The sequence below is a fragment of the Mercenaria mercenaria genome, chromosome 13, assembly GCF_021730395.1.
Source record: "Mercenaria mercenaria strain notata chromosome 13, MADL_Memer_1, whole genome shotgun sequence".
Lineage (NCBI taxonomy): Eukaryota > Metazoa > Mollusca > Bivalvia > Venerida > Veneridae > Mercenaria > Mercenaria mercenaria.
Window position 1 is genome coordinate 45544497 of NC_069373.1, and position 72089 is coordinate 45616585.

At 34.6% G+C, this 72089-nt stretch overlaps 2 protein-coding genes across 2 annotated transcripts in view; both read right to left on the reverse strand.

Moving 5' to 3' along the window:
- Positions 1–1922: 1922 nt before the first annotated feature.
- Positions 1923–47032, reverse strand: LOC123530373 (neurogenic locus notch homolog protein 1-like). The gene is made up of 17 exons (XM_053520858.1): positions 46911–47032; positions 41449–41630; positions 37814–37940; positions 35430–35578; positions 32755–32891; positions 30987–31140; positions 29344–29518; positions 27242–27354; positions 21891–22017; positions 17981–18135; positions 15094–15215; positions 10558–10961; positions 5051–9080; positions 4641–4785; positions 4160–4307; positions 3461–3555; positions 1923–3006 (listed from the first exon to the last, which is right to left on the reverse strand). Exons 1-17 carry the CDS (start codon positions 46965–46967, stop codon positions 2838–2840), a joined length of 6489 nt encoding a protein of 2162 aa, XP_053376833.1. The 5' UTR covers positions 46968–47032; the 3' UTR covers positions 1923–2837.
- A 17441-nt stretch (positions 47033–64473) lies between these two features.
- The window catches only part of LOC128547734 (neurogenic locus notch homolog protein 1-like), an 18320-nt gene continuing 10704 nt past the window's right edge, over positions 64474–72089 (reverse strand). The window contains exons 6-9 of the mRNA XM_053520859.1: positions 69374–70820; positions 68142–68341; positions 65975–66366; positions 64474–65664 (exon numbers count right to left, since the gene is read on the reverse strand). Of these exons, the coding sequence (XP_053376834.1) occupies positions 65463–65664; positions 65975–66366; positions 68142–68341; positions 69374–70820 (2241 nt within the window). The 3' untranslated portion in view covers positions 64474–65462. The remainder of the gene's footprint in view (positions 65665–65974; positions 66367–68141; positions 68342–69373; positions 70821–72089) is intronic.

A 72089-nucleotide genomic window follows, 5' to 3' on the forward strand; every position in this document is an offset into this window, starting at 1 on the left:
CTTTCTTGCTCCCCGTGGAATGGCGCTGTAAGCAGCCTTAAGTATACTGGCGTTGAAGTCTTTGACAACCCGGTTGATGTCTCTACCTTCCACTCTGATGTCTTTACAGAGCTCATCACTCAGACTTCGGTAAAAGGTCCACCTAGCCTTCTTGTAGTTCCATCTGGGGATGTTAGGTGAAGTAGAGGCTAACGGTCCATAGAAAGTTGGACTGGGCGATGGTCGCTACCTCCTAGTTGTTCATTGGCATCCCGCTTGACATGTCCATGTATGTCATCAGTACATAAAGCAGGGGTTGATGTTGTTCGCCAGCTTCTGGAGTAAAAAGTTGGGGGATCATCTGGCTTGTTGATGAGGTTTAGCTTGTTATCATCTTGCCAGGTCTCCACTTCCTCTCCACGTTTATCCAGGTGGTCATATCCCCAGCTTTGTGAGTGACTGTTAAAGTCTCCTACAATGATGAACCTAGTTTCATCAGTTGTAACTTTGTCAAGGGACAGAGCTTTGTCACTTGGAGAGTATATGTTCACAAGTTTCAAACTACACTCGTTCTTTCTGAGGCTCAGAACATGGAACTCGGAGTCATCCATATGCGTGTTGGTCTGGACAGCGCTGATGTTATTCCTGACCAATGTCATGATGCCTCCTTTTCGTCTGCCAATTCTGTCACAGCGGAAACACTGGTATCCTCTGATTTTGAAGGATTTCTCTGGCTGTAGGTGAGTTTCCTGAATGCAACAGCCATTGATGTCTTTCTCATGGAGGATATGCTCAAGTTCAGCCTTCTTGTTGAAGACACCCTCCGCATTCCAATGCATCAGCCTGAAAGGTTGATGCGGATTGGTTCTTCTCCTTGGTATGTTCCTCCTTCTTCTCTTTGCATGTTGTGGATTGAAGGAGGGACCCCCAGTAGCTGTGGGTGGACTCTGTCAGAGGCTCAGAGCCCGGCACTGAATCCCCCTGGAGGGACCTCAGAGATTCAGCACCACATTGTTGAATACCGGATGACTGTGTAGTCATAGCGATATTGCAAGGTCAAAGGTTTAAGCCTTCCATTTCGTGTCCGCTCTATATCTCCTAAACCCCTTGAAGGAATTTTATAAAACTTGGGTCAAATGATCACCTCATCAAAACAATGTGCAGAACTTATAAGTCAGCCATGCTGGCTCAAGGTCAAGGTCACAACTTAGGGTCAAAGGTTTGAGCCTTCCATTTTGTGTCCGCTCTGTATCTCCTAAATCCCTTGAAGGATTTTCATCAAACTTGGGTCAAATGATCGCCTCAAGAACTCATGAGTCAGCCATGTCAATTCAAGGTCAAAGTCACAACTCAAGGTCAAAGGTTTTGAGCTCTGTATCTCCTAAACCCTTGAAGGATTTTCATGAAACTTGGGTCAAGTAATCACCTCATCAAGACAATGAGCAGAATTTATGTGTCAGCCATGTCAGTTCAATGTCAAGGTCACAGCTGAAGGTCAAAGGTTTACCCTTTCACTATCCATAACAGTGGCGGGGGATTTAGCTGTGTTTCAGACTGCCTTGTTCTGTTTAATATAGGTTGGTTTTGAAGTCAGCGATGTATTGTTCTTAAAATAATGGGACGGTCCATTATTTAGGTAGTGTTTACAAATCCGTATGATTCAATACGATATATATATGTTATAATAATTAATTTTAGCAACACAAAAATGTGCCTCTTTAATAGCCGTGATAGTGCAGGTAAGTATTGGTCTTTGTATTTTGTGGGTGTGGGTTCGATGTCCGTCAGTCGCAAATTTTACTACATAAATTTTCATCTTTAACATAGCGTTTTGATCCATAATAGATTAAATAAAATTACATTGAAGTCTGTTTTGTAATATCTTTTTTATTTTCAAGTGAGTACAAAATATTTTATATAATACACAGTGGATGTGTTGTTAAAATGTGCAAATGAAATAAGTTATAATTTTATGTAGTGCTTGGCTAGAATAATATGTACTGTGGACTCTTAATCCAGGAAACTGGCGAAACTTATTGCCTTGATGAATGGTATTTTGCATTAAAATGAAATTTACTTGTACATGACAATAACTATGGAAAAATATAATTTGAAAATATTTCAGTAAACTAATTAATTAAATTTAATTACACCTCAAACATTTTCACTGAAAAAAATCAATCATCTCAACCTCCTGTGTGACAGGCCTACACGCAATGAATACACAATTCTAATACATTATCTTATGGTATTTTTAAAAGTTTCATATCTTTTAGCCTCATTGTTTTCATGAAAGTGAACGATGCAACAATATGATAATAAACTTCATATAACCTACAACTGTTATAGTGATAACGTAATATGAAGTAAAAAAAGACATTCATCTAATGTAATAACAGTCACATAGCGTATCAAACACATAATTAAAACAAAACAAGTTAGCATTATTATCACTTTTAAGCAATAATATTAATACAGGCTAAAGAATCAGAGGTTAAAGTTGGCAAACATTCTATTACCATGTCTTCAATTTTAATTAGGCATATTGTCTTAACTTGAACAGGCAAGAGTCAGAATTAATATTTACCATTCGTCTATTAAATAGACGTTCACGTATAAATCTTCATACACACTCTTACATTGTCATCACTATTAAACACAAACGATTTCTGTACGTGCAAAAGGAGACAAAAGTGTCTGAAATAAATTGTGACATTTATTCATTGTATCATTTTGCTTAGAAATCTGTATTTCAGTAGATGTGGCGTTTGTGTACGTAATAAAAATAGTAATACATTGTATATATTACATGTACATTATTGATTTAAGTTAAAACACCATTAGCAGTATTGACACTTTTAGGCAAAAGTGCTTTCTTTGCTTGTAGAGGCAAACGAGTCAAAGAGAGGATTTTCTGTGGTTATAACTCTTTCACTTATACTACTGTCTCTGTCCTTTAGTTCAACGAATGTAGGTGTGTCATCATAAAGAGGTCCATCTTTTCTACCTGGGATACGCATTTTTGACCTGGAAGAGACCATGCATGATTATATGCAACATTTCCATAAGCACATACTGTGGTTTATCTAAAAAAAATAGCTTCTTTGCAAAAATAGTTTATGGTTTCTCATTCCAAAATGACCATCACAGGAAAAAACATTCTCGACTGATATTCTAAACAAAATAAAGAATACACTGTACTAATAAAACCTCTGTAATATAAATTGTGAATCATATCTACAAAAGGCAATAATGTAAAAAAAAATATTAACTATAGTGTCAAGCATATGGAACCAACGCATGTACAATATGAACAATTTGAACTGTTTATCAATAAGTCAAAATAGAAATCCTGACTCGTTTATGTGTAAATTAATATACATGTATCACCACCTTAGGATAGTTGGTTGCGATATATGGACCGAATCTCACATATGTCTGAAAATTGGTAACAGTAAACAACCTTTGACCCTTGGTATACCTATAACATTTACATCCTACTGCTACGGCGATGATAAGCACAACACCAACAACAACACCAACAACAATCATCATGTTCTTCTCAATCCACGAGTTCTGAAAAAGATATGCATACAAAGTGATTAACATAAAGCTGTATTTTTTAGAAATATTTTTTGTTTTGGAAAAAAGAGGTTCTGAATAATTACGTCATTTTCTTCGGATTTCAACAAGTGCCTGTTCAGTTTTATATCGGTAGCCTATTGCAAGATTTTTTTTTACAACCTGAAGCCTTTTTCACTAAAACAAATGTCTCAATCTATTTACTGTTCAAAGACTATTACACAGAACATACTTGATTTTCTTCATTTAGAAAAATCGTTTTACAGATCTTACATCTAGTTATGTTGTAGTTTCACACATGAGCTGTCGATACTTCATTGTTGTTTAATTATTGTTGCGTCTGTATAACATCTGTGTTTTTTCTTCAACCATACTCATTTTAGTTTATTTAGTTACATGAAACTTTTCATAATCCACTAATCGACCCACTAACTGGTTAAAATGTTTCATTGTTTCCTACGTTCCCAAAATGTTATTTTAATTGTACTTTATAATAAATTGAGTAGTTTTTCATCTTAAACTGTTACACGAACGGAAGTTGATGTAGTAGAACATCACAATGTTATGCGTTGAACATTTTTCAAAGTGTCTAATATACCTCAGGCCCTTTCCCTCCCTTCTGCTTCACTTCCAAAGGGAATAGGACCTTCAATTGGTCTGGAGACAACGCATTGAATGCCTCAGCAATCTGTTTATTTGAGACATCTTGACCGTCGCACTGTGCATGGAATCCCACGGAAAAAGTCCTATATTTGCCAATACATACATTCAAATGCCGCAAATACAATACAAATACAAAATAGAATATGCATTTAACGTGGTATAAAACAGAAATATCGCTTTAAGTTCGTATATAATTATATATCAAAAAAATAAAATTTGTTAAAACTGTATAATGTTTGTAATATTTGATGGGTTTTAAACGCAGTATAACACGTTTAAAAGCTATTTAATAGAATAAAGTTCTTAGTAAGCCCACGCACACACGCTCGCGTAAACACATACACACGCTCACACCCACACACAAGTCTTATCTAACAGATATACTTATCGATCAATAGAAAAATGGCTTTGCTTACGTTTTCTTCCCACTGCTCAATAGTGTAACGTTTATATCTTTACTTCTTGGACATGTCTTGTTTTGAAGCATAGTCTTTATTCCGGCTGTAATACTATCATAATCTGTTGAGTTTACTGCATTCACAAATTCTACAGTATAAACCTCTGAAATGATAAAACCGCAAACATTTCTTATTTTACTACGATATTCAAACCATTAGTAGAAAACTTTCAACAGTAACAACGTTTAATTTGATTAAATAAAAATAAATACCTGTTCCGTTTGTGTATTTTAGATAATTATATAAGCCAGGAGTGTATGCATTCTGTCTAAGAAATTATTAATAACTTCAAACATTTGCATGTTAAATATCGTTTTCTTAAACATATCCTTAAACAGGGTTATTTAAAAGTATTAATATATACGGACCAAATCCAGTCACTGTAGGGACCGTCCGTTTTGGGCTGGTAGTTTGTGCCGGTGAAGTAGCGCTATGTGCTCTACTGCTTCTTTTTGTCGATATAAAAGCTGCAGATGATGAGGCTTCATACGTTTTACTGCTTATGCGTGAGAATGTGGAACCATCACTTGTTACTCGGCTTGTTTTGTTCGATGTGGAAACTTCAGATATTGTACTGCTTGTTTGCGTCGTTGTTAAAGATGTAAATATTACACCACTGGTTTTTATCGATGCCGAAGATGCATGTGTTGTTCTGCTTGCTTGTATCAATGTGAAACCTGCAGAGGTTGAATTGTTTGTTTTTGAGGACGTGTAAGTTTCAGATGCGGAAGCTGCAGATGTTGCACTGCTAGCAGCTTGTGCCGATATAACAGCTACAGATGAAGTACTAATTTCTTCTGTCGGTGAAGAAGCTGTTATTGTTGTAGAAGCTGATCTTGTTCTTCTATGAATATGCGATTTACTTTCGCTTGTTGGGCTAACCTTTTCAGTTGTAGCTTTTTTTATGTGTAATGATGTGTTAGATATTGGAGGGACTGGGGATGTTGTTTCTTTGTCATCGTGTTTACAAATAAAACTGCCGTTGGTATTATAGCATTGATACCCATTTTCACACGGGTTAGGACTATCCCTACATTCGTCAAAATCCATTTCGCAATACTTTCCTTGCCATTTATTTGTACACTTGCAGCTATATGACCCAGCATGATTGTCACAAGTTCCATTATTTTTACAAGGATAACTTCTACATTCATCAACATCTGTCTCACAATGGATGCCACTCCAGTTTATAGGGCAGGTGCAGGTATATCCACCGTCTGTGTTAGAACAATTTCCGTTATGCCTACAGCGGGGAGTAATGCATTCATCTTCATCGGTTTCACAATTGGTACCTGTCCAAGTTGGAAGACAAACGCAGGTATAACCGCCGTCAAAGTTATTACACGTTGAATCATGCTTGCAAGGTGAACTATTACATTCGTTTACGTCAGTTTCACATTGCTTACCAGTCCAATAAAGAGGACAAGTACATTTATATCCGCCGTCAAAGTTGCTACAGGTTCCATTATGAAGGCATGTAGAGTGGAGTTCACACTCGTTAACATCAACGGAACAGTTTTTCTCCTTCCATCCTTCAACACACTGACATGTGTACCCACCTCTCGTATTACTGCATGAACCATTATTCTTGCATGGTTGAAATGTATCGCATTCATTTACATCAACAGTACAGTTTTGTCCTTTCCATTCTACGGGACACTGACATGTATAATTTCCTTTCGTATTGACGCAAGAGCCCTTATGTTTGCACGGATGAAATATATCACATTCATTGACATCATCGGTACAGTTTTGTCCTTTCCATTCTTTGGGGCATTGACATTTAAAATTTCCCACCGTGTTTACACATGAGCCATTATTCTGGCACGGATGGAAACTATCACATTCATTGACATCCACAGAACAGTTTTGTCCTTTCCATTCTTTGGGGCATTGACATTTAAAATTTCCTACCGTGTTTATACATGAGCCATTATTCTGGCACGGTTGGAAAGTATCACATTCATTGACATCCACAGAGCAGTTTCGTCCTTTCCATTCTTTGGGGCACTGACACGTAAAACTTCCTATCGTGTTAATGCATAAGCCTTTATTCTGACACGGATGAAAAGTTTTACATTCATTGACATCCACAGAACAGTTTTGTCCTTCCCATTCTTCGGGGCACTGACATGTATAATTCCCTTCTGTGTTGATACATGAGCCCTTATTCTGGCAGGGATGAAATGTATTACATTCATTGACATCAATAGTACAGTTTTGTCCTTTCCATTCTAAGGGACACTGACATGTATAATTTCCTTTCGTGTTGACGCAAGAGCCCTGATTCTTGCACGGATGAAAAGTATCACATTCATTGACATCAACGGTACAGTTTCGCCCTTTCCATTCCACTGGACACTGACATCTAAAATTTCCTACCGTGTTTACACATGAGCCATTATTCTGGCACGGATGGAAAGTATCACATTCATTAACATCCACAGAACACTTTTGTCCCTTCCATTCGTTGGGGCACTGACATGTATAATTCCCTTCTGTGTTGATACATGAGCCGTTATTCTGGCAAGGATGAAATGTATTACATTCATTGACATCAATAGTACAGTTTTGTCCTTTCCATTCTAAGGGACACTGACATGTATAATTTCCTTTCGTGTTGACGCAAGAGCCCTGATTCTTGCACGGATGAAAAGTATCACATTCATTGACATCAACGGTACAGTTTCGCCCTTTCCATTCCACTGGACACTGACATCTAAAATTTCCTACCGTGTTTACACATGAGCCATTATTCTGGCACGGATGGAAAGTATCACATTCATTAACATCCACAGAACAGTTTTGTCCCTTCCATTCGTTGGGGCACTGACATGTATAATTCCCTTCTGTGTTGATACATGAGCCGTTATTCTGGCAAGGATGAAATGTATCACATTCATCGACATCAACAGTACAGTTTGGTCCTTTCCATTCTACGGGACACTGACATGTATAATTTCCTATTGTGTTGATGCAAACGCCCTGATTCTTGCACGGATGGAAAGTATAACATTCATTGACATCAACGGTGCAGTTTTGTCCTTCCCATTCCTCGGGGCACTGACATGTATAATTCCCTTCTGTGTTGGTACATGAGCCCCTATTCTGGCAAGGATGAAATGTATCACATTCATTGACATCAACAGTACAGTTTCGTCCATTCCATTCCCTGGGACACCGACATGTAAAATTTCCTACCGTGTTTACACATGAGCCATTATTCTGGCAAGGATGAAATGTGTCACATTCGTTGACATCAACGGTACAGTTTTGTCCTTTCCATTCTTTGAGGCATTGACATGTATAATTTCCTTCCGTGTTGTGGCACGCGCCATTATTCTGGCACGGATGAAATGTATCACATTCATTGACATCAACGGTGCAGTTATGCCCCTGCCATCCTGCTGAGCAACTGCACGTGTACCCTCCCAATGTGTTTCTACATTTACCATTATGACCACATTGATTAAGCGTCTTGCACTCATTGATATCAGTTGAACAGTTTTGACCTTTCCAACCTACTGCACAATGACACGAGTATAATCCCTGTATGTTAATACATGATCCATTATTTTGGCATGGATGAAACTTATCACATTCATTTATATCTACAGAGCAGTTTTGACCTGTCAATCCTACGGCGCAATGACAAACGTACCCGCCTACAGTATTACTGCAGTTACCATTATTTTTGCATGGATGAAGCGTATTACATTCATTAACATCGACAGAACAGTTTTGTCCCATCCACCCTGCGCCACACTGACAAGTGTATCCTCCGTCTACATTATTGCATTTACCATTATGACTGCAAAGATGAAACACATCACATTCATTTATATCAGTACTGCAATTCTTTCCCGTCCACCCTACGGAACAATGACATGTGTAGATGCCAAACGTATTGGTACATGTTCCATTATGCAAACAAGGGTGATGTTTACACTCATCTAAATCAACGCTACAGTTCCTGCCAGTCCAACCGGTGTCACATGAACATTTGTAATGCCCATGAACATTGGAACATATTCCATGATCGCATGGTTGTAATGCTTTACATTCATCTAACTGATGTCGACATCGTGATTTGGGATCCCAATCACTAAGACAATCGCAACGATATCTTTGTGGATAAGGTAAATTTACGCACGTTCCGTTGTTTGCGCATGTCACCACAGAGCATTCATCAAAATCATTTTCACAGTCTTTTCCTGAATACCCTTGATAACATTTACATCTATAACTGCCGAAGGTATTACTACATGTACCATTATTACAAGGGTTGTGTGCACATTCGTCTACATCTCTACAAGTCTTTCCTGTCCAACCGTCACTGCAGTTACAGCTGTAACTTCCAAAACTGTTTATGCAAGACTTGCTGTGAAAGCCACATACCTGAAAATATAGTGTTTTATAGCTAGAAGCAAGAGATAACGAATTCCTTTGATATAATGTCCACTGGAAGTTTATTTGTAGTAAGTAAGACATGTTTCGTTTTATCTGCATGAAACTGATTTCGGAATACAAGGAAGTTTAAATAAATTCGCAAATTAAAGATTGACTTAAATGCGTTTAGCCGTCGCATAAACCGTGTCAGAATTTGTTTAAGATGTATGAACATGGGTGAAACTTTTGTATTTCATTTAGTCATATGATGTGTACACTTCTATTTGTTATAATGAATCTGGCAGACAAGTATACATCAACACTACTGAAATATCAGCGGTGTTCGAACCTAGTTTCTATTTACATGTAATAATAATAGATTTGGCAACTGGTATTTTCGACCTATTTTGGAGCTGTTAACGGTATTTTGTACTGTAGATGCATTCTGCATTCGTATAAATTGATTATGCCGACCTAATATAGTCTTCGTAGATACAGTGTGACGTCGTGAGACTCTGTACCGTTCAAATAAATCAATAAAGCGGTATTAGGATTCCACCAACAGACAGTCTCTTAAAGGCACTTGTATTGATTTCCTATTTTGTATTCAAATTACTTCACGGATATCAGATCCATATCAATTAATATAAGTTTTCGGACGTCGCTAAATTTGATAATGTGAATCAGTGTCGAAGAAGCTAATAACTTAATTTAATCAATTGATATCAATCAACAATACTTCTAAGATATGAAGCACTCAAGTTCAAATCAAATTATGAAGGAAGACAGATTGTAAAATCTACAATTTGTATTTGGTAATTGACATTAAATGAAACACCTTTGGAATTTTAATAGTTTAGACATTATCTCATATAGACATATAATTACATTTTGTCATACATTTATAACTTGGCTCAACCTACCTAGGACGTAAAATAATTTAAATATTCGTTTTATTTAATGTAATCAAAGCTAAACATTTTTGACTGGCTTCAGTACCATATCAAGATTCAGTATATCATTACAAGAATGTGATAAATACTTTTTATATGTAAAATGTACCTACTTTGTAGAAATAACCACTTTTAACATTTACTTTTTTCTCGTTATTGCTCATAGAAAATAGCACTAATAGCACTAGTGAGCAACTTATTTAGAAATATTACAGAGACACATAAGTAAGTTACTGCCGCTGTATGTTAACACAACGTAATTAAGATATATTAAAATAGTGTACACTATAGGTTGTCACTATGAGCTAAGCGAGCGGTCAAACTAAATAAGACGTTTTCATGCTTATATTCTCATATTTTCGCCATTAGCAAAATTTTAATTTATAATGAATAATTCAATATGAAAGTCTTATATATTTAAATATTTAAGTAAAAATCATCATTAAGTCCTTGTCTTTCAAAAAACAACCACAAAAAAAAAGGACATTAGTTAAGCTTAATTTTATGAAGTATAGTATGAAATGTTTCCTTACCGAATGTTTGCACTCGTCTACGTCTACGTCGCATCTTTGTCCAGTAAACCCTTCAACACAGTCGCAGTTATATGAGCCATATGTATTAAAACAAGTGCTATTATGTTTACAAACTTGTGTAGCTATATTACTGCATTCGTTCCTATCTGTACAATAGCGTCCGCCAAATCCATGTGAACATCTGCATAAAAACGAACCAGGTTTGTTTATGCATTGAGTTGCATTAACACAGTACCCGTGTGTACATTCATTCAAATCCATTTCACATGTCGGTCCAGTCCATCCCGCCTGGCATTTGCATTTGAAAGAACCAGGGGAGTTTTGACAGGAGCCTCCATTCTTGCACTGGTTATGAACCTGACACTCGTCTACATCTGTGCATGACTGTCCTACAGCACTAAACCCTGAGATTGCAAAAGAAATAAGGTTGAATCAATAAAATCTAAAAAGTAGATCCCTCGGAAGCACCGAGAACAAGGCAAACAGTGAAAATTGGTTTTTCGGTTTGACTGAGTCTGTTCATATATCATTATCATCTGATTATCCAACAAAGGAATGAGAACAAGTTCCCTAATCCATAATCGGCATTGTGATTATATTCAGCTACGTCCTATATCGTTATATGATAAAATATATGAGATCTTTTGCAGTATATAACGTATACCAAGTTTACAAAAGCATTGTTGGACATTGCCATTGCCCCGCCTAAGAAACTGTTTTGTGTGAAAGGTGAAATAGAGCAAGAAATATTGTGAAATAATTAAAACGTAAGCGTATGTATTATGGAACAAAATGTGTTTTAAGAACTACTGTGTTCAATGTAAATGCATTTTTATGGTAAATATACAGTACAGGTCTTGAACTGTTCTTCATCATGCTCATTCAATAAATTCCTTTCAGAAGAAGAACCGATAGAATTAACTGAAGGGAGATAATTCAAAATTTCCGAAAGAGCTGCGGTTTTTGTCACAGCATTTCCTCTGTATGTTTTCTGTTACAAAAACCCTCCAATTGTTTTCAGGTTCTGCTCCAGAAAAAGTGTTATTAGTTAATTAAATAAATAAAGGGAGATAATTAAAAACGTAAGCAATGTTGAGGTCTCGTATGGTCCTCGTACACTACAATCTTCGTTAATGTCCTACGTCTTTGTATGCAGTTTTCTTTGGATACTAGTACCTTCAACACTGGACGAGTGTTGCTTGAGACAAACAAATTTGATAAAGGGGAAAAGATCACAAGCAATAAGTAAGTTAGAATTATGGTTCTGGTACAAATTTCATTCTCCAAATGGCCTGTGTTATTGTGTCATTATGTAACAAATACATTTCAGAGAGCTTTGCTCCGAACAAGAACGTTGTCAGTATATTAAATAAGGGAACAATTCGGAAAGCAAGCAAAGTGGAGTCATAGTTCTGTACGCCGAAAATTCCGGGCATGTCCTCTACCTTTGTACGCATTTGATTCAAATCCCTTTAGCTCATAAAGATCTATGACCCAGAAAATTAAATTCACTTATAAGAGAGATAATTCAAAACACAAATAAGTCAGAGGTTTTGTTTTGTACACTGCACTCCCTTTCATTGGCCTTTTTTATCCGCTCTATAGCTTTTAGTGCATGGATATATTTTGCTCATAACAAGGCAATAGGAGTGTGTTTTGTTTACACTACAAAGATCACTAGCTCAAAGTCCACGGTCCAAGTAATCAATAAATCATTATTTTCCGGCCTGCAAGTCTATTTAACTGTTACAGCTATAGCAGAAATGTCTTACATATGTTGTGCTGTAAACTATTATACTCTACATAGTTGATAAGATGGTTTTGATGTTAAAGTTCTTGTATATGGACATATTTTACCATGCCCGCAAAACGGTGGCATATAGTTATCGCTCTATAAGGGTGAAATATAGTAATCGTGCACGATTGCCTTGCACTATCAAGTGCCTTTAGATGAAAAATTGCAGGATCGACGTCAGTCGTCAGCTTGGTAGTTTAAGTAAAACTTTCACACAGAAGAAGTGAAATATCATTAGCTATTGACCGGGCACGAAGTAAACAAATGTTTGGTCCCAAGTTCAACATTGACGGTAAAGCTGCTAAATATCCTGGTGTTACATGAGAAACATCATCATGTTTTGATGAACATTTACTCCAAGGTATGTCGAAATACTAAGATAAATGGTATGACAGAGCTACGGAGCAAACATAAACTGACCCTATATACCTAAACTTGTGTTGCGTGCTTCACATCTTCATTTTATTGTAATCATTTATGTCTTTTGAAATCACTTGATGGGAAAAGACCCTATAAACCTTTGTTCCTAAAGTGCGACTTTGACCTTTGAAATTAAGATTTGTGTTTTGTGCGCCGTTTTTTATGGGGATGTGGTTTACAAACTTCGTAAGATCTTGGGTCATGGTAATTTTCCAAATGTATTTAAAAAGATTATCAAACGTTTTATTAAAAGAGGTTACGACCCAACTGTTTTGAGACATACCGCATGTTTAGTGTTCAACCCGTTTACAGTTGGACACTACGCTTCCCTCTTTGATTGCGTCTGACGGAAGAGGGGGAGGACTCTATGATGAGCAGTTTTTAAATCCTACCAGGACTGAACTGTTTTGATATTTGTCTTCTGGCCTGTTTCGTCGGGCCCTTAAGGGTGTTTCTCTTGTTGCTCTGTCTTCTGAAAAGGCATTGAGTACATATGTTTTTGGTTCTTAAGGTTTGCTTTTTATATATTTATACACGAGCATTTTTGTGTTTTACATGCCATGCCTTTTTGTTTCCATTACGTGTGTTAGAGATTCACCTGGAGGGGATTACTTTTATTTACACTGTCCCATGTCTTTGGAACATGGTGGGGGTAAGAGTGAGGTTGGGTGCGCACCATAAACCGGTTTAAGCTCCCCAGTGGTGTTTTTGCCACTGATCGTTCCAAGGCGGTGCCCCACTGTGTTCCTTTGTTTGTTCGTTTTGTCCTTGTGTGTTTACTTTGTGTGCGCGCATGTGTGTATGCTTATTGTTCGTCTTGTCCTGATGTGTAAGCTTTGAGTGTGAGTGTGGTGCACGCGTTTGCGTGCTGGGGGGAGGGGGGGGGGTTCGTTTTGAGGAGGCTGCGCTTTTGGTGCGTGGCACTCCCTGTTTGATATTTTTCTTTGTTTTTATTAAACATTTTGCCAAGTTATTTTAAGATCTTTTAATATGGTTAAATGACCTACCGTGATTGCAAATGGAATAGACTCTATTATTTTTATCAAGAATTGGGACATTGACATAAGATGTTATGATGAACATTTATTTATGTCAATTTATTTTTAAATTCCTTTCTAACGAATGACTGAGATATTGCCAGGAAATTAAAACTCGGTCTCGGGGATATTTGCTAGTACCCACTACCTAAATAGGAAGTGGTAAACCAAAGGTCGCCCAACACGACATAAATGAAACTGTTGCAAGCTCGGTATGATTGAGCCTGTTTATAGACGGTAGTGGATATACAAGCTATCGCCACCCCCACCACCCCCACCCCCACGCCCTCTAATCCCGGGTTGAGCAGAATTCAACATTTATACACGTTATCGAAATAAAATTTAGAGAAACCGCCAGTTTGTTCAAATAATATATTCGGAAAAAGAAGATTATTATGTAAATCTATATAAAACACCGACACATACGGATCTCAGTGACTCGGTCTGAACCAACTTGGCAGCGGCCACACGTACAATATATACTAATGTAACAGTCTCAGGAAAAATGTGCAGCCTCGACCGGGACTCGAACCTCGGATCTTCGGCTTACCGTGCCAACGCTCTACCAATTGAGCTACCGAGGTGTCTGCCACAGACTGTTAACCGAATTCAGATGCACACCCCAGCCATACTGTTTCGCCCCGCATGGGCTCCAAGGGTGAACCTCGGTAGAACCTCCAAATGTAACAGTCTCAGGAAAAATGTGCAGCCTTGACCGGGACTCGAACCTCGGACCTTCGGCTTACCGTGCCACCGCTCTACCAATTGAGCTACCGAGGCCACCCGATACGAGAACCGCTACACTAAACATATCTTACTTTGTATCTAACCAGATAAATTCTCTTTTGTAATTCGACATAAAAGCATTTATCCCCGTGTTGACCGCAAATTTGAAACATTTACAAACTTTGTAGGGTACCACTACCAACTAGGATACAAAATATATCCAATATGTTTTGCACGTTTGGAGAAGAAGATTGTGATAGTTTTCCTTACTCTACGTAATTTTAACACACTTATCCCTCTAGGGCCACTATATAAGCACTGTTTATGTACAATATCTTTCATTATGTAGTTCTAAGACAAATCGCTTATTTGTTTGGCGGCAAGCCTAAGCAAACCATTTGAACTAACTTTAAAAAGACCCATTCAGACTACATGCAAAGCTTGGTAAAAGTCGATTAGAATTTCATACGAAGATGCCCTTATTCCAGTATTTCACACTTACCTCGTCTTTCAGGTTAACTAAATACTTGATTTGTTCTCAGTCTATCTTGTATTTACCTTTCTTGCAAACGTGCTTTCCATGTTGATCGCAAACTTTGTTTCCCGTATTTTGGCACGTAAGTTGACAATGATTTCCAGAGCGACCTTTTGCACACCACATCACCATCTCAATAACCAACCTTAAAATATCTTTATTTTAGAAAAAGACATGGATACAATTATGTGCAAATGATGCGTGCTACATAAGTTATTCACTGTGTCTGTCGTCAACGCCGTATATATGACTACTATGTCAAAATAACACATTTTCAGGCATTTTGTCAACATCCTCTAACCTTGTTATTTTTGTTTAGATTAAATGTATAAAAAAGCAATATATCTGATTCCAGATCATTGCTGTTTCCCATGGTAACTTTAATTTAGAAACTAATAATTTAGATCATTACTATTAATATGTTTACAGAAACAAGATCTTAAAGCTATTTTGAACGCCTTGCAGCGGCATTTCCGTACAGAATTTGTTTGCTTTCATTGCTTTGAATAACCGAGTATTGAAAACAGGAATAACAGCTTAAAGCTAAAATGCATTTATCACTATTGCTTTTTGCGACAATTTTGATAATAGCAACAGTGAATTTTCTTCTAAAAATTGTTTATTTTACATCAAGTTGAGTTGTCATTCCAGAAAAGGAATTCCAAATGCCGGATTATATTATTTGAACACGGAACAGAAATATTTGAAGCATTATAATATTCACGAATTATAACAAAACAGCCATTAGACCTACTTTTGTAATTATTTTGAGAAGGTTACTTCCTACATTGTATATCATTTAAAAGAGCGCAATGGTACAAATATGCATTGTGGATTGAGATAATAGACACTCTATGAGACAGCTAGCAAGTAGTACAAAATTATAACATAGTGATATGGTTGCTTTTCTGAAATTGTAAATACATGTTCGGGTATGAGAAACATGTCTTAAAATAACAGAAAAACGTGTATATAATTCAGTATTAATATTACATTTTTCCTTGCTTTCACAGTACTTATACTACTATCTATAAGCTGATAAGACTTTATAATTTAGCAATTTTATGGTAATAAACCATATTCTATACTGTCTGTTTCTACACATTGGTATTAACTATTACATTCTTAACAGCTTCTTCAAGTTCAAATACCCCTTCTTTTTAGTTTCCACATATACCTACTCACCTTCCTTACTGAGTGTTCATATCTAAGAAATTGTGTACGGAATCACGTTTTCTCTGTGCTACTATTTTCGCTTTTTACAAATTCTTTGAATCTTTCAAAAAAACAATTAGTCAGATTTATGTTTAAGTTGTAGACAACCTTAAAATATCATTGTTTGGTAGGTGATAATGAAATGATATATTGATAAATATACATTTGATACAACAGCAACACCTTTTCTCTTAAATCAGTATCACCTGTTCACCGTTTTATTAATTCAATAAATACTAAGGTGTGTAACATTTGTGCTGGAATGCAAGCTAAATGGTTATGTTCACATTTGAACATTCTGATAGTTTTTGTTTACATCCGAATATTTTAAACTAGCTTCTGCTGCAAATGTGCAAACGTATCAAAATACTTCTGGGTCTGATTTTTATGAATTTTGCAGGAATGATTTAATAAATATCGTCAGTATTGCTTGTTCTAGAATGTATCTTACATATCAGACTTCACCTCCAACGTTTTACAACAAAGCAAACCTCATAACTTATATCTATTGAAGCCAAACAGCACGTAAATAAGATACTGTTGCATATTTGCATGTGTATATTTTAACTTAAAGTTTGCACTCTTGAAACTGTCATTCTCGAGTTAGTATATCTAACTTTGTAAGGTTTGTGTATAAGTATTTACAGCGCGCATTTGTATCCACTGAAATGAAACCATTTTTGGCAACAAAGATGCCTATCATTTAGCGCATTGTGTATCTGCGTCACGTGCGTGTTCGTGTGAATTGCCGATTTTGAGAGACTGCGATTAACGTTCGCATGCCACAATGTGTAGATTCATTTACTTCCTTTCATGGTATGAAAATGATTTTTGCTGCAACCTATTATTATGCAAACTCCAACACAGTGTTACTTCCCCTTATCAGTACAGTAGACACTGCCACCACGTATAAATTGGGCTGAAGTTTAGCCGAAATATATTTTTCATTATTTTAATTTTGTTGTACAAAGTTTTTATCTAAGTAGTTGAATATGATATATTTCGCTTTTAAAACGAGGAAAAAACTAAAAAATAATGCAGTAATACTAACATTACTTCTTTTACTGGTGTTGTGACGCGCACCTGCTAAAAATGTAAACTATGAAATTACTTGACGGTATTTTGACTACTGTAAGAGAATTTGATTAATGGCATACTGCAAAATATAGATACATTAAATAATTACATGTCAATTTGCCTGTAGATTATGGCAAGCATTTGATTTACCAGGCGTTGCCAAGCGTGTCGCCATTTTAGGATCACATGGCTGTACCATCGTCACGTGATTTGCCTGAAGGCAGGGATGATTGTTTGACAATATTCCTGCGCGGAGGTTGATTATTATATTGTAGTATAAATCATCCAAAAATAACAACAGCAACTGATATACGACAAAATGTCTGCGTTATTTGAAAACATGTTTTGAACGAAGGTTGGGTGGTGGTAGACACCACAGTCAAAATAGCTTACCCACCATTCCAATATTTGCATTATTTTTTACCAATGTAAGGTAGATACATTATGTAATTTTCCCCGAAAGAGTTTACCTTAATCACGAAATTCCAGACTGTGTGATGAATAACGCCGAAAATTATTTTTAAGTAAAAGGTGTGATTTAATCAACAATGAAATTACACAATCGGTCAAAGTCTTAGCTTGTGAGATAACTTTTTATGTTGTTTATATCAAACATACGAACGAGCTCCTCCATTAGCTGTAAACACCATTTGATGAGTCTTGGCTTCCTTATACGTCCGTTCGGCTTGGTACGACTGTATAACCTGCCTGCGACGTCGAAAAATATTTTCGTTGCGATTTTCAACATGATGCGTTATATCAGCATTTACAACCTGAAAATATATTTATTTCACACTCAGTTTGGCGGAAGTGTTTCTTGGGCGAATTAGAAATCTGTTAGTAATTAAAGGGTCATGCAAGGTTCATTTGTGTTAAATCATTTTTAAATTCGGGAGAACAATTACAAGAAGATTGTCACTAAATACATATAAAGAAAAGTGCCAACGCTCCCTCGAGAAATTAAAATAATTTGATCAATCTTCGTAGTCACCCGAGGATTACTCATGTTTCAATTAGAGAAAAGTCTGCACGGCCCCTGGTACCCATGTTTTACGACTAGTAAGAACAATCTGATTCTTTTTTCGAGAAACAACTACAAAGGGTCATCAACGGAAGGTTTATGTTAACATATCTAAATTATGGCAATATGATTATGAAAGATTTGACGTGTACATACCATGTTGCGGTCGAATCAGAATAATTTGAACATTCTTGGTAGAGTCTTCCTAAAATCAACTATGTGAATTTATTTTAAAACATGCCAGCAGTTTCCGACGTTTTCCACGAAGTTTCCACTAATATACATATAGAGAAATATGGCTACACCCATTGCAAACATGCTTTTTGAAGAATCTAAATTATTTGACAAATCTTTGAAGAAAATAGCCCAGGCAATATTTTTGGATATTATTTGAAAACGGACCAGCGGTTTAAATGAAGATGTTGTTTGGAGACATTTCTAATTTTAGCCCTGGTGGATTCTATTTGGAACCAAGCAGAACTTTTGAACAGGTTTGGAAGAGGACCATTCAACAAACACTAAGGCCAAGTTATATCAATTTCAAACTAATAGTTTCAGTGGGAATTCCATCTGAAGAAAATATTGCCGGTGTAATGAAGTATTTCGACCCCCATAGAATAATGACCCCCGGTCATAGTATTATGACCTCCAGATCATAGTACTGTGACTCCCCCACGTGAAGTAAACTGAACCTCACGAAGAATATTGACTCCCATAAAAAAACAACCCCGGTCATTTGGTCAAATTTAGTGATAACTCATGTATCTATGGCCTAATTGCTGCATTTTATGCCCCCACTCGGGGGAGGGGGCATATAGATTTGCCCTTGTCCGTCCGTCCGTCCTTCCGTTTGACCATTAGCCCCAGACACCATCACTTGACACAGAAATCAGAGCATTCCGCAACGGGAAAAGGGATCCTATTTCTAGACGCTGTATCTTGGTGTATACATTTTTTTCAGGAAAATAACAATTCACAATACGTTCACAAAACACACCAGTGTCAATAATCTTCGGTATGAAGTAATTCTTCAGAAGAAAACTGCACAAGAAACTGCTAGCATAGAACTTAGTATTAATAGAAGTTGCAATACTTAGCAGTGGCAGTAAAGTACTGTAGCGGCAACAATAGAAAGTAGTAGCAGTAGTAGTAGTGGCAGTGGTAGTGGCAGTTGGTAGTGGCAGTTGCAGTAGCAGCAGCAGCAGCAGCAGCAGAGGAATAAGTGACAGCAACAACAACAGCAGGAGAAGAAGAGGTAGATGTACAAGACGTATTAGTGGAAGCAGGTATAGTAGTATCAGTAGTAGCAGTTGTAGTAGTAGTAGTAGAAGTAGTAGTAGTAGTAGTAGTAGTAGTAGTAGTAGTAGTAGTAGAAGAAGTACATGTAGTAATAGCAATAGAAGTAGCGGCACCAGTAGTAGTAGTAGTACAATCAAAATGTTAACTATTGGCAATGGAGGGTATTAGAGTTGTAGATCTAGTAAAATTGTCCGTTAGGTTTGGTGGGGATCACTTTTTAATAGATATTATCGTCGAAAGTCTTTTTAGGAGCCGGTGATTTACACGGAAAGAGTAACTTTTTTAAATAGAATAATGTCCGGGAATCAATATTGTATGAGAGTTCGAATGTAGTAAATTCGGCAGTGAGTATTTTACATGTAAGGAGTCACTTTTTCTATAGAATAATAACCGGGGTCGTTATTCTATGAAATTCGAAGGGAGTCATCTTTAGGGAGTCAGTATTTTACTTGGGGGGTGGGGGGGGGGGTCAGTTTTTCTATAGAATAATGACTGGGGTCGTTATTCTATAGAGTTTTCAAAGGGGGTCAGTTTTTTATAAGGGGAGTCAATATTTAACAGGAAAGGAGTCACATTTTCTATAGAATAATGACCGGGGGGTCGTTATTCTATTGGGGTCGAAATACTTCATTACACCGGACGGAAAACGACAGTAAGAGATGACAATGGCTCAACTTTAGCATGCTCTAACAGTCCGAACAATATTTGATGATGTATAACTATGTCCATTTGAACATGATTGAATCTGTAGGTGATTAATATGCAGAAAAGTGTGACGGATCGACAGTTCAAACACTGCATGTATATCGGGTTCTCGTAAGCATTAGCATTAAATCGCATGAGTCATATTCATACTTATAGTTTATGAATTTTTTAGTATTGTTTTCTTATACTACATGTGAGATTTGAATGACAGTTCATAGGAATGATCAGTCTGCACTATTTCTTTAGCATTACTTTAGCATTACTGAACAGATGCCGACATTGATGTAAAAAATAGTTCTTTACAAAATCTTTTACTGCATATTGTCTGCGTTTTCAGTTGTATGTCTATCTGTCTGTCTGTCTGTCAGTCTGTCATAAAATATTGTCTAGATTGTCTTCTGAAAATTGGTTTGATTTCAGTCACATTTATCATATAGTTTATACATGTATACCAAATTTACTTTGGTTCTGCAACGTTATACATGTATTAGCCCAAATTTCTCATCTGGAAAAAAAACGACAACACGAAACAGACATGTTAATATGCCTAAACCATATTGTGTGTTAGGTTAAAAATGATCCCATTTAATAAATGCATAGCTAGCCGCAATTTGACCCTGTACCACTACTTGAAACTAATATTTCTATATACATAAATGTCTCAGTTTCAACTTTATGTCATCCCTACACCTACATACACATATATATATTTCTATATCTAGCCAAGTTTGATACAATTTTATGAGGTTTTGTACATTTAAAGTTCAGATCTAAAGAAAAATTCTTAAATTAAACATGCGAATATTTTATCTTTAATTGTTTGGCATTTTAACGAATTATATTTTTTTTTGTAGTTTAGGTACGAGTGCATACAATATTTTATTAAACATTTGCATAATCTTGAATTCTATCCGAAACCAAGCAAAAAAGGCTTGAGTCAATATCAAAACACATCTCGTCTTTGCGTTGTTACCAGATCACCCTTAAAAGACAGAGAGATTTTACCGTAAATAATCTTTAGTGCCATAAATATCTAATAATAAAGTTTCCTCTTGTGACAATTATAGGTTTACTTTATAGCATTTTTAAAACATGGTCATGAAAAGGTACACTGCACTAGTTCTAATGAGACCTCTTACATTGGGGTGATAGAATTCATCAATTGCACACTAAAGAAGTAAAGTTACAAATGCATTACAGTTAGTGTCGTTAATAGTCGGAAATTGTTTAGTTTTACTATCACAACGTTCAATGTTCCATATCTCTTAGCATTTCGTTATCTATAAACTTAATTTTTCCACACGTATTTTGATATGTGTTTTAGTATAGCATGGCTGCGAAATGTAATAATAAATTAATATCAAATGTTTGTCACAAGTAAGCAAATGATAGTACATAATTATACATGATACACATGATGTTTGTTCTTTATGCTACATTATTTATATTATCAATTTGAATGTGCTATTATAAATCAGTGATTACATAAGAAATGAGACATACCGGCCATGCTGAAAGACGAACGTAGTAATACCCCTGCGCATTTGAAGAAGTAATCGGATGTCCGCTGCATATCGCTATAGTCCCGTTGTGGAGGGTGTATCTCATATGTACTTTCACTTTACAACTGCTGTTGGAAAGATAATTACTTTTGTTCATTCTTACTAATATGTTAATCTTTTTAAAAGTATAATGCTAATGGGAAAGACGATCATGAAAATATAAAGCCATGTTTGCAAGTACATTTTTGCAGAGGCAAACCGATTGCCCCTTCGAATAAATATAATTGAGAAGAATGAAGAAATTTTGTTAGAAAGTTTTCAACAGTGTTTATATTTTAAACGGACGTAAATATCTTAACATAATGATGTCAGTGGATTATGTCTCGTTGCCCCAAAATCAGACTCTCGAAAACGGACTTTCTGAAGAAAAAAAACGCCAACTTCCTACGGATCAATATCTCTAACGTTGTGGAAATAACATGATTTAAACATTAACATATTGTAATTTCTTTCATTCTGAAATTCAGACAAAGATACTGTAACTCGTATGAGATAAAGTAATGATTTATAAAAAACAAATACCAACGGAGCTCAAATAAAGTTCTGATACGGAAGGCATTCACAGACTCAGAAAATTTAAGAAACGAAGTTATTATTTCTTTCCTTTTAGAGGCCATGCAAAGTATAGAACAGATTATGATCGGCAAATGCATGAATTGCGTCGATAATATTTTGTTGTTCATTTCGTGTCAACTCCGAAATTAAAGCATTTCTTACATTACATTTACATTCTTTTCCGTTTGTTTACAAAATATTTTTCATAAATTGCATATATATTGTTGTACTGAATATTAAAATCTGCTTCGCAGTCATTCTGTTCAACAGACAGAACAACCGTCAAAATTTTCAATGGAATGTATTTGGAGTCATATTGGACGATTTGTTTGCAAATTACAGCCATTTGTGTAATATAATTATGTACGGTCAAGATGCAGAAGATGTCACGTGAAGTCGTTTGCTGAGTATATTGTACTAGTTACAGAATTGCATGAGTAATTATTCACATTGCTGCGACATGTTAGATGTTAGACAGAGTAAGAAATGGGGCCTAAAATTACCAGAAAATAATGTCAATAAAAAAGCCAAAAAAAAAAAAAACGACAAACGAATACAGAAAGATTTTCAACTGTTTGAAAGTACAATTTCCGTACGTAAATCGTCTTTGTTTGTTCCTTTATAGCACCAAAAAACATCGTATCAATACCCCTTGTTTGGGTTTTTTCGCCCAAAATGAAAAGGCAGAGCTGAAAGTAAGCGATGTAATGTACAAACACCATTTCCCCCCTTAATTTTCTCTAATACACAGAAATTATGAAAAGCACTTATTTCTTGAAACAAATTTTGAAGGAGGGATCGAAATTGTTCAAATCTTTTATCTCTATGCTGGGGTACATTTGGGGATATACTGGGTATATTTGCTAATTGTATTTAATTACGGGTAGTTAATGATGAAACTGCCAACATCTCAACATGAAGCAAAGTGAAGGAAGAATGATTTCAAACATAACCCTCTCCTTTAAGAGCCAAGCGGGTGGGTTATTTTTTTACAGATAATTGAGACAATTGTTATCCGAAGTCACACGTACTTCTCTGACCATCCGCGAAAAATGCATTTATAGTGATGGTGAATAACTGTAACTTTACAAAAATTACTTAATCTTGCCTGTATATTTATTTCATATGTGTAACATATCACATATAATTACATAATTCAAATATTCCATGTACTTAAAATAGGAGCTGATAAGTCAACGCCAATATTTATCGTCCAATTTGATATAAAACTTTCATATCAGCGTGTGACAGCAATTTAAACGTTTTGTCGCCTTTTTAAAAGTATATTGACGGTGAAATCTTTAAAGTTACTCTGGCTAAATAATATTAAAATATATCGTTTATATAAAAATGTTAAGTGCAGGTGATATGTAATAAAAAGATCATCAGCTTCGAATCGAGGAGTATGCACCCTGTATAATATTACATTCTTAATTTCGTGCAATATCTCAGCTGCAAAACTTTTGCATATTTCTCTATGCTAGACTTATTATACCTATAATTTAAAAAGCAGAATGTTATCATCTCCGTTTTGGAACATTTTAAACCCTTATTGAGGTACCAAAACGGTCGGCATGTCGTTTTACTTTTTCTAAAATGTTTACCAAAGTTATGAAATATTTTAATTGAATTAATAAAGGTATAATAAACCTAGCCGTTTATGCATTTCTGACATGATATACTGATGCACAGCTGCAGAGTTGTAGCGAGAAATATTAATGAATTCTGCAGCGGAAATATAAAGCGACTTAAGCAGCGCAATATTATTTCGCGAAAGGACCAGTGCATATTTTTCGATGCAAATCTAATCATCTTTTTATTACATATGCATCTTTACTAACTACTATTGTAAAGATGATATAAATCTGTTCTTAAGCCTGAGTAAAACAGGCAATATCGTCGTTAAAGAACTTTTGAACGCGACAACATACATGAAACTGACGTCAAAAATGACGTCACACCCCCGCTATGAAATATGAACGTCAATATGGAAAAAGTTATCAAAATTAAAACAAAACAAAAAAAAAAAAAAAACAAAAACAAAAAACTGTCAAAAACACAGACTTAACAGATTTGGTTTTTATCAAAATATGTCATTATTCTAGTAAGAAATTGCTTTGATACATAATGAGAAAATACATAAAATGTAGGTGAGGAGTAATTAGTTTTGTATTCGAATTTCGTCTTTCGATATTTTTCTATGTAACGAAAATGGTATTCGGCCGAAATATACATAGAATATAAGTCAATTTTTATGCCTAAGCTTATATTCTTTTATTGTTTTGACATATTTTTGCATGCAGTTATGTTGTGTCCAGTTCAGTAATTGTTGTGCGCATGTCTAACGGAAGACGCCAAAACGAAAACGCGAACACTCGATAAATAAGATATTTGCCGTGTTTTCGTGTCGGCGGGGCGATAACACGAAAACTCGACAAAAATGTATTTGTCGTGTTTTCTTGTTTTTTTTTTTATGGTGTGCGAAAACACGAAAACTCGATAAATAAGGCATTTGTCGTGTTTTCGTGTCGGCGGGGCGAAAACACGAAATCACGACAGCACGACAAAAATGTCGGATAGACACTAAATGTTGGTAAGCAGACGATAATGAACGTTTCTATAGTTTATGTTTATTGCTGATCTGTACAAAGCGGTGGAAGTTAATGATGTTCTTTCAAAACATGCGCCTTTAAAAACAAAAAGAGTTAAGCGTGATACTCATCCAACGTGGTTTAATGAAAAAAGAAAACATGCGATCAAAGAGACCAGCTGCATAAGAATAAAGAATTTGAAAAGTATAAAATTATGCGTAATAAAGTTTCATCAATGATTAAGAAAAGTAAAAAGGATATTTACAATCAGGCTGTAAAAAAACCCCCAAAAGAACAAGCTATCTTTGGAAAAATATTAGAAATATCCCAAACATGAGTACTGTAGACGAGGGCATATTATAACCAGCAAAGTTAATGAGTAATGGTAGAGTTATAGAGGGACAGACTAATTTTTTAGATATGCTAAATAAACATTTCACCAATATATCAAATATTATAAAGAAAGCAGCTTTTGTAGAATCAGATTTCTCAAACCTTTGTTGATCATAACATTTTATTGCATAAATTGAAAATTTATCATTTTTCAGACAAAAGTGTTGATTTTTTAAAATCATATCTATCAAACAGAACCCGAATGATAAAAGTGAGAAACACCAAATCTAAAAGTATGCTTGTGACCAAGGTTCTATTCTTGGTCGGTCAGCTTTTACTCTTATTATATATCAATGATATCGCTTTAGCTTCAAAGAGTGCTATGCTGATGACTTTACTATGTATGAATCAGATTATGATTTAGATAAAGTGCAAACTATACTCTAGCAGAATTTAGATGTTGTGCAACAACGGTGCAATTTAAACAATATGTCACTTTATCCAAAGAAAACAAAATGTATGGTTTTGTATACTAAACAAAAATGTAGCAATTGTAAAGAACTATTTTTAAGCATTTCCAAGCAGGTAATAGAAAATGTCAAGGTGCAAAAATTATTAGATGTTTATATAGACAACACATTGTAATTAATATATAATGACATTATTTGATTATTGTTGTACTGTATGGTGTCAAGGAAATAAGAGTTCTTTAAAGAAAATAATAAAGATTCAAGGTAGAGCTGCATGAATAATTTTGAATAAAACGTTCTTAAAAAAAAGAACAAATAATATGCTAAAAGAACTTGGGTAGATGTCATTTAACGAAAGATGTTACTTCTATATGGGCTGTCTTATTTACAAAGCTTGCAACAATTCAGCAGCTTAATATAACTCTGAAATTTTAACTTTTCCAGCAATGAAACATACAATCTAAGATCAGCTGCTCATAATGACATAGTTATACCTAAACATCGTACAAATTATGGTAAAAAAACTTTTGTTACAATAGCGCAAATGTTTGGAATTCAAAATCAAATAAAATCGCTCCGCATGTTCTCTAACATCTTCTTAAAAGAAATATAAAAAGTATAATCTATCTTACAGTCGGCTGCTTAAAGAATCTCTTAGTTTATATCAGCTGAATTATAATTATGCCATTATTATATAGTTATGCATGTATATATTATGTCACTAACTGATTGCCTAAATAGAAATTGTATAAATGGATTGGAAACTTAAAAGCAATATCTATTTTAAGAAGTATTAGTCTAAGAATGAATGTGATATTAATTAGGTTATGTTATAGTGTAAATTGTATTTGCTTGTTGTTGTTGTTCAGAAGGCCACATTTAAAATTAAGATGTAACATTTGTACTTTGTACTGATCTATATCTTCATGTGCTACCTTCTATAAATAAGGATGTTATTATTATTATTATTATTATTATTATAAAAGGCTCCAACACGAGATTTTTATACCCGCCAACACGAAAACTCAACAGATAAATTCGTCGTGTCGACGTTCTCTAAACGTCGAGTTTTCGCGTAAAATGTGTCGTGTTTTCGCCCCGCCACCACGAAAACACGAGAACTCGACACATTAGGTATTTGTCGAGTTTTCGTGTTTTCGCCCCGCCAACATGCCGACACTAAATGGCAGAAATCAGCCACGACAGCGTTAGGCCTACATGAAAGATGCAAGTGGCAGGCTGTGTAACCGTTTATACTACATACTGCGTGGCAAGAATACTTTAAACTTTTGCTACTTGCAGTTACACAAAAACGAAATTATTTCTCTAAAACGCATACTTACTTTTGGTCTGATTCATGGAAACAAACGGAAATTCTCATGCTGCAACCATCACCTTTACATTGTGTTATTGAGTCATGATAACTTACAGGCTTCATCATCATTAGAATGTACACCTTGAAAGACAATTTTAATGTTTACATTATGTATTTTAAATTCTAATACACATATTTATATAATTATAAAATACTTTTGTCTAAATTGTGATATCGTTAAGATTTCTTTCATAATAAATTTGGGAGAAGAGCTCGTAGAACACGAAATAACCCCCTCTTAATACATTCAGTAACTGCACAAGGAACAGAAATTATTTGGTCACTGTGCACTAGATGTTTGACGGACTGATCTCAAATCAATAATTATTGGTCATTTACCAGTAATAAGTGAACTTCGTACCAAATGTGATCTTAGACCAAAGCATTCTCTGGTGGTTTGACAAAATAAGTTCTACTGTTCTAGGTCAATATTAACCTACTGATCTCAAAATCAATAGGAATCATCTGCTGGTCATGATCAACCTCCCTATTAATTTCATGATCCTAGGCTCGAGTTATCGTCCGGAAACGGTTTAACCGTTTTGGATCACTGTGACCTTGACCTTTGAACTACTGATCTCAAAATTTAAAAGGAGCATTTGTTGGTCATGATCAACCTTTCTACTAACTTTATGATTCTGGGCCCAAGCTTCTTATCATCATGAAACCGATTGGTCCATGAACCGATTGGCTGACATGTAGACCGACCGACAGACATCAGCAAAACAATATACCCCTCTTCGAAGTGGGGGCATAATTATATAAAATTTACACTTTTCATTTTGGACTGTGTAAAGTACTTTTTACTGAAATGTCCATTGAAGCAAGAAAGAAATATAAATACTTGTTGATTGTAATGATTTCTCCACCAAAAAAAAAAAAAAAAAAAAGAAAAAAAAAAGAAACACAAGTCAAATGGAATCTCCAGAAAATAGGTAACCTTTGGAAATACATAACCTCAGAAACCTACCATAATATATATGAATTTTATGAAACATATATGGAACACTGCTTAGGAACAGCTCTTTCTTAAAGATACCCTGTTTAAAGAAAGATCTTAAATTTAAAAGTTAAACTCAGGCCAATTGTTAAGGCCATTCATTTTGAATTATGATAACACCCCTCCCCCATGAATCATTTCCTTAAATGTCACGCACACTCACCAACGGGTCATATCGGAACTAATTCCAATTTGGACGAAAGGCTTTTACATCCCGTACCCGAGGCTTAATCTACTAGATCACGGTGTATTCGCTCCACCCCTCCCCTCCCCCAAAAATAGTAAAATATGTCAGTAGCTACCAGAAAAACCTTTTCCCTTATGTCCACAGGTGTTCGTAAAAATGTATTGTGCTTGTTTACTTTAATACAGTCTAAACTATGCATAGCACAATTTTTCGAGCGCCTATGCTGCATGGGTAATTAACAACAGAAACGTCCTCTCCTTACAATGTACACATTTGAACTTTTCAAGCAAAACCCTTGTTTTTCAACTATCTAGTAAATACACAGTCCAATCATAATAATATATTGAGACTCCATCTACTTATTGTAAATGCTTTACACACACATGGTATTGGTTGGAAAATTACTGCATGCAAAGTTACGGTTTTGCAGTGTGCAGTATTATAACCCCAAAAGTTTCAAAATCATAAAACACTTTTATCTGAAGCTATATGGATTTAAAGGCAATAACACACTTTTATCAGATTCTATGTTGATTTCAAAGCAATTTTAAAGCACTACCAGGTCGCTTTAAAAGCAAGAGTACGCATCAGGACAATCCGAGGCTCACAGAACGCTTTGCTCTCCAACTCACAAAACTATTTAAAACTATCAAGTCTTAACTTGCGCAACACCTCATTAAAGTAGACTTTTAAAAATGAAATATTTAAGAACCATTCTTTGCATGAACATTTTGCAACCACAACACCACTATTTCCTTATACAGAGTACGACCGTGCACTTTCCTTAGAACAGAACGTTTGAGTAATAACGATTAAAAGCTTGTTAGTGGAGGTTACTATTCAAAAGCTATGGGACCATCATAAATTACAATCAAAAGGTTACCCTAGAGCTTGCAGGTTTTATCTGTTGAACACCTGGCTTGTTAAATGGTATGTTCGGGAAATACTGAGCAGTGGTTGGATTACTTTTTTGGTTCTGACTAAGTATGTACAAATGCGTAGTGAGCAGCAAACTTCTAATAGCTTTATTGTCACATGTTGCCTTGAACTCTATCGATCTGAAATTGACAGAACATTTTCATAACACTCATTAATTTAAGAATGTTTGATAAGTCTTATTATGTAAGATGATTCGACACATGGTGACAGGTGAACACGCTAACCCCAACACACATTTCAAGCAGAAAGTTCAAGGCATTTGATAAAAGTAGAGGCAATATTGACTGTACTCCCTAAAAAGCCTTTCTGGTGTGTGAATTATTTGGAAATGAATTCACTGGCGGTCAAGCGAGTCCAGATCCTCTTCTGAAACTGAAACTGAAACTGGTTTATTTGCTTAAACGCCTATTTCTACATTTAAAACATATTCAATGGCGTTTTACAATACAAGTTGAAATAAAATATTAAATATAAAATATTTTAAATAAGATTAATTAAAACGAATTAAAATAACAATTATTAATTTAAAGTTAATGATAATACTATATTTTAAAATATTACTAACATATAATTATCACAGACAAACATTAAATTTCTATCACTGTCACTAGCATCACTGTTTTAAAACTCAGTCAAAACTTAGAATAATGCAAAGTAGTCTCTGAAGAAATGCGTTTTCAACTTTTTCTTAAAGCAGTCAATTGAAGAACTTTGTCTGATGTTCAGCGGCAAATTGTTCCTCAACTTTGGCCCTATAGTACTAAAGCTTCTATCACTAAAAGTTTTTCGCTTGTTGAAAGGGACGGTGTAACAGTCAACTGATGACTCCGAGGATCTGAGGGAGCGCTGGGGGATTTTCGGTGTTAAGAGTTCAATCAAATATGCAGGCGCATTTCCAACATGGCAATTGAACATGTACGTCAAAATCTTAAAGTTTATTCTGGCTTTGATCGGCAGCCAGTGCAAATCGTAGAGTGCCTGCTTAGAACTGTCTCTTCTTCTACGATTCAGAACTAACTTCGCACACATATTTTGAATGCGTTGCAGTTTTGCGATGTCACAATCAGAAATACCGTATAAAATAACATTACAGTAGTCTAAATGCGAAATAACCAGCGATAGCACTAAGGTTTCAGTTGCATCCTGAGTCAAATATTTGCGAATGTTTTTGATTCGGAAAAAATTCAACACTGCCGTTCTACACTTTATTTTTATATGCTCTTTGAAAGTTAAAGTTTCGTCCAAATAGGCCCCCAAATATCTGATGTTACTCTGTCTCTTGATTTTATCACCACAAATATCTATCTCGTGAATGTTTAACTTATTCAACTGAGGGGCACTTCCAAAGGCAATATGTTCAGTTTTTGAGGAATTCATTTTTAGTTTGTTACTGTTCATCCACTCATTTGAATCTCCTACCTCTCAGTTTACAAACATTGGGAAATAAAAGCTGTGTATTGGCATGCGAAAGAACCGGGTAAGCTTCTGGAATCGGAGCGTCCTCTGTATTTTGTAAATTATTTACAATCCTCTGGTTGAGTCGCCTATATGCGTTACCAGAAGCTTAAACAAAATATTAAAGCTTACCCTGAGAGTGTGAAGTAAATAACTGAAACGTTTAAGTGGATTGCTTCTGGACAAACTTCTTCCATTATAAAATGCCTTAATAACTTTTCTATGTGCGCTGGGGTGAAGTCCATTGGTAATGTAGATCCAGATAGAGACGGAAGTTGCATAATATCTAAATTAAAAGAAAACTAAAAGATATGTCAAAATATAAAGAACTTTCGATCACCGTATAACGTTTCAGAGGAAATATAATTCGACGAAATAACTTTCGAAATTAGTTCAACAATCTGTCTAAACATATTTGAAATTTATATGTTTTCGCTTCGGCAGACTCCAAAATGTAACCCTTTTCTCGTGAAATACTTCGATGACATAATGTGTTATCTTGTTTGAGAAGTCATATCTCTAGTTTTTATGAATTTTACTTTGTTAGAAATTATAGGACATTGCCCAAGACTATTCAAGTCAAAGTCCGGTAATGTTCACAAAATAGAGTATATGTCCAAGTATACCAAGTGTAACCAGGATTAAATCAATTTGCACCAGCTGTCTTAGATCGAGCCAGCTCAGCAGTTCATGCGGGATCAACACGCTACCATATATACCAGACTTAATCACCTAACGTGACCCTCACCACACATGAACCTAATTGAGCGGGTACACCTTTCTACAAGTGACATGTGAATTTACGGGCCTTACGGGACTCGAGCAAAGATCAAATCGTAGCACTTTCTCTGTTTTATACTGAAATTTAATCAAATAACAGTACTGAACCTCCACGGATGGCCTTCTCCTCTAGTGCTACCCTAGGGCTACGCATGTACCGGATATTGGTTTCAAAATATTAAACTGCACCAGCCCGCCTGCTTAGCTCACTAGGGATAGCGCAGGTTTACGGAACGCGGTGTTGTGAGTTCGTATGTTCTCTGTGACGGTTTGATAGAAGATAGTGTGTCTGAAACTATTTGTCCTCCACCTCTGATTCATGTGAGAAAGTTGGCAGTTTCTTGCGGAGAACAAATTCTGGTACAGAATTCATGAACACTGGTTAGGTTGACTACCCTCCGTTACATTACTGAAATACTGTTGAAAAACGGCGTTAGACAAATACAAAACTGTAACTATGACCTATACCTACCTGTCCTATATAGCACGAACATAATTTATTTGTTGCAGCGTACGATAAAAATATTATATATTTATATAAATTCTGTTAAAAGTATTGCTTGTATTTCAGAAAAGGCAGACTTTATTTAAAGATAAAGACCGACCTGCTTTATTGTACATATGTGAGGTGTGCGCTGTCAAATTAAATGCAAGTCTTTGATGTCTCATTATTGCTTTCTATCCGCATATAATGTTTTGTGAAAATATCTCGAGTAACATATTTTTTGTTGTTGAAACAAGATCAAGAACTTTTTGCATGGACGGACAAACGGACTGATGGAAAGACAAATCTAAAGTTCTATATATTTACAACGGTAAATTGAAAATATGAACTATTAAATAACATAACCATAAAGTACTATGGTAGTTAGAATTCTACTTTTTCACATTTTAACATGTTTCTTTCAATAAAACTAAGTTACTGATAAATTGTCATGATAGTACAATGTATAATAGATTAGGCTGGGATCTAGAAATAACATTACATGTCATCAATCATTGATCCATTAAAATAACTGTTTTTATTACTATATGACGGATTTTATGTATTATTATACGGGGTTGGATTCTGAATTTTCATTATTTTTCTTTAACCGGCTTTTATAATGGCACACTTTACCTTCGTCACTGCAAGATGGCAATAGGGTTGATCCATGATTTTTCGTGCAAATACTAAACGGTTTCCCAGTACATTTTCTATTGCAGTTAGTGCCCGCATATCCGTCCTGACACCAAATTCTTATACCTAAATCTAAACTGTGAAAAAAGAATATATCCAATGTAATAATTTCAATTCATCATTCTTACAGCCAGTTAGTCATGCTTGTATCTGAGGGTCGATAAAGGTTAACTTACGATTTCCGTATCGCTTTTGCTGTAAAAAAGAACATTATGACTTTACACTGATCAATACCTTTTACCAAATTTCATGTAAGAACTAAGATTAACTTCTCGTTACCTTTTCATTCTTTTCTTTCGTTGAAGTAATAAATAACGACAAAAGTAAAGGTTTTGTAAATCATTACACTTATGGAGATAAATAGACTAGCAAATATGATTGAAAGTAAAGTAAGGCGGCTTTCGTTTACCTTATGTGACAAATTATTTTGTTTAAGAAAGAATTTAACACAATATTGGAACAGATAAATAAAACAGAAATGGGACATATGCGGTGTATATATTCTAATGTTGTGTTTATTTGAACAGCATTTCATGTATATCTTCCAAGGGTGTAAGATGTACTGAACGTTATCGAAATCCACGAACGTTGGGGCCGAACATTGGATGACCTTGATGTTGTATCTGTGCCGTTTTCCTGACAATTTATCAAGACTCTAGAAAATATGGGACACATAACAGAAAAAAGAGGCACAAATAGGGAAAAGATTGATGAACATCTATTAATCAGTTTCATTTAAACTTATTAATACTTTTTCAAATTTGAGTGTGACGGGCCAAAAATGTGTAACTATTTTTCAATTGGTTTATGGGGAAAATTAGCTTTTTTAGCTGGCATCCCACATCCCGCCCCCTCTAAAAGTGGTAAACGTTGCTATTTGAACAAACTAAAGTGAAGACCGTGTAATGATACTACAGGCAATGTTTGCATCGAGCAATTCATGAGAAGAAGTCGTTTAAAAGTGTTTTATTCTTTTGGAGAAAGGACCAAAACAATAACTTTGTTTAGGTTTAGGTCATATCTCTAGTTTTTTATGAATTTTTGTTAGAAATTACAGGACATTGCCCAAGACTATACAAGTCAAAGTCCGGTAATGTTCACAAAATAGAGTATATGTCCAAGTAAACCAAGTGTAACCAGGATTAAATCAATTTGCACCAGCTGTCTTAGATCGAGCCAGCTCAGCAGTTCAAGCGGGACCAACACGCTACCATATATACCAGACTTAATCACCTAACGTGACCCTCCCGTTCAATTGACTACCACACAGGAAACTAATAGAGCGGGTACACCTTTCTACAAGTGACATGTGAATTTACGGGCCTTACGGGACTCGAGCAAAGATCAAATCGTAGCACTTTCTCTGTTTTATACTGAAATTTAATCAAATAACAGTACTGAACCTCCACGGATGGTCTTCTCGTCTAGTGCTACACTAGGGCTACGCATGTACCGGATATTTGTCTCAAAATATTAAACTGCACCAGCCCGCCTGCTTAGCTCACTAGGGATAGCGCAGATTTACGGATCGTTTTAAAGGTTTTCTAATTTTAGCCCTTCCGACCCCTTACAAGGAAACAGGTGGAACCATTTGAATGAACTTTGAACACAGAGGTCTATACAAGTATGATACAGACAAGGTTTGGTGACGATCCTATCAGAAAAAGTAGTTTAATGGCTTTTCAATTTTGATCTCTTGCAGCCCATAACAGAGGTCAAGCGGACCCATTTTAACAAACTTGAGATGATCGAACATAGATGACAGAGACAAAGTTTCATGAAGATGCATCAAGTGGTTTAAAAGGAAAAAAAAAGTGTTCTTCTATTTTTCCTCAGAGGCCACGCGAAACCATTTAAACTAAAGGCTGTTTATAAGCACCTTTAACGGTTTTTTGTACCTTAAGCTGTAGTAGCATTCAAACTGGTCCTTGTGAAACCACTTAAATATACCCGAAAATGGGACTATGCCGAAACGGACGACGGAAACAGCTCTATCACAACAGCTCACCCTGAAACTCTGGTTCAGGTGTGCTAATGAAATTGAAGGGTAAGATAATATGATGAGCATTTGTTCCTTGTTTTTAAGAGATATGGATCATACAAGAAGCCGCACTATAAATCTAGCGGAACATAACGCCTAAACGTTTTTTTGACGGTTGTTAATTAAAAACACATATAGCAATGCATGTTTGGTTTAACAACTACTACATTTTATTTTAATTTGTTGGGTTAAACGTTGCACCGACACAATTATAGTTAATATGGAGACTTTCCAGCTTTGATGGTGGAGGAAGACCCCAGGTGCCCCTCTGTGAATTATTTCCTCACGAGCGGGCACCTGAGAAGAACCACCGACCTTCCGTAATCCCGCTGGATGGCTTCCTCACATGAAGAATTCAACTCCCCGAGTGAGACTCCAACCCACATCGATGAGGGGCAAGGGATTTGAAGTCAGCGACCTTAACCACTTGGCCAAAGAGGCCCCTTAAGAACTACTACAAGCTACAAGCGGTGTAACTAAGTTTTCAGACAATAAATGAAATGCTCTATGTAACTAACTAACGTAAGTGCAGGTACACGAACGTCTGATTACATTTACACTATAAAGAACTTACGTTATAAAATTTTTGAATGACAACAGTTGTGTAGTAGATTCCCGATAGTTTGCGTCGACTTTTAATGAAGCTGCCGATGTAAAATTATCGATGAGTTCGGCGCCTTTGGGATCTTTGTCCATTACAGTAGCGATATAATTAATAGCGCCCTGGAGGAATAAAACATACCCATAAAGTATATAATAAGAAATAAGTATTTTCCTGTCGTATTTTCGAAAACATTAATACTAGTATTTAAATGGAAGAGATGACCCAGAAGCGAAATGAAATGAAATAATTTTTATATTTATTCACATCACTGTTTTAATTGAAATGCACTAAAGGCATTTAAAAACGCTTATCCCACTATGGAAATTTTTTCATGCTTGCAACTTTCGTGCAAATATTTCATATTCACCTGTAATAATTTACTTCTGGCTATCATTTGATATGATATTTTTTTACCGCCTTAGCACGTTGAGCTCGTGTTGTGTTTCATGTCCCTCACATTAACAAAATAACGTTATTACTTGTTGAAGTCAATATCGAAAGCATGAACAACCATTTAAAAATGTGCTGAACTTTAATCAAATTAATTTTCTGTTTATTAAAGGTATTTTATTCTCGTCAAAATAAGGCGTTTCTCAAAGTTTTTTTTATTTAAACAGTATAACGAGGCCGTCCAGTTATTTGACACCACAACGTGAACGATTTGTTTCAATTTCACGTACGTTGGGCAACGTAAAATAACTTTACGTTTCATCATTGTAATGGTGATTTGATTTTAACGGTGACTAATAACTAATCTCTTCTATCGATCGAAGATGTGTATCTTCTGAATTTGAGCTCACGCTTGTTGTAGCACAGAAACAATATCATCGTCAGATCCTTGCTTATTATGTATATTTCTTTATATACAGTATAAGTAACAGAAATTTTGTTGGATCATTTTTTTGAAATGTTAGATGAGGCATTGTTAAAGTCATTGAATGTACATATAGATTTCAGGAGCCTCCCTGAAATTGGTAATACCGAAATGTTTCGTAGGCAGATATTATATTCAGATAACAAAACGTTTTAAAACAATAGTTTTTTAAACCAAGTAATTCATTTCCGCACGATGAAGAGGTGACAATAAAAATAGCTATCGACATTTTCGTGATGGCGGTATCAAGCCATTTCAACGTAATATATACATGCATGTGAAGTATTTTTCATCTATATATTTCGAAAGACGGAGGCTAGAGTACTATGGAAGAATGCTGCCTTTACACACGTAATATATAATCTTTAAAATGGTATGCAATTCATTGGAAACTTCCAACGAACTCCCGCTGTTTTTGCAATAGCTTTCATAGTATAAGCAGTACTTTTATGAAATTTTACAAATGCTTATAAACATATGTCAGCAATAACATTGTCATTTCAACTCAATCGATCAAGAAGTGATCATACCCTTTCATTCATTTTACGACCTTTTCCCATCTTAAAAAAGTCAAATTTTACCTGATTGTTTTGCTTTTATTAAGCTTGCAAAAACCATAATTACATTGACACTGAGTTGTAAATAGTACAATTTTTCTGACATATGCTCATATATCAAGCAACATTATTTTTTTCCTTTTACGATATGACAGGATAAAGAAGCCATTATACTTTTGTCATTAATTACCAGCAATGAAATGTTAGTAATGGCCCGTAGGGCATAAAATGCTTAAATTATCACAAAACTGTTGAAATTAGTTGAAATCTGTTTGCAGTAAATCGTGTTTGTATAATAAATTATCATTTTTGAACGCAGTCTTACTTTTTTAATGAAATGGCCTCGTGTTGATTTCAGAGAACGAACCATGTAGATTTAATTTTATTTTGTTTATTTAACTGATGCACAATCTTGCAAGGTAGTCAAAATAAATCCAGCACGATGACCTTATTTGAATATCTAACTATGTAATAAACAAAATATTTATTAGTCTTCGGAAATTAGCATTAACTAAAACGAAAATATTTGTTTGTTTGCTGTGAGATATTTTAATATGTCTTCACCAGTATGGGAAACAATTCTGATATTTTTACGAAGGCTTCGACTTGGTGAAAATATTGCATATTTTCCCTTATCAGTGACGATATACTTCGATATCACCCTGAAAAATATAAATATCCTTTATAACTTTGTGATATTGATGATATTGCAAAACTTATCGAGGGGGCGTTAAAAGTTTCGTTAAGAGTATATTTAGTGTCCTGAATTAATCTGTTTGCCGTATCGGACATTGAACAAGAGCATATTGTTGTTGCGTAGACTATTGACACGTATTGAACTACTTCATCGTGTATAAAACGCTTCTCAATTTCTTTTGATCTGATGTGTTAGAACTTGAAATTTTATAAGAATTGTTACATACCGAATGCCATTTGTCCCAATTGAAGAAATATGCTATGGTGTTGTCATGTGAAGTTGAAAATGAATTACTGTCTGTCAGAAGCTTCGTTGAAAAATGCGGCCCGTTACAGCTTCCATTGTTAGTAACACTGAAACAAAAATGTTCTTTCTTTATTGGAAACGGTGATAAAGGTGTTTAATCGCAATTTTCTTTCATTTTGATTATATGATCCCTTGAAATAAGATATGGTACTTCAAACTATCTTACATTTAAACGCTTCAAATAATGATAGTCTTTAATATGTTAATGATACCGAGAATTCGCATGCATTACAAATGATAACCCTATAAGTTTTCTGTTAAACAAGTAACTGTATTTGATACTGGTACTGATGATAAACTCGGACAGATGATAAAGTCGGTCACCTTCGAGTTATTTAATTGCAATCGGTTATTTGAACACGCCGTCTAATAGCAACCACTTACAACACCAGCTGGTGTAAACAAAAACAAAGTTGGAAAATATTCTGTATAAAAATGACTTGCATTTATCTGTTTAAAAATATTTATTCAAAAATACTGGGGAAGAGGATGTTTTTTTTTTTTTTGTTTTGAGCATGTCAACACATGAAGGCCTGACATTGGGCTACTTTTCATTACTTGATCGGAAATGACTATAGCAGCATTTTTGAAAAAGTTTCAATATAATACTATAGAGAAAATTTTGTAAAGGACAAAGTGGTCGAATTTATCATCAGTCAACGTTCGTACAGTCACCATTTTACACATAAATTTAAAATATTGTAAATTTTCAGCAAACGTTAAGATTTATTTTGATACCGACCAATGATAACAATTTGCAGAAATAAAAATGTTACATGTAAAAAACCTCATTTTCTGTTCGAATTTATTATCAGTACCAGTATACATGTATGTTATTATGCATGTAGTAACGGAAAATACAAACTGAAACTACAAATGTTGCAGACAACTGTGATCCTTTTTAATTATGTGCTCAGAACATTTTTAAGCTTTGGCACGACCATAAAGATATATCCTGTTGCTTCTTTATTGCAGCTTTTGGCTATGCACAAATATGGAAAAGTATGCACAACAAGGTGATTATCGTCAGCACGGGCTTTTGATGAACGTTTTTGATATGATCTTCCAGGGCCGACGTAAACAGAAACCATTCTTGGACCAGCTCTGGCAGAAGGTCTAGGACTTATGTAATATTTTAATCAAACAAATCATTTTTCAGCTGATTTATAGTAAATACCCACTCTTTTCATTCGCGTCTGTATTGACGTATCGTAAGAATATTGTATTCACTGAATGCTGTGTGTAAGTTTTAGTACAATTACACAATTAACAAAATGAAATTTTGATCAATAATGTTAAGATCTTTCTCTAAATTTTAACACTAAAAATTGTTGATGCATAATTACGTGTAAGTCAAATATAAAATGACGTTTATATAGGTGCATCCGTTGTTTGAATGTTTTTGATCAATATTTAACACTATACAGACAGGAGGTACTAATTTGACATTTTGAAAATTATGTAGTGTAGATCTTATCAACCATGTGTGAGTTTATCGCAATTTAGCTGATGATATTGCAATTGTACGTGTTTATCAATCGCTGAGAATAATGACTGCGTTGAAAGGACATGTATTGGATCGGACTGGGGTGCAAAACAAAATTACATTAATGCTCGACCAGATGTGCCAGGAGTCCAACAGGTATGACTGGCTCGGACTTGAGTCTTGGACACGATAGGTCTACACTGTGTATTCAAGGAAAACACAAGAAAGCAAATATTCTATGATTCAAATAACCTATACTACAATATTTTATTTTTATGATGTGAAAAATAGGTGTATCGATTTTTGTGATACGGCGTACTGTCTATTGAATGAACCAGAGAAAAGGTATTCTGTCAGAACCTGTCGTGCAAAGTGTAACTTAACTTTCGAGCCTCACTCGGGGCGTTGAATTCTTCATGTGAGGAAGCCATCCAGCTGGCTTACGGAAGGCCGGTGGTTCTACCCAGGTGCCCGCTCGTGATGAAATAACGCACGAAGGGGCACATGGGGTCTTCCTCCACCATTAAAAGCTGGAAAGTCGCCATATGACCTATCATGTGTCGGTGCGACGTTAAATCCAAATATATATATATATATATACTGCATATAGATGTTATCGAAATAAATGTCAAAATAGTTTTGATATATGTTATTTAATATCTTGTCCATACTTGATCATTTTGTTGTTTTAAAGCACTTGTTTTGCAAAAATGAAACAAAACAAATGCAGAAAAAAATATCTGCAAAGGGGTTCATAGGATTTACAAAGGAACTAACCACTAGTTTTCGAATATTTAAATGTTTTTAATGTTAATGATTAGTACATCTTCAATAGCTTTCTTTTACATCATTAATATCTATTCTAATACAAAATGTCACATACAGAACGAAACTCTACGTTACAGCTGAATAAATCGTTACCGAATTACCCACAGATATAGAGGATATTTGTTTGTTTTAGTGTAGGATTGAAATATATTTCACCGAGCGAACACTATAATGCAATATATAAAAAATGTAAATTATAGTGTTCACGAGTGAAATATATTTCGATCTTACAATGAAACAAACAAATTTCCTTTTTTATGTATTTTTAATGGTTTTAACCAAATTATACCCAGTTTGTCCGTGCAACGTCACGTACATCGCATCATGACGTCATTATGTCGTGACGTCAGGGTATCTTCGTAGAAAAATCTAAATAGTTCTATTACCATTCCTGACTTCTGTTACACTTTGTCATGATAGAATGTACATATTTATGATCCTGTTAGTATTCCTATACATCTATATCTTTACTGAAGTATATTTTGCATGGAATAATATGTTACTTATAATTCGTATTCTTTCGCAGTCAGGTGTAGTTCCATACCAGTGAAAAATAAAAATGATATTTTCACTGTTTGAAACAGAGAAAATATCAATTTCATTTCACTGAACAGATAATTTTCAGTATTTCACTGAAGAGCATAAAATAAAAATATTTATTTGCTCATAAAACACCTAGAGTTAGAATATCTTATGCCAAATTTGTTTAAAGGGTTGAGAAATGACATTTTTGAAAAAAAAAATAATAGCAAATGTATATTTATACAAAAAAAGTTGAAATGTGCAAATATGTGAGAATTCGGAAACAAGTAATGTCATGCTTTTACTGCTTTTTGTGACAATTTCTTTACGAGTACTTGTCAATGTGATAAATAAAGGTATTGTACATGGTGTTATTCATATCTACTTTAGGCTCTGGTCACTAATATTCGGATAAGAGTCCCATGTATTGGTGCATTACATTCGCCTCGCTAAAGAACCAAGGATGCCTCTATTATTAGAGAACTTTCTGTATCTTGCACTATCCCACATTTAAACCTACTTCTAGTCCCGTAATGTGTATTCCATTTGGGTTACCGGCTTATAGATAAGTACACATGCACGCACAAATATCATGCGACTACATAGGAGTCAGTACATATTGTAACATTAACCAAACACGTGTTTAAGCCTACATCTTTACAAATGTTTCGTTATTCATACTCCCATAAACACCAGAATGAATTAAAACATGAACTTACCCATCAATACAGAAGACAAAATATGAGTCACATAAATCGTTCACGTTACATATTGGAAAACTGTTAGCATCGCAACACTTTCTTGCCGAAGTGACATTTGAGCCATGATATGATGTTCCTCCTCGGTTGTCATATTGCAAAACTTGTATCTGTATACTCACGTGGCCAGCTGCAGAAACAACCTGAATTGAAAGTTGTTTTTATATGCAATAGTGTTTAAAAATGAATACAAATGAACTATTGTTTGTGAACAAAATCGAATTTTAATGCCTGTCTAAACAGCCATACTACTATTTGATCCCCGAAACCACACCAGTCCCGATCCCCACCATTACATACACCATTAAAATGATTACGCACCCTTTTCATTATATATATTTTCAGTAATAAAACCACATTTTCACATACCAGAGGTCTACCTGTTTCACGAACCTCTGATGAGAATAGGAAACCGAAGGATGGATTATTTTTAGGTCATGTGTTTATAAAATCGACATCTTCTATACGCAAGTAGAATTTTGTCTAAAGATGTACCCAAACCTTACCAAAAATAAAATATATGTTTCCTATGAGCAATACATTTTCAAACAAAGCTCAATAAAAAGCCTCCTTTATACATATTTTCCCAATGTCAATCATCATTTCATACTTAATTTACATACACATTAAAAGTAGGTTCTTTGTTGTTATGTAACTTTGACATACATTTTAATGTGTTGCATTAAGTTTTAAAGCTTGAACCTTTTAAAGATATACTAGACTCATTTATGTTCTACATATAGTTTATATAAACATCAAATTAATATATTTATATTTGTTAACAATAATATGCAAAAGATTTAAATAGTGCATACTTAACACATGTATAGCTAAACACGGTACTACCACATACATGTAATTAAAACTGAAATTTTGTTAACAATCGATTGTTACCGCATGTCATCTGATTATGAATGTAGCTCTTCTTACTCAATTACATATGTAACTTATGTATTTGATAAAATTGACAACATTTGATGAAAGTTTTCTGCATGTCATACAAATATATGAAGATAAATAATAAATAGTTATAGATCGGCATTGGATATCTTTAAGCTATATTAATGAAATGAACTTAGTATGTAAACACCGACTTACGCTTGTTAGTGTCTGTCATTTTACAATAGTACATTTTTATCTTTTTTTTCAGGTGATAACCTTCAACGTTGACTGAAGATAAATAATATACCATATGCATGACAATAAAAGTCTTTAGAATTTAGTGCTGCTTTCTCCAGTAACCAGCTTTCAAAGTCTGACTGCACTATTAATTGGATTGATCTCGCTAAAGGTTTATTGTAATATTTTTAGATCAGTCCTTTGTTTAGAGCGAATTCAAAACACAAACACGTAGCACTTGCAACTGGATTGTAAATCATATACTAAGTTTGGTAAAAATTGCACTTATTAGTCTGTACTTTGTACTTTGTACACATATTTTAACCTCATACATGAATGCTTCGTTTGTAACATGATTCCTTTAATGAAGTGTGTATTGCTTATAAAAATTTGAATTTGTGAAGAAATATGTGAAGAGTTGTAACTCTTCAAAATAAAATAGTTGTTACTAAATAATTTTGGCTTTGTTGTCTCTTTATTATTTTTATCATGGACACAGCTATGAATTAGAAAGGTTCCTTTCTCAAAACTGTTGTATAAATCTGTCCTTCTTAAGAAAAGAAGTGTCGTGTTCTTAGACAGCAGTCCCTTTAAAGCGGAACACTAATTTAAAATCAATACATTTAGGGAGCAGTTATGTATTGACACAAAATAAAATACACAGACAAAGAAATAAACAATAAAATAACACAGTTCGACAGTCGAAACAAAAGTGTTGCTTAACTTATTTTTAGTATTTGCTGAATTATAAAACACACACAACGTAAGTAAAATAAATAAAGATATAGCTCTCTAAACACAAGTTATGTAGTACATAAACGTCACAATATATCAAAATGAATTATATGAATTGATGAGTTTTATATTCAAGTACAGTCAAGTAGGGCAATTAAAGTTTTCATTAGTATAATTTGTCCTTAGTTATCCTTAAGGGACCTTTGTGACTGGTGTTGAAACCCCGGCATACATTCGCCCAAAGATCATGAGTCCGTGGTAGAATTCCTACACCTGGCTTGCGTATTTGTTCACCCTTCAAAAGTGAAAGCAAAATGTCCAGAGAAGCACTAAGCAATTTAATTCGGACGTTGTGATTAAGATGAAATGGTTAACAAAGTTTTTTAACAACTGAGATTGTCAAACTCGAGGGGACAGTATAAAAATGCGGATTGACTGTCCTTCAGTTGTGTTTTCATTTTTATCGTGTTGAGCGACCTTTGTAGTTTCCACTTTTTCTATTCTAATATAGCAACGTTGTTTGTGCCGTGTGGCGGCAGTAAAAGTCTCTCCGTACATTCAATCAGAGCTGTTATATTTCGATCTTTCGAGGTTGTTCAGCACGACATTTATAATGTGTTAGTGGTACTGATTAGTTTTTCAGCTTGAACATTTCGGCTTGGGTGGTTCCAATACTCCCGCTTTTATAACTTTTAGTATTGTATTATCACCCCAGCTTTTTAATTTTGTCTTTATGCAGTTTCTGTGATATGTAGGCTCCGTAACCTCATATCCAGTTTGTTTAGTTCCGTCCATTGTTTTCTCTTTTAGGAGCTTTTCATGGAATTGTCTACTGGTGTATCATTGAAAGTACTATATGCAACGCCGTATGAACACATCTACGGATGTATCTAAATTGTTTTTGGTACTTGTAATATGTGTAACTGTTGAGTTATTCTCAACCCGGGGCTAGAGGACGTGGACGTTAGCTTGTATTTCAACTACCGTTCATGACAAAGCTGAATCAATCCGAGCCTGCAACATTTTCATTTTGGCCGCGTTGAGCAACCTGCGGAGCTTCCACTTTTTCTGTGTTATTACGTTGCATGTATAATAAATTAGAGATTAGGCTTTGGTAAAGTGGCGAAAAGCTGTTTTATACCTAGCCGTCACGCGAATGCAATACTGACAAGAAATGTTTGCCCTCTCTCTCAGATTCTTATTCGAGCCTGTGATTTCTCTACATTTCTGTATAAACTGTGTACAGTAGCAAGCCGCTCTGAAAGTCATTTAGATCACCAGAAAAAGTGAGAGGTATGTCTGAAGGAATTATATCTGACGCTGTAAACAGATTACTTCGTTAAGCTACAGTCACACATACGGATATGTCCGTGCGTTGAGGTACGGTGCGGATAAGATTAGTCTGTGGGTGTATAACTACGGAGCAGTACGTCTTAGTACGGGAAAAATGGCGAGAAACAGGAAACAAACAAAACAATACAGATCGCGAATAAGTACGGATAGGTATGAGGTACTACGTTGAATTACGTTTTACTGCGCCTTGCAACTTGCCCAGCGCACGGACTGGTCTGCGGTAACTTACGTTGAACTACGCTTAAGTACGAGCAGCCTCGGATAACTACGTTCGACTACGACGAGGTACGTAACAGCACAGATAACTACGTTTAAGTACGTTTAACTACGGATGAATAAGTTTCAGCCAAGTTGGACTAAAGTCACGCTCAAATGGCTACGGTTCGCTCAAACGTTTGTGCATGTTCAAAAGTTGGAGAAACTTGCAAGTTTGGAATAAGTTGTGAATACGTTTTGACCATGTTTTGGTACGGATTAGTACGAATGACTACTCTGAGGTACGGCTCAGGTACGGATCGATACGGATTACTACGTTTCTGTTCGTAGCTAGACGTAGCTATCCGCGCCGTATGTGTGATTGGGGTATAAAGGGATGTCTTGAAAATATTTACACAATAGCACTGAACTGGTGAACGAATTGTAAAAACTACCTATTTATAGTAACTAAAACGTAGTCCGTTATATCAACATAGGATGATGAAAACAGTGTTTTGAAGCATTATGATGTATATTTTAAACGTATAGTTTCACGCTTTTAAAATCATTTAAGACAGGTGAAATGGTGCCAGGAACTGGATACATGTCTTGGCAGTATCGTAATACATTTTAAGTAACATTCGCATGTATTTAGCAACCCTTGATTTTATAAAAGCATGTCCAGTTCGTTATCTTTATTAAAGTGTCGTACTCGTAGTTTGACTAGCTGGTGGTACACTTTATTAAAAGATAAATTCATTGGTACAGATGTTTATACTCGTTGTACCTTTGTTCAGTACAAAACAGCAGGTCAAAAGTATTCAGATTACCTATTTTTTGACTGAATTAACCTTAAGCATAAAGTCGTAAAATTAACGGAAGTGGGCCTTTTGCTCTCATACACAGTCTACAAATTAATATTAAATCAAAAGGTCACATGTGCTTCATGTTCAATAACAAATATGAGAGAGAATTTCAGGTTTGCTCGAAGTCTACGGGTATGAATATTGCGTGTATTTGGACAGAAACACCTATTTTTCTCTTAGGCACTCTGAATGGCATAATGTTTGGAAAGTGCGAGGGACTCGAAGTCGTCAGCGGCCATTCGAAATAGGGCCACGAATGATTGCCATGGCTGTAAAAAAACAAATAAATTCGTTGGGTATAAGTGCCGCACAGTATTATGGAGTTTCTATTTTTAGCATTATGTAAATAGAAAGATCAGTTGCATTCTCGTTTAAAATAGAAGATATGTGAAGTTAGATATTAGATGGGGGATGTGTGGATGTAAATGCGTTCATTTTGTAGCCATATTGTTGGAGGTTTGAATCTTCTATCTGTCCAAAAAGTTGTTTTTTTTTACTTTGCACAACATACTTTGTGTAAGTTTATTTTTCTCCAGTTTCAAATTCATTCTTTGTTCTTATTTTCGTAAAACAAAATCAGCAGCATCCTTAAATAAATCAGAACTGAAGTTTTTGCCGGATAAAGCTATTTAAAGTAAAGTTTAAGTAGAATTGATTAACCGTTGTGCTGGAGAGCTTCAAAAGCATTATATTATGTTTAAACATTTATAATTGTATGTTACTAATGATACAGTTAGTGAAGAAGTTTGAACTTGATTGACTAACTTCAGTCGTCTTTGTTATAATTAACTGAAAAGTAAGAAATTGAGTATAGTTTAAAAATATAATAAATAAAACATATGGGTCTGGGAATTAAACTCCCGACGAAAATGTACGAAACGTAGTGTGCAGGAATCAGTGTTTGCATCGAAAAAGTTGTTAATGGACTTATGTTATTCTTTCGTTTGTTTTCATTTCAACTCGCAATAATACTGTGCAATACATATACATTCCGAATGATGCATACAACACATGGTGTTATTGTTAAAAAAGTACAATCTGTGCAACTCCAAAATGTACTGTTTGCCTAAAATCAGTGTTAAAACCATTTTTGTTAAGATTAAGCGAATGAAATGTAATAGGAAATAAAATAATGTAATTAAAATTCATATTTACCCTAAATAATTGAAGAACAAATAATCCTTTATATATCAGAAAAATCAAATTTGCCATTTTTCATCCTTGAATGAAACTGGGAAATAAATTATGAAGTATTTGTTTTTGCACTCGTTAGTAATTGTACATACTCCCACTATCAGACCCACTGTTAAAATTATCAGTGTCTAGATACAGGTGATAACTTAATTAGATATTAAACTGTTGAATCAAACTGATACCCTTCTGATACCCTCATATTCAAATCATCTTCTAACACATCATTTATTTATTAGTGAACAATATATTCATTTTTTTTTCTGACTACATTTCATACAATATTTGCATATTTTTATATCACCATAGTACTGCTTGACTGTATATTTTTTGTGCACATGCAACTCGTGTGTATTTCAAATCTAATTAAACACAAAATGATCAGACGTTCTGTTCACAAAAGAGCTCAAGACATGGGTATTGTCAAAGCCAACAAGTCATTTTTAATAGGTATACGTTCTAGCTCTCATTTCAGTTTTATTTGTGTTGTGAAAAATTTTGGTTACGAAAGAGTATTACTAACTATCAATTAGTTAATATTCTGTGTAATGCAAACAAAGCATTTTTCATTAAAATTACTTTTCCGCACCCCACACAGCTTACTAAACAAATCATTATGATTGAGACGCACCATGAAAAAACCAACAAAGTGCATTTGTGTCCAGCAAGATCCATGATGTTTGCTAACAGTTTCGCAAATTGCAATAGGCTTTGAAAGCGAACAGCATAGGTCCTGACCAGACTGCGCGGATGCGCAGGCTGGTCTGGATCCATGTTGGTCGCAAATGCACTATGTTGGTTTTCTCATGGCGCGGCTCAATTATTTTGTGTTATTTCTGTTGTGTCAATTGCTTGTGTGCAGGCAAACAAAAGTAAACAGATGGTTTAACACTTTCCCCTGTAGCTAATTCAACTCGTGTTTAGCTTCCCGCACATTTAGTGAATGTTATAGACAGATATCTTATAGTCTGACTGCATTGGTTTCTGTAAAAATTGTTATTACATGTTCGTGTAGGTATAGCCTTGTAGAAATGAATCCGGCTGATACGGAATTAGCGTCACTGAGAATTTTGCTAGAAACAAGATGGAGACCAACATTGTGACAAAAAAAAGAAAAACAATATAGTATAGTATAGTATAATTCATATGACCAGAACATAATCAAATCAAGATGAAATGTATGAATATTGATATTCTTTTGTATGTAACAAAATGCTTATATCTTTTTTTTTTTTTAATTTGAACAACAGTTTTGTTATCATGGCCTACCGAGTTTTAAAACAATAACACATACATAATTTTCTTATGCAATGCAATAAGAAATAATATATACATTGACGAGAATATGCATATCACTCAATCTTCGGGTTTTAACGATATATAAAATACATGCTAGTAGTGTGACTCGATATAAGTTGACATCCGAGACAAGAACGTATGTAATATAAAATGTCATAAGTATAACATGGAATTAATGGTGACTTAACAGATATACTTCATATTTGTATTGAAATGTTTAACTTTCTCTTGTCAGTCACTTGTCTGACGACCTGTTTTGTTCGATAGAACATATATTTTGCTCCCACAAGCACAGAATACCGTGCACGATATAAGAGTACTATTACTTGGATATTGCATTTTGGAAAATGGCAGTTGACTCTATCAATATGAGGATTTCCTGATGTGCCTGTTTTGCATTTGTTGCATCATGACCGGGAAACAACGACTTGAGCTCCCATATCGAGTTACACTACCACGTGATTTACATACCAATTAAACCAAAAACAATGAGTGATATATTTGTTCTAGTCAATATATGTTTTATTTTTTTTTGTACTGCATAAGAAATGTATTTATATGTTATTGTAAGGTTTAAAACTCGGTATACCGTCATTACAAAACGCTGTTTCACATTAAAAATAATAAACATAATTTTGGAAACGTATAATACATGTTTATTTTATTCAAACTGAATTGGTGTGTACTCGTTTAAATAACCTGATTGACGTTATCGATAATGTTATTATAATATAAAATGATAATATCATTTCTCAAACAATATGATACATTGATACAGTGCTAATTCGCGAGTTTGTGTGTGTGTGTGTGGTTTTTTTGGGGGGTTTTTTCGGGGGTGGGGTGGTGCTTTTGTGTTTTTTGTTCTTTTTTTCGAGTAACGTAACACTATGATATTACAAAGTGCATAGACAGAAGCCATAATATGTAAGTTTTCATACACTTCATGCCGATTTGATTTTTTAAGTCACTTTAAGTATAATGTATTGAGATGCAAGAAATAAAAGCTTTAAAATATGTGTTTTTTCCTGGTCGCTATAATGGCATCCGTCTTGTTTCTAGCTTAATGCTCAATGGTGCTACTTCCACATAAGTCGGATGCATTGATTACCATATATTTGTACCTACATGTTAAAAGATTTTGTACAGGGAACTTTGCACCCTTATGCTGATATATGACATTTCGCGGCCAGACTATTAATCTTATAATCATCTGTAGTATGTTTTTTGGCAGTGAATGAGAGTTGCTTGGCGAAAAAACCGCGCACATCATTTCTGTATGGCCCAACATACCACAAAATCTCACATAAAACTAAGATGCTTTTGTAGAAAAGCGCAAGTCCTCCCAAAAGCATAGTAGTAATAAGCAAAATGTCGATCGGGGACATAAGCGAAAATCAAAGAGACACCGATGGTTGGCTTAGTGACTGAAATGCAATAGGGATCATTACTCAGCGTGTCCAATCATCCTATGAAGTTTCAATGTTCTTGGTCAAGTCAAGTGGTTCTCAAGTTACGGACTATAAACAGTTTTCAATGTTTTGGCCTCTGTTATCTTGACCTTTGATCGAGTGACCCAAAAATCGATAGGGGTCAACTACTCTGTATGTCTAATCATCCTATGTTATGAGTCCTGTGGTCTTGACATCTGATCGAGTGAGTTCAAAATCTATAGGGCCAATTACTCTGCATGTCCAGTCATTCTATGAAGTTTCAACATTCTGGGTCAAGTGGTTCTCAAATTATTAATCGGAAACGTTTTTCCATGTTCAGGCCTCTGTGACTTTGACCTCTGATGGAGTGACCCAAAAGGGGCCGTGTACTGTATATGTCCTATTACCCTATGAAGTATCATGGTTCTAGGTAAAATAATTCTTCAGTTACTGATCGGAAACGAAATGTGACGGACGGGCTGACAGACAGACAGACTGACAGACGGACGGACAGGGCAAACAATAAGTTTCCCCCACTAGCGCTAGTAATTAAAATAATCCTAACCTTATAGATACATTAATTTGTTTCATAACGTTTGACCCAACAAATATTCCGAACCTATATTTGGCATACAAAATTGATAAAATAAAAGAGTTGAGACAAAAAGAGTGTACGAATCATTAAAAAAAGCAGCAACAACAACAAAAAACAACAACAATAAACAAACATACATAAAGTTCAACACTAGGCTACAAACGATTGTCACTAGTAGGTAGATAACAACACGAAACTTATCAAAGCGCTTTATGATAAGATAATATTTTAACTTTAACGAGCAGCAGCTTATTTTCTCTGGTGATAGTTGTTTGTTACAGGAAGAGTCCGCAGGCATGGAATGTTGCACATGTTGCACAGGATCTGCTGGCGTAATTGTTGATAGTTTTTGCAAGTGGCTAACAGTTTCAAGTGATTCAAAAGAGCACAATGGTGACTCTGCAATTGACTTTCTATATAAATCACGATGTAAAGAACAGGAAAACATGACGGTTTTGACCAGATGCCTTCTAAACTATTATGAGATTTTGTGCGTAATAAATTGGTTTTTCTGCTATAATGTATTAACACCATGCTTTAACTGCAATCTACAAGCATTTCTTACGCTAGATACTTGGTAAATTTTCAATCATTTTCAAATCACAGTAGATGCCTTTAAAGTTGCCTACTAGCAGAGAGACTCTCTAGTTTTTCTAAAACATAACAAACAAGCCAACAGAGTATTTCAGGACCAGTTTCATGTGTCATTGTATATTCTGAGTTCAATTTCGATCGAGTTTACATTTGTTATATAGATATGAGCTAAATTATGGTTCAAATTAAGGAATTTGGTGCACTTAATTACTGTGAAAAATATGCTGTTACGCGGTGCAAAACTACGTCCCAATATCAGTGTTTGCAGCTCTTATACTAATTGCCGTTACTTTGCTGAAAAGCTAAGTAAATTACAAGGAGAAACACATTTTAAATCACTTGTATTCATTCTACCTGAGGCGTCTTTCTTACGACCAATATATAGTTTTGTTAGTGGTAAATTGTCTGTTTTTACCTCCTTTAGGTGACATTGATTACGTTCTCTACATACATTTGTAACTTGAGTATATGTTTTATTGGTGTTTTCTTATTTGACAAAGTTTCTTGATTGCACTTGTCTTAAACATTTGAGTATCATCATTTACACACAGTCTGCAATAAAATGTACATCTGGCATAGAGATGGGTCAATAAATATCAATGAAATGATAATTATTAGATTAATACATATTGACCAGTTATTTAAGAAAATCAATTCACTTAATCATTGAATGTTTTAAAAATTAAGTTAAACATTTTCATATTAGACTTAGTTTAGTTACCAGTAATCTTTACTTGTTTTAATAAAAACAAATTCATCCTTATCTGTCGCCGAAACCATTACCACTTCGTTATTTTTGCAGCAAACTTTGTGCTATTGTTAAGCGTATTATTTACAGTAATAAGTGTTATTTCAAAATTATTTATGCATAGACTATGGTGGCTAAGTTAAGACATTTCGTTATGTCGCAACGGCGTTCGCGGGCTTTATGTAGCATATTTTGTTGTGTCGTCCTGGAGCACGCGCCAACGCGCCATAATGAAATGTTGAAAGTTTTGTGTGTCGGTTATATCTATATTTCGTTCTGGCAAGCGCGCAATCAACAACAATTTTAGTTCGTGCGTTGGCTCGCGCCAAGACGAAATTATTTGTTTCGCGTTAGCGTGCCCACTATTAAAATATTTCGTTCTGGCATGTTCAAGGCGAAATAGAATGTTCAATTTGCGCTGACGCGCGCACCAGGACGACACGACAAAATAGTAACATAGCCTAGCACCTCAACGCGACATGACGAAACAGATCATTTCGATTTGGCGTTCGTGCGCCAACACACCAAAACGAAATGTTTGTTAATGGCGTTTACGCCAACGCGAAATATAATCATGTTTTGTTTCGCATTCTACGTTTCGTTATAGCACGTTTTTAGTTTCGTTTCATCGCAACACACAAAACTTTTAACATTTCGTAATGACGAGATGGCGCGTGCGCCAAAACGACACAACGAATGTGTTACAAAAGCCGCGTGCACGCCATGTCCTAATTCAGTCACCAGTACTACATACGTTCTTTTTTTAAAGGGATTTACTGATGACATTGTTATGGTGTTATTTTCCAAAGCCGAGCTTATTTCACCAATGAACGTACATAAAGTTCATATTGCCGTAATATTGTTGGTAATTATTTTCATTTTGGCCGCCTGCTTTCATATTGATGGACAGTTTTTGCTGAAAAACGCCAGTATTTCGTCAAATTCATTGAAAATGTTTTAAGTACATGTGAAACGTTGATTGTATGAATCATTATTTTTTAAAAAAACGCCTCTGACAGTTCATTCCTTTCAAAATATTTTGATGTGTTTCACCAAAGATCATCTGTAACCGTTTGCGACCAGTATGGATCCAGACCAGCCTGTGCGACAAAATATAATTATTTATAATTTAACAGAAAGTAAATGACCCGTTTAAGTACAGTCTCCATGTTGACTTTGTTACATCTGATAAATCTGATAAATTAACAAACACATGTATTCGAGTGTACTTTATTTTGCCATATAAAAACTTGATAATATGATCATATACTACTGATAGTAAATTTCAAAATCATCACATGGTAAGAATAGTGAATATAAGGTGCTATACGATAATTAATACATTTACTATCATGACAAGATAAAAAATAACAATGGCACATGTATTATATAACATAAGATAATATGTGCGCGGTAGTTAATATTCAGAAACCTAAAAATTTAGTGTCAAAACACCTTATAACCACTGTTAAAACCGCTTGTTTGGTGCTTGTTAGTGCATTCCATTAGCGAGCCATTGAAACAAACAAGAAAGTCTTGTAATGAATTGCTAACGGAACGTGTTCCATTAACGAATCGCGATTTTAAAGTGAGTTATTAACTTACAGAGAGTCATTCCGTCCGACATCCATGAAGGGATTTTAATTTTACTTGGCATAAAAGTTTCCCATGATGAGACGACGTGTCATGCGCGAAACCCGGACCCCTAGCTCAAAGGTCAAGGTCACAGTTGGAGGTCAAAGGTCAACAGGGCTTTTTTCCTGTCCGGTCCATAACTCTCCCATCCATGAAGGGATTTTAATATTACTTGGCACATATGTACCTCATAATAAGACAATGTGTCATGCACAACTTTCAGACCCCTATCTCAAAGGTGAAGGTCACACTTAGCAGTCAAATGTTAACATGGCATGGAAAGGGTCTGTTTCGTTTCCGGTCCATAACTCTGTCATTCATTAAGGGATTTTAATATTAATTGGCACAAATGTTTTCCATGATAAGACGACGTGTCATGTGCACAACCCGGACCACTACCTCAAAGGTCAAAGTCACAATTGGAGGTCAAGCGTTAATAGGGTTTTTTCCTGTCAGGTCCAGAACTCTGTCATCCATCAAGGGATTACAATATTACTTGGCATAACTGTTCCCCATGATGAGTCGACGTGTCAAGCGCAATACCCAGAACCCTAGCTTAAAGGTCAAGGCCACACTTGGAGATCAAAGGTCAATATAATTTTTTTCCTGTCCGGTGTATAACTTTGTCATGCAAGACAGGATTTAATTATCAGTTAGCACAAATATTCCCCTGGATGAGACAACATGTCATGCGCAAAACCCGGGCCCTAGGTCTAAGGTCAAGGTCACACTTAGAGGCCAAATGTCAGATACAAAATTACTTTGTCCGGAGCATTTCTTCTTCATGCATGAAGGGATTGTGATGTAACTTGGCACAAATGTTCACCACCATGAGAGGGATTGTCATGTGCAGGTCCCTAGGTCTAAGGTCAAGGTCCTACATAAAGGTCAAAGGTTAGATTTAAGAATAACTTTTTCCGGAGCATTATTTCCTCATGCATGGAGGGATTTTGATGTAACTTGGCACAAATGTTCACCACCATGAGTCACCCTTGTTTTTAGAATTACGTCCCTTTGTTTTTACTATAAGTAGATTATATTGTTACTTTTTTATTACTGGAATTAGGGAAAGATTGAGACCACTTTTCTGTGGTACAACATGCATGCATCTTACATCGAATTTTTAAGTGTATTTTGACCTATCTCTACCTGGTAAAGAGTTTTGTGTGGACTTATAATAGATTTTTTTTTTTATATAGAATTAATTTCTCTTTGTTGTTACTATAAATAACTTGTATGCTAACTTTTTTTATAATTGGCCAACAAAAATTATATGAAACCAACTGTAGGTTTTTATACATGCAAATTTAAATCCAAGTTTTTATAGAGCCTATTCAACATATAAGCACATGACTTAATTATCACATAGACAGTGACGTCATTTTAAATTCCAGAAGCGTTTACTGTTCGGTGTCATTATATTTTTAGTTCCTTTTGGATCATGGACTCCATTCAACATATGTATAGTAGAAATCCGCTTAAACCGGTGCTAGGGGGCGTGAGAGGTGTTGCACATTTCATTACCTCTCATGGACAGACTCAATCAAACCGAGTCTGCTATTATTCTTCTTGGTTGCATTCTTTGCTTCCAAAAGATCATTTTACAGATTTTATTTGTTATAACATAGTGTATACATAGTACACTATTGTTTGTACATCATTGACAGAAATTAGTTCATTATGTTATACTGCAGTAGAAAAAATTAGGTGCCTTCCAGTAGGGGATTTTGTATTGCACGGCCATACTTTATTGACTTGTTTACTACGTTTTGTAGCTTTGAAGTTTGATGGCTTTGGTCTAAATGACGGTTCACTAATTAGAAAGAAGGACACGAAATCTGATTATACATTTTAATTTGTGTGGTAAGAATTATAAAAATGAGAAACAATTCTGCCACACCCAGCAAGTCATAAAATGCTTATGAGCAAATAAAAATGCTTACTTCTTTTACCAGTTTATCTTAATGTAAAATTAATAAGTAATATTATTTGTCACAAATATTTTTTTACATATATCATTACATTAAGTACATGTTTCCTTCTTCGAGTAATACAAAATCTGTCCTCGGAGTTACTCGAAACCCTAATAAAATAGTAATTATATATTTGTCTCAAAGTAATACGAAGACATTAGATCGGCTGCCTTGAAAACAAAAGAAATCCAGACAGTGTGTATTCCGCTAATTGAATTTTATGCATTTCATCTTCAGTCGATCCAAAAAAAAATCCTACGAGCGACTCCATATAAATCCTTGGAGTCAGATAGCGAAATTCCATGACGGAAAATGGCAGACTCAAAGAAACTTCGAGTCGAGGCCTTAGTACTAGTTTTGATCATCGTCCGAGAATCGAGCAGAATGGGTTTTCAGCTTGAGCTGATATGTAAAGCAGTATAATTATCATAATATGCTCAAATACTTCGTACTATTAGTCAAAGTACCAAAGAATAATAAAAATATACCGATCGCCTTAAGTAATACACACTATACCATGCAGTGTTTATCATAACATAAGTTAGTTCACTAATTAGAAAGAAGGACACGAAATCTGATTATACATTTTAATTTGTGTGGTAAGAATTATAAAAATGAGAAACAATTATGCCACACCCAGCAAGTCATAAAATGATTATGAGCAAATAAAAATGCTTACTTCTTTTACCAATTTATCTTAATGTAAAATTAATAAGTAATATTATTTGTCACAAATATTTTTTTACATATATCATTACATTAAGTACATGTTTCCTTCTTCGAGTAATACAAAATCTGTCCTCGGAGTTACTCGAAACCCTAATAAAATAGTAATTATATATTTGTCTCAAAGTAATACGAAGACATTAGATCGGCTGCCTTGAAAACAAAAGAAATCCAGACAGTGTGTATTCCGCTAATTGAATTTTATGCATTTCATCTTCAGTCGATCCAAAAAAAATCCTACGAGCGACTCCATATAAATCCTTGGAGTCAGATAGCGAAATTCCATGACGGAAAATGGCAGACTCAAAGAAACTTCGAGTCGGGGCCTTAGTACTAGTTTTGATCATCGTCCGAGAATCGAGCAGAATGGGTTTTCAGCTTGAGCTGATATGTAAAGCAGTATAATTATCATAATATGCTCAAATACTTCATACTATTAGTCAAAGTACCAAAGAATAATAAAAATATACCGATCGCCTTAAGTAATACACACTATACCATGCAGTGTTTATCATAACATAAGCATAAATGCATAGGACGATGTCGGCTTTCCATACCTTATTAAAAACGTGGATATATTTAAGACTCAGTTTATTACTTGAATATGAACTAAATAATACATACGCGGTTCGGTAATGAGAACTTGTAAAATAACAATGCAGATATCTATCAGTTAGACAACTTAAGCTTTCAATAGCTTCATTAAAGACGAGTTCATGTGGCTTAGGTAACATTTATTTTAATAAAGCAACTACTGTATTGAAAACATGGCATTATTTCAGGCAAAGACCAGCATGTGGGCAAAACCATAATCTTTCCATAAGGCATTTCGATGGCTTTCTTACATGAAGGAATTGTACACCCAAAGATAAGTTTCTTACCCAAAGCATAGGCACATATGTGCGTCAAAGTCATCTACTATGACCATTAGGCTACTGAGGCCCCTGCTACAGATCAGATTTTTTAAACATAAGTCAAATTATAGACAGTATACTACCAGTAATTGTTTTGTATTACTAGTTACGTTTTCAACAGTTTCAAACAAACTTATAACTTTTAGACAATAGGTCTTCGAGAATCCATTATATTCATACATAAACTCTGGTGGGAGTCCATCCATTAGCATCACAGAGCACAAAATCATTACTCAAAGACAGATCCCAAATGTGTAGTTGTTGACGGCTGTCCCTCATGCACTCTACCTATTCTTGCTGTAGTTCCTCAGGGTTCATCAACAGACCCCTGTGTCTTCCTGATTTACTTTAACCAATTACCGACTACATTAAAAGGAACAGTAACTGTAGATTATTTCCGTAAAACACCATTGTGTGTCTTGTACGGAAATCCTAACATGTTGCACAAATTCTGCAAAATGATCTCCATTCCCTAGATGCTGGGGAAAAGTACTGGTCAATGAAGTTTAACCCAGATAAATATGGGGTACTACAAACTACTTGAAAGGAAAAAAACAAGTATTTACAATTACACAGTTATTTCATAACATAATTATCAAATTAATAGAATGACCAAAATACACCGGCGTCACTTTAAGAAAAGATCTCTGTTGGTCAAAGCATGCAAATATCATAACTGCAAAAGTAAAGAACACACCCAGAATGAGCAAGAGAAATGTCAAAACAACAATCAGAAAAGTCTAAGGAACAGCATACATGTATAATACATTTATGTCCGACCAAAACGTGAATGCTGCACTACCATCTGACATTCATTACATAAATTCAACGAGTATAACTTTCAGCAGATCGATACGTATGCAACAAAAATAATCAAAGAAGCACTATCACCTTAAAGAACTTAACTGGCAATCCCTTGAAACTCGCAGTTTCCAAACCTCTCTCTCATAATATTCAATAAAATAAAATAAAGTATTATCTTGTTGAAACTTATCATAATATTATCATACCCATAAGGAATCTAATACATTTGATCCCGCAATGCCATACCCAGTATGCAAACACTATATTCCAACAACCGTACGTGCATTGAATTACACCTTTTCACAAACACGAGGACCTCATTAGCCCTAATTTGATCTCATGGTTAATAAATTACGACACGACAATATGATAGTAAGGTATCATACTGTAGCTGGGCACATACATTTTTCACCAATACTAAGACTTCTGAAATGACACATTGAATTGTGGAGCAGCAATGCGCTAAATATAGAACCAAAATGGACATTTCTTATACATATTTATATACATATGTGCATGGACAATAACGGCTTTTACCCGAATTCGGGATACGGATTTTTTCTTTGCAATCAACACTGGGATGGTCTTAGAAGGCCAACGACTTACTTACATTACGACATAACGATATTAATCCCCATCCCCGGGTATTCTCTCTTTCATATTTCATTTATCTTTGGTTAAATGGCATTGCGTGTGAAATTATGGAACATATTTTAGTTTCTAACATCACGTCCTACTTTGACAGAAATAATCTCTTCTGTCATAATAATATTGTTTCAGTTCAGGGCTTATCTGTGAAACAAAATTTATAACTCTTAAGCTAGAGGTATTCGAGAATCTAGAGAATGGCCAACAAACTGACAATTATCGTAATGCACTTTGCTAACGCTTTCGACAAGGTTGACCACAATAACATAATACATAAACTCCATTAGGAGTCCATCCATTAGAATCACAGAGCACAGAGTCATTACCCAAAGACAGATCCCAAAGTGTCGTTGTTGATGGCTGTCCCTCATGACCTCTACCTGTTCTGGCTACAGTTCCTCAGGGTTCAGCAATAGGCCCCTGTTTCTTCATGATTTACCTTAACCATTTACCGACTTCATTAAAAGTAAGAGTGACTGTAGATTATATCCACATAACACAAGTGATTGTCTTCTGCGGAAATCCTAACTTGTTACACAACTTCTGCAAAATGATCTCCATTTCCTAGAAGCATAGGAAAAGGACTGGTCATTGAAGTTTAACCCAGATAAATATGGGGTACTACATGAAGGAAAAAACAAGTATTTACAATTGCACATTTATTTCATATCATAATTTTTATGCCCCTTTCGGGTAACCCCGTTTATTTTCAGTAACCATTGTACATACATAAAGGTACACATTTACATTTGAATGTATAGTGTCATAATATTGACATATACATTGTCTATATTTTCATTTTAAAATATATTGTATTCTTGTGTTTCACAAAAATATGATTACTAAGTATGCAAAGTAGATAAAACAAAATGTAGTATGCACTTTTTGGTAAAATTGCATACTTTTTGTCTGAACCACATATAAAAAGGAGACAGCGGTAACATACTGAGGAAATAATATTACTAAATTTTGGTCAGGTTGAAAAATGTTATTCTTTTTTAAATTTAAAAATAAACGGGAGAGAAAGGAGAAGAAAAAAAGATTGATCGCTTCCATCTGTGTTAATACTTATTAAAAGATTTTTTATGGTAAACTACGATATTCTAGGAACTGAAAACAGACATGACCATTTCAGATTGTGTTTTTTCAAGCTCGTTTTTTACTATTGCAATTTCTTTTTCTACTGTTATTCTATTATTAAGAAAAAATTTGAAGTGTTCAAATATTGGAATTGTTTTCCTATATTTCATTCTAAATATACAAAATTTGCAAAGAATTATAATACAGTTGACAACCTCATTATTTATTCTGTTGTCGAATATGCAAAAACAAATATCTTTGTAACTTAAACAATAGTTTAAGCCTTTAGAATTTAAAAAACTGATAAGCTGAGAACATACATTTTGGACATTCCCAAAATAAGTGTTCAACATTTATATACATATATATACATATTGCAGAAGTCAAAGAGGGTTGATGGTACTAATTTACATTTAATGAGATATTTATTTGTTGGTACTAAACCCTTTATGAATCTGTATTGGAAATTTCTCAATAGTGTATCGATTGTTGTTGAATATGGAATACTATATAGCTGTTTCCAATTTAATCTGTCATTTATAAACGTTTTGTTCTATTTGTTTTCAGATTTACTAGTTCTTATCTTTTATTCTTTGTCTGTATATTATATAAGAATTGATTTGGTTTTTAACAGTTCTTTATCCTTTGTAATATTGATTCTTCTCTGAGTTGTGTCAAAAATTCTTGGTTAAGTTTGTTTTTATAACATTTAGGGATGTTTGTTATCAGTTTACAGTAATCAAGAATGTCTTGCTCTTGTAATCGATACAGAGTCTTCATTTCTGTGAATCTGTAATATGTATTTGTTCTAAAATTGAATAATTGCTCAATATATTTTATGCCTTTTTCATACCAGCATTTCCAGAAAATAGTTTTCCCTTCTACCTTTATTTCAGAGTTATTCCAGATAATATGGCTGGTTTGTTTTTCTGAATGACTATATTCCGTCTTTATTTTGAACCATGAAGTTAGCATATCTCTTAGGAAAATGTTACCTTTTGTTTTATTCTCAATGTCTTTCGATGTAATATTGCATTCAAAATAAGTTCATTTCCCATTTTATTTAATATTTGTTCATAAAATCATTTCCATATACCTTTGTTTTCATCTGAAATAAGTTTTTTGACCTAGCATGACTTAATAGAAGCTATGAAACACTGGATGTCTGTTATTTTAGACCCCCTTTTTCATAACCAGCTACTAGTATATTACGTTTTCTTTTCTCTGGCTTGTTGTCCCATAAGAACCTGTATATATTTGTATTTATTTCTTCAATTATTGTTATGGGTGGATTTGGTAGAACTGTAAAAGCGTTTACAAGTTTTGGCAATGCGAATGTTTTAACAAGTGTTATTTTACCTAGAAGTGTAAGTTTACGATGCTGCCATTGTTTTAGGCTATTTTAAAATTCTAGAAGTTTAGGCTCAATGTTTAATCTTTTATTCAGTTCAAGATTTGTGTAGAATGTCATTCCAAGGGTTTTTTTACATTTTGATGTCCAAATAAAATGGTTGTATTCTGAAAACGCTGTGTTTGAGTTTTTATAATGTTCCTGCTCTTAAAACTATGGATTTTGATGAGTTAAGTTGGAGGCCGGATACAGAACCAAATTCAGAAATGATTTTAATGGGGCTTTCAAAAGATTTTTTTCACCATTATTTATATAGTGGCGTCATCCGCAAACAATGTTTGTTTTAATTTAGTGTTGTTAATTGTGCTTCCTTTTATGTTCTCGTCTTGCGCAATTTTTCTAGACAGTACCTCCATACATATAAAGAAGATGGTGGAGGATAGCGGACATCCTTGTCGTACACCACGCTGGATTGGGAAATTTTCTGATTAATAGCCATTGTTTGTGATCAAACTGTTTATTTTGTTGTAATTTTTTTTAATCCAATTAGTAAGTGATTCTCCGAAGTTAAAATAATGTAAACATTGATACATAAAGTCGTGGTTAAGGCTGTCGAATGCTTTTTTCATAACCTGAGAAGAATAGAATTCCGGGTAATAATTTTTTTCGAGGTACTCCAGAATTTCAAAGATAATACGAACATTTTGTCCTATATAGCGGCCTTTCATAAAACCGGTCTGTTCAGTGCTTATTATTGAAAGTAAGATCTTATTGATACGATTTGTGATGGCCTTAGCGGCTATTTTATAATCTACATTTATTAAGCTTCTTGGGCGCCAATTTGATAAGCTTGTTGTGTCCTTACCCTGTTTTGGTAATAATCTGATAATACCTTTAAACAAAATACTTCTAAATCATTCCAAAAAACTTTATAGAATTCCGTGGTCAATCCGTCAGATCCGGGACTTTTATTATTTTTCATCGACATTAGTACCTGTGAGCATTCATATTCTGTTAGTTGGCCTTCACATTTATGGGATTCTTCGTTTGATAATTTATTTCCTAACTGATTAAAGAAAACAGTATTTGTAGGAATCTGGTCTTTTGTATAGAATTCTACTTCCTCACACAGATTTTTTTCAAAATCTGTTATTTCAGAACCATTTTTTACATTTAATTTAACTATATTCTTTTTTTTTTCTTAATGTCTTCTTTCAAGGTTGGCAAAGTGTTTTGATTTTTTGTTCATTTCCTTCAATGTTCAGTGCTGTTGCTTAAATGATTAAATATACTAATGCATGGTCTGTTTTATAACCTGGTGTTATTGCACAATTGTACATTTTTTTAAATACCGATATTAGAAAGTAGTCAAGTCGACTGGATATTGGTGGGATTGTACTGGAATGCCATGTATATTCTGATTTTTTTCATGTGTATGCCTTCATATATACATTAGATTCAATTGCTGTTTTATATTGCTGAGTTTATGCCTACATTTAGTATGAGTATCTAATCTACTATTCTATTTGTCTTTTTTATGTTCATTACTGTATTAAAGTCACCAGCTATAATAAAATACTTATCATTATTTTCGTATAAATATTTTTCGAGCTGTATGAAAAAGCAACATCATCAGTATTTGGACCATATACATTTAAAAGTGTAAACTCTCTATCATCGATGTTTATAGCAATTGCTTTTAAACGGCCTTTTACTATTTCAGTATAGTTTGATATCTCAAAACTTTTACTGGCATTAAAAAGTATGGCGACACCCTCTCAATTCGACTTATTACCACTAAAAAGGCTTTTCCGCCCCATTCAGATGTCAATCTGTCAATGTTATTATTAATTAAGTGTGTCTCTTGTAGCAGACACATTGTCAATGAGTATATTTTTCTTTCAGCCATTGGAATACTTGTTTCCTTTTCTATGTGTTAACCAGACCTCCTACGTTTAATGAGCATATTGTAGTTTCCATGAAATTTTAAGAAACATGATAGAAATGGTGGAAAGAGGAAACGATCTTTAACAATGTAATAAGATTTATATACATTTTGAAATTAAAGGGATATTAGAGACTACCTTAAAGAAGAAAACAAGTATTTACAATTACACAGTTATTTCATAACATAATTATGAAATTAACAGAATGACCGAAATACACCGGCGTCACTTTAAGTAAAGATCTAAGTCGGTCAAATCACACAAATATCATAACTGCAAAAGTAAAGAACTCACCCAGAATGAACAAGAGAAATGTCAAAACAACAATCATAAAAGTAAAAAAGAAACAGCATTCTAATATGCTTGTCTCTGTTAAAACACGCTTACGCTAGAATGACGTCACGTTAACGTGCGGTGACGTCATAAGTTTTTGTTGCGACCAAGAAAGAGCGCTACTATAACTTATCTACTGTTTTAGATTAAAGGCATATTAGAATTGAAATAATTTATAGCAAAATAGTGTTTTAACACTATTTATACACTCGGGCGGTAATACGTCGTACAAATAATAATTACGCCCGACGTATTACCGCCAATCGTGCATAAATAGTGTTAAAGCACTCTTTTGCTATAAATTATTTCCTAATTATAACACCTTTATGTCCGACCAAAACTTGAATGATGCACTACCATCTGACATTCATCACATCAATTCAACGAGTATAACTATCGGCAGATCGATACGTATGCAACAACAAAAATCAAACATGCAGTATTACCTTAAAGAACTTAACCTGGCAATTCCTTGAAAATCGCAGTTTCCAAACCTCTCTCTCATAATATTCTATAAAATATAGTATTATCTTGCTGAAACTTATCATAATAATATCATACCCATAAGGAATCTGATATATTGGCTATAAGGAATCTAATACATTCTAATAAAGCCTCTGCAGGACTACTCAAGGAGATTCACCAAAGGACAGCTCTCATCATAGAAAGATATATTCGAACTATCGCTTAAAATTGGTCAAGTGCCAGTAGATGAAATGATTTTTTCGGTCATAACCAATATTATTTCAATTCAGAGCTTATCTATGAATTTATATCGATCTGTGGTGATCTAATGGATTAGGCGCTAGTAACGCAATCGGGAGATCGAGAGTTCGAGCTCTGTTACTGAAGAAATACCATTTGGTGATGCGCCATCTAGTTAAATGATAGTGTTTGCCACCTGCCTGGTGGCAGGCATTGGAAAATAATAAGCACACGATGAAATCAATAGTCATTTTCGGAACATTTCAAACTTCAATATTGAAATAAATGTTTGAAAAAGAATATACAGAGACTGGTATTTTGAGTGAACAGGCAGCATACTAACAGACAAAGATGCATAATATTTTCTAAGGTAGACTGGACTTAACTACAACAGGTTATAAATTCAGAAACATATATAATGAGGTTAAATAAACAGAGTGAATTAGGAGTAAACTGTGTTGTGTGTTATAAAAGATACATTAAGCCGCTTTGTTGCTTCATTAGCAGCGGACGAGCCTTACATTATTCTAGAATCAGCGAGCCGGTAAGATAGAGTACTCGTATGAAATAGTTTGAAGCAAGGGTTAAAGCCTTATCGGTGGGAGTTAAATAAATAGTAGTCAGCCATTCTCTGATGCAGACCCGTCTAAGCTGGATTACTGGTGTTGTGTTAAAGATAACAAGAGAAACGTGTGCAGTTTGAATTATTTTAATGATATATCGTACGGATAGACATAATGAAATAGGAAGGTATATGTATGCAGTGTTTAGAAGTGCTATCTAATTGCTTATACAATTTCATTCATACTTCTGTCCCCTTGATTGTACGAAGTCATTCAATGTTTGTTTTACTGGCAACATTATCATCTTTCTTAAGATAAAAATAGATAAAAAACAATAACATATCAAATCAACTTGAATTAAGGATTATCTGTATGGGCAAATATCTCAAAATTAAGCGCACGTACATTTACATTTTAACTGACAGTAGGTAAATGTACAAATGTGCCATATAAGTCCGATGTCCATTTTGGTAATTTTCAACAAATCAAGCAATAATCTCATCACATTTATTGCCTTAATTTTCTTAGTATATCAAAATGCTTTGAAAGATCAGAATTATTATAATAACTAAACGCTACATAATTGTAAAATAATTATCTAAACTTAAAATTGACTTTAAATGCTTAAAAGTGTTTCCCTTGAAGATCAGCTCTTCTCCCAAGGCTATATTATAATAAGATTGCAATCGTGGCATAACAAACTATTATTAATTGGGCATACTGGTTAACATGAGAAACGCCGTCATGTCATATACACATACAATGTACCGTACATTGTCAGCTAAATGCGTAATGTGTACATTGTGTATATGATCCACATCGGTCATTACTGAAAACTATTTATTTCTTCACCAAACTACAAAAGACAAGCCTATTGAGAAGTTTCCGTCCTCTGAAACCAGAAACCTTATACTTGTTTACGTTCAGATGTCTTCACATTTTAAGGTCCGCATACACAAATACAGAATAGTAAATATATTGCAATTAATATGGTACATTTAGCATTGAGCTTTGTAAATATATTCTTTATTACATTGAAATAACATCGGGCTCTAATTCAGGTATCTAAAGTTAATTAATCTGTCAATTTTCTCAATAATATATCTGTGAATAAGTGTAAAATGTAGATGAATTTCCATCATTTTGATCTCGTGACAAAATGAATTAAGGACCTATTTTCCCACAAGAGCTTGGGTTTCATGTGGTATACAAGACTGTGCGCATCCCGGTGAAAAGTCTTTTGTTTCACAGAACGTGGCGTTACAGTAGATGTTAAGACCTTCTCTGTTAGTAGAATACTCAAAATCTTGGAACACGAATCTCGTCTCGTGGGTAGACTGGGAGATAATGTGCGTGTTACTGTCTACTTCGCATCTGAAATACAATTATGATATTTTGCCCGTGTCTGGGACAAAACAAAACTGATTGTTGAGCGATTACAGATACTTAATTTTCTAATTATTCCATCATTTCTTTTGTCTTGCTTCATAAAATAGCGTGTTTTAACAACAGTTCTGTATTACATGTAAAGTTACCTAATATTTGATATAATTATCTTGACTTATTATTTTAGGATCGTATTCCTACACAGTAAGCATAAATCATTTGTGTTTGAGTAGATATTTTAGTCGATCATAAAACACACGTATATTTTATTCAAAATGAAATACTTGACATTTTTTACCCATCCCTAATAATGTTGTATGTCATATTTGTGGTAGTTTCTTTTGGTTTAGTATAGCACGTATGCAGCCTCATTTTAATGTTCCAGTCGGTTGCCGTTGTGAAAACCTTGACATAGACATCATCTCCCACACTAGTTTGTATTGGATTTCCTGGAAGTTGATTCATATATTCTGGATCTTTAAAGAATGTCATGTTTATGCTATAATGGCCTGATATAGCAGAATGATGTGTTTCGACATTGTGATGCACGTGCGATGACGTTGCCTCGTTACGACTGATGTCACATTCAACGCCGTATGTCCATTTGTGTTGTCGAATGATGAATGGATGTATAGAGTCGTAGATTGCATAAAATAATTCATTTTCATATATTATTGTGTCACCTGATATCTGTCATAAATAAAATGTAAAGGAAAGTCATATTAACGTGTATCTGAAAGTGCAATCAAACTGTAAAACATACACTGACAAATAATTGATAAGATAAACATCTTAATTTTTTTGCAATATGTATGCAAAGAGTAAATATCATTAATGGAATGTATTGACCAAATGTCGGAGCATTTCCCAGTCAATATCACTCATTTGGTTACGCTTGTTGCATACGTCGCGTCTTCTTTTCATATAGGTAGCACATAGAAATCGTGCATTGTTATGCCGCGTTAAACGTTCGCTTTTGCAACAACCTAACTGGATAATTCATTTCTTTCTCACTGATGTTGTATTGCAAACATTTTAAATTATACATGTATGAAACGAAACAAATTCATTAATAAAAGTACCTAACGTTCTGACGTCACATCTGTGTTCACGGGCAATAAAATGCACGTAAGCAGGGCGGATGCAAACAAATAAAAGTAATCAAGCATCCGTCTTTAGTGCCAATATATTTCATCAAACTCCTACGAAGTGATCCCCATTGCCGCTACGCTCTCATTGATCACTGCCAACACATTTTTTTATTTAAAATTCAGCTAAGCTGACTTTTTTATTTATCTATTTTTTTTTTTTTCATTATTTTTCCCAATTTTTTATAAAATTTACCTTTATTATTAATTCTGGCATTTTTTTCCCACTAGAATTATAGTTTCTCTTTCTATAATAAAGAAAACAATAAAGGGGAACTCGTTTCTTCCGCCATGTTTACCGATCATCACGTGATGAACAATGGTAACGTGAATGTTGTTGGCAGTGATCAATGAGAGAGTAGCGGTTAGGAGTTTGATATTTCATATCAAATAGATAAAACAGATAAAACTCGCTGTTCTGCTTCCAATGCGCTTAGCGGTCTATTCACGTATTTTAATGGATACACATGCGAAACAGCGGATGATAAAATAAAAATATTTTATTTATTTTAGAAATTACATTTTACTGACATGTTTTTTAAAAGAGGAGATTGTTATATTGACGATATGGATATGTATTTTTTTGCTAACATGACGTACACACTTACACGCCTGGTAAGGATAACACCTTAAAACCACTCTAAACTTAATATTACAGTTTTCTCTTTTATAACCACCATTTGTACCACAAATAAGGTAAAGATCATTTGAGTTTGATGGTCAAATTCTGAATTGAACGAATTGCACATGTTTCCGGTACTTCAAATATAGTCTTATAATAACCGTCACAGCCAGATTTATTCTGATAAAAATGCCTCTTTCTATTTCATATAGTTATCTTAAATTGGAAAATATAAAACCTTGATCTATTTCTTGAAACATTACCTATATATTCCTTTAAAGTAGTTTCTTAAACCAAGTTTATACATGTATAATTCTCAAAAATATCATCAACCGAGGTGATCTGAATGGCTTATCCACCTTTGTAAATGCATTGGTTCAAAGGTCAAAGTAAAATTATATATAGCTTCATATGTCCATCGAAATAAATACATTTTAGTATATATTTGTCTGATTAATATTTAGTCTGGTTATCATATGTATGCACCAAATGCTACCGAATTGTTACTTTATAGTCATGTGATTTGATATATATTTCTGTAACACAATTCTTAGTCCTAAAGAGATATGGTAAATCAAGTAATACTGCGTATGTTAAAGTGGTCAAAACGTCAATAAACTATAAACATATTTAGCACATTAGAATGTTTTCTGCAAGCGAGATACTAGTAATTCTGTACAAAGTATATTACAAACCCGTTCGGCAGTAAGACAGTCTTTGAACCCTTGAAGAAATATCAACTGAGTTCCCATCAGCTTCCCTCGACATGAGTTGTCGCCAAAATAAATTTGATCGGCCTTTATTTCTGGATACAGCTGTGTTAGTGTTGGCATGTCCAGAGTTACATTCCACCCTGAACTCGTACATCCGGGATAAATGGCATCTTCTAGTCGAACTACATAATGAAAATTTAATTTAGTTTAAATTTTTGTACGAATACTCGTTACGAAGGATTTATCTCTGTTAACATTGTTAGCTTTTGTAAATGGACAATCTGACTAAAGTACATCTCCAATTAACGCTATGCACATTGAATCTGAACACGTGCTACTGATAGCCTCGTTCTCATGACCCTTCCGCTAGCAAATCAGAGCCTTACTTACAACATTTAGTACGTGAAAGTAGAAGTTTAAAAAATCTTTATTTAGTCTGGGGTTTTCATGTTTATTAGGACGGCCACATCATGACTGCGCTGTCGTGTTTTGAGATCATATGTCACGGTACGGACTTGGTCACGTAAGAGGAGAATATGTGTCAGGCAGCCATTTAGCTCAGTCGGCAGAGCACTCGCTCTATAAGCGAGTGTTATTAGGTTTGAGCTCCGGACTAAATGCACATTTTTTTGTCACCCTGTGACATTCTACGCTATTTTGATGGTTCAGCCAAATGCTTGTTGAAACGAGTCGTCTGACTTGTTCAAATAAAAATAGATTTGCGAAAATAAAAATAGCATTATCGCAAATCCAAAATATACAGAAGATGAATGTGAATGGGTCATTCTGAGATCTTCATTTAGAAGGTCAAGTACTTTAGTCAGATTGGTAAATGGAATACATGCACATTTCATTAGGTTTTAATTGCATAATTTCATTTTGTATTGCCTCTTTATCAATGCGTAGGTGTAAGTAGTCTAAATATATTAGTGCTTTATGTTTTTAAATTCAGACACAAAATGAACAAAAAATGCGCGTACCTACGCATATAACATAGTGCGAATGTATTTCAGCATTTCTAGTCAGCAAATTCTTTTAAACTCATTTCTCGATGACACTTTTTGATACTAAAAACGTAAGAAAAAAAGTACTTTAATCATATTATGATCAAGGAATGTATTCATGACAAGCCTTCTTAAACAATTAAACCATCAACATTGTCATAAATGTGTGATTTTCAAAAGTAATATTTAAAAATATGAATATACACAGACCGAATATACTGCTTGTTTGTGCTGATGTAGTAGTGCTATGTTTATTGCAGGGAAAATTATTGCATTCCTCTACCTCGATTTCACAGTTTTTGCCTGTCCAGAAAGGAGGGCATGTGCAGTTATAACCATCCTCAAAATTATAACAAGTTGCATTATGTTTGCAGGGTGAAATATTGCATTCATTGACATCAACGGTACAGTTTTGTCCTTTCCATTCTGCAGGGCACTGACACGTATAATTTCCTTCTGTGTTGATGCATGAGCCCTTGTTATGGCATGGATGAAACGTCTCACATTCGTTCACATCAACGGAGCAGTTTTGACCTTTCCATTCTACAGGACACTGACATATATAGCTGCCTACCGTATTGACGCATGAGCCTTTATTCTGGCACGGATGAAACGTATCACATTCATTGACATCAACGGTGCAGTTATTCCCCTGCCATCCTACTGAACAACTGCACGTGTACCCTCCCATGGTGTTTTTACATTTAGCATTATGACTGCACGGATGTAGCGTATTGCACTCATTGATATCAGTTGAACAGGTTTGACCTTTCCATCCATCTGCACAATGACACAAATATAATCCCTGTGTGTTACTACACGATCCATTATTTTGACATGGATGAAACTTACTACACTCATTAACATCTACAGAACAGTTTTGGCCTGTCCATCCTACGGCGCAATGACAAGCGTATCCACCTTCAGTATTACTACATTTACCATTATTTTTGCATGGTTGAAGCGTATTACACTCATTGATATCAACATAACAGTTCTGTCCCATCCAACCTGCGGCACACTGACAAGTGTATCCTCCGTCTACATTATTGCATTTACCATAAAGACCGCAAGGCTGAATCACGTCACATTCATTGATATCAATACTGCAATTCTTTCCCACCCACCCTACGGAACAATGACATTTGTAGCTGCCAAGCCTATTGATACATGTCCCGTTATGCAAACAAGGTTGATGTCTACACTCATTCAAATCAACGCTGCAGTTCCTCCCCGTCCAGCCAGTGTCACATGTACATATATAATCTCCAGTATTGCTAATACAGGCTCCGTGGACACAAGGATTGGACAGTTTACATTCATCTATATGATGGTGACATCGGCTTTTAGGATCCCAACCCTTGAGGCAATCGCAACGAAATCTCTGGGGTGGGTTTAAATTAACACATGTTCCATTGTTTGGACATGTAATTTTTAGACACTCATCAGCATCATGTTCACAATATGTACCGTCATACCCTGGGTAACATCTACATTTATAACTTCCATCAGTATTAATGCATGTTCCATGATAACATGGATTACTTTTACACTCATCTATATCATTTTCACAGTTTTTTCCCGTCCACCCAGCGCTGCAGTTACACCTGTAACTGCCGAAGGTGTTCGAACAGTTGGTACTGTGTGGACTGCATATCTGAAAATACATCAAATTGCTGCTACAAAATAAACTCAGCAACTCCACAGTTTCTTTTATGTTGTTATCGCTGTTAAATGTTGATTTATTTAAATGAGAATTGGATTAACTATCTAATAATCATTTTATGTTATAATAACAATTGGACGTAATTTCAATGAACCGTGACAGTTACTATAAGATTATCCTACATTAAAGCAACTTGGTGTGTCGGAAGTAGTGCCATTTGCAGGATTAAACAACTTTGCGATCAACCTTTTTCTCGCCAAGTGTTAGGAGTTGCATTCATAAGGACATGAGATACTTTTCTGCAAGGTTATCAGATTCTTTTCCAAAATAGTCTCGAGTACTACAGAAGAGGTATTGCGCGACGTTAGGGTTGCAATATTAATTAGCGAAATTTATTATTTGTTATTCAAAGCTAATAATACTTATGTAGCATATTCATTTTGACATTAGAATTATATCTATCATGTTTGTTTAGATGATTAAAGTTATGGATAATTAATATGTTCTTTTAAATGCCACAACATCTATTAATGACGTGTAATTAGTGACCTCACACTCCTGAAACGAAATTCACATGCGTGTTTGAAAATCGTGCACTACGTAAGGGAGCTGCAATGGGAACATATAGCAACATAATTCCAAATGTTTGAAATGTAATGCAAATAGCTAGGTTTATATTGATAATGTGGCTTTCAATTTCAGGTAACCTAATACGGCTCAATGAAACATAAAGTGGATGAAGCTGTTTATTATCGGATGTATTCAAATTGGTATATAGTTTCAATAAGATAATTAGAGTACGACAGATTTTATTACAAATGTTCATATCACAAAGTTTGAGCTTAAATTTATGTATAATTCAGAAGCGTTAAAGCTGTATCACAACACTTATTCTAACTTTGTTCAATGTTTTGATGTAGACTGTAGACCCGGGAATGACTAAATAGTGTGTCACTCACATACGGGTAGCTTAAGCATCCGACAGTTAGCTGTTACTGTAAAAATAACTATTGTTAGATCAAAATACATTTGAATTTGAAACGATGGACAAAGGTATTGTTTATTACTAATAAACAAGTATGGAACACCCCAGCGTTTTTATTTGAATTGACCGTGTTCCAATTTCAGTAAAACACGAGGAAACCTAAACTAAAAACAAGAACATTATATTTCACTTGTTTATTTAATTTTATTTATGCGTGTTCCGTAATAAATTTTGAACGTTGAATCTTCTTACAAAGTTAAACATAAAAAGTTCAA

Bases quoted from the DNA above. Each gene is read 5' to 3' on its own strand.
- LOC123530373 (XM_053520858.1), bottom strand. From the start codon at position 46,967: ATGGCAAATTTGATTTTTCTGATATATAAAGGATTATTTGTTCTTCAA. The intron at 41,631-46,910 runs GTAAATATGAAT...CTTTCAATTCAG, and splicing joins TTGTTCTTCAATTATTTAGG to GTTGTTTCTGCAGCTGGCCA. The intron at 29,519-30,986 runs GTAAGCTTTAAT...TGTCAATTTCAG, and splicing joins ATTTACTTCACACTCTCAGG to ATCGATAGAGTTCAAGGCAA.